This window comes from Macadamia integrifolia, chromosome 3 (genome assembly GCF_013358625.1).
Source record: "Macadamia integrifolia cultivar HAES 741 chromosome 3, SCU_Mint_v3, whole genome shotgun sequence".
NCBI classification, from domain to species: domain Eukaryota; kingdom Viridiplantae; phylum Streptophyta; class Magnoliopsida; order Proteales; family Proteaceae; genus Macadamia; species Macadamia integrifolia.
Window position 1 is genome coordinate 8741733 of NC_056559.1, and position 61063 is coordinate 8802795.

The following is a 61063-nucleotide window of genomic DNA, read 5'->3' on the forward strand; positions in this document are numbered from 1 at the left end:
GATCTTTAACTTATCACACGTAAACTGAAACAGTGAATTAGAGAGCAGCTTAGTCAGAATGTTCGCAATCTGATCAGTGGTCAAGATAAAACTGCACGGATAATTGTTTCTTAGAAACATGATCACGAACGAAGTGGAAATCAATTTCCACATGCTTGGATCGTGGATGAAAAATGGAATTGACAGATAAATACGTAGCCTCTATATTGTCACACCAAAGCACATGAGGTGCAGTGAGAGGGAGGCCAATCACACAAAACAAAGCCTCAATCTAGATAAGAATATAAATTGTGGGAACACCTACGAAAGATAAAGAGCGGGATCACTCTGTGAAGCATGAAATCTCAAATGCATAAGGAACTGAGACAAGCGATGGAACCATGCCCTAGGTGGCTGTTTAAGGCCATAATTAAAGAGACATGTGAAGCTTACACACATGATCCGGTTGAATAGGATCCTCAATACTAGGTGGCTGGATCATAAACACATCTTCAGTCAGTCTGCCATGAAAAATGCATTATGGACATTCAACTAATGAATTGGCCAGCCATGGGAGACAACAATTGCGAGAATGGTTGGGATGGTGATGGGCTTGACAACAGAGCTAGATTTGTCAATGTAGTCTAGCTCATGCTGTTGATGGAAGCTTTCTACAACAAGGCGCACTTTGTAGTGCTCAAGAGACCCATCAGCCTTTCGCTTTATTCTGTAGACCCACTTGCAACCAACTAGGTTTATATGGGGAGTGGGGAACAACAGACCAGGTGCCATTGTGTATGAGAGTGTTGAGCTCTTCTGTCATGGTAGTATGCCACTCAGGGATCTTATTGACTTGTGCAAAGCATGTGGGTTCAACGAGCAAGGGGCCTGGTTGGCAGTGAGAGAAGTAGGACGAGGTTGTAAGGTCATAGGATGACTACAGGGTGGGGAAGTACGGGAAGGTGAAGGGGTGGTAAGTAGTTGTAGGCCACTAGGGGATGTAGTAGGGACAGGAATGGGGTTAACCTCAGGGGAGTATAAGTCACCCAAGGGGCGAGTACAAAGGGGATGTGTTGTAGAGAGGAGAGGAGAAGGAGGGGTGTGGTGGAGGGGATGAGAGGTTGGGTGATAGGTAGGAACGAACGCCCAAGGTGAAGTACGCCCAAGGGATGGTGGAAGACCCAAATGGAGAGTCCGGCAAAAAGGGAAGGTGTACGTGCTAGTCAAAGCACATGGAGAGCAATATACATGCGACTGGTTTTGCTATCCAAGCATCTGTAAATGGAGTGAGAGGGACTATAGCCTAAGAACATACATGGGGTGGAACAATAGTCCATCTTGTGGGCATTCTATGGGTGGAGGTACGGAAAGCATTAACAACAAAAAATATGAAGGAATGAGTAACCAGGTGGTTTATTGAATACAAGTTGGAAGTGAGAAATTTGGAGGGCATGCATTTGATCAATTAAATTGTGATGTCAAACTCGTAGTGCCAGTATCTCTTAGGAATAGATCCATGGGCAAGCAAAGTCAAGCCATTGTAAAGGAGGAATTCCTTCACCAATGACCATCGTTGTGCTTAGATGGGTTTTATGGATCACTATTTCCAGATTAGCAAATTGAATTTCGGACCTTCAGAATATAAAGGGTAGTAATGATGACCTTAAATTTAAGAGTGAACACTTAGACCATGGATAAGCAAAAATTTTCCTCAATTTGATCCTCGGTTATTGAAACTATGGGCTAGAGAAATTGGGTCTGAAACTAGTTAAATGGAATTAATTATTTTGATTGCTGAGTACAAGCTCTTTCAGAAAAGACAGAAATAATCTTAAACAGGGGCTCCACAATTCTCCGGAGCAAAGAAGAGAGTTCCCGTATTTCCCAACTCCAAATCAAAGGAGAACTTGTGTTGCGTTTGCTGATAAGCTCCAATCAGTGTAACATCTCCTGATCTAAGCGCAACATAAATATAATTTGACCCTACTGAAAATACACCAGTGGGCTGCACAACTAGATCAGCTCCTTTGAAATGGAATGTCATAGTTGGAAACCTAAAACCTTGCGGCGGCCTTGGGAAACAGAGATCAAACATGGGCAGACCACTTGGTCTACTTCCACTACCATATGGTTGCAAACCAAACTGTGCAAAGTACCGAATAAAAACAACTCTCACAATGGAATAAGCTTTAGCAACTATTTAAGTAAACGGAACTCCTGTATCTATAACGCAATCGCCAAAGTGGAAAAATCCCCGTAGTTTAAGACGAATACCTGCAATCAAGGATTAAAGTATCGGTATCGGTCGCCGTATCGGTCGGCCAAAATTAAGATACGTATTGGAGGGTATCGTATTGTATCGGAGATACACTAAGATACGTTAAAGATACACACATAAATGGATAGGAAACATTTTTTTAAACACTTTTGCATAAAGAATTTGTTAAAAAAAGCTATTGATAACATGTATTATGCATAAACACTAAATTAAGGGTATCGTACTAAGAATTCAAGGTCTGTAGTTGTCCCATAAATGTAAAATCCTTCTTTCCAACCTTGATTTCCACTTTAGTTAGAGAGAAATATGGCTAACAGCAACTTTGGAACAAAAACCCTTCAAAAAATAGTTTTTTTTTTCTGAAAAATTACCCATATTGGCCATTAGATGACCGTAGCGCCGATACGTATCAATACTCACCGATACGTACCGATACGTACCAATACATACCGAAACGTACATTTTACCTCAATTTTATATTTTTCATAGAGTCGTATCGAGGCATGTCGTATCGTATCAATGTGTATTAGTGGTGTATTAATGCATATCGATATGTATTATAGGATATATATCGATACGAAATGATTTAAAAAATTCAATGTATCGTATCAGTGTGTATCGTATCGATCGACTAAATTTAAGATACGTATCAGAGGGTATCGTATCGGTATCAGAGATACTTAAAACCATGCCTACAATGCTGATATCTTGCAACTCAACATAGTAGAGTGATGGATTAGATCCTCTAAGCAATGGTGTAGACATGACTTGTGGTCCTGCCAACCTTGCACCTTCTCCAATATGTAACTTTGAACTGGTTTGTTCAGAGGTAAATAGGCAATAAGAGAACCTTTTTTGGTCTACTTGCCTCCATATGGGAGGAGTTCCACAGCCTCCAGGCCCTAAACCCAAAAGCCCAGCAATTTTATTCAGTTGTCAAAAGCGATAGTTGTTATTCTGTAAGCCACAAGCCAAGAATAAATTGTTATAAGCCATAGATCCAGATATATCAGAAGAGAAGGTTAAGGTCTCTCTTGCAATGGTTCCCCTTGTTAAGGGACCATCGTTACCACTTTAGCGTGCTATGAATCCACATGAACCTCCATAGCAATCCTCTCTTGGAGTTGGACAGTCTCGGTGACCACAAGGAATAGACTTGTAACTTTGAGATCTTGAGAATGGGAAATTGGGTATTTGTATAAGGGGAAAGCAAGGATTGCAACCTTCACATTGGACCCAAGTAATGTGACTTCCAGTGTCCATGATCAAGTAATAAGTAAGCCACTTTGGTCCAGGAACAGGTGGAAATGAACCGATACCCACCTTGGCTACATAGTAGGCACCGGAATATTCCAGTACTGTTGCCACTATGTCGTCAACCTCGCTGCTACCATTCCAATACTTTCCTTGATTTGTTGTTGTCGTTGGGAATAGATGACGCATACAGTCTATTGTGGCTTGAATAAGTAGATTAGTCTTATCCACGTCTGTTACATTCTTCCCTGGATAGAATGGTGAGTGGACAGAGAATGGGTGAATGAGGCTTAGAGTGATGGATTCGAGACCTTCATGAGTAGCAATGGAATGTAGTAGCAACAAACTTGAGAGGAGATAAACTAAAAAAAACAAAGTCTTCATGAAAGCCATTTAAGCTATAAAGCTAACAAAGAATGGAATGTAAACACCAAGGCCAGAGGACATGAGATTTATAATTGATAATTATCCAAATATAAAACCTAATTAAGTGTAGAATTGAAAGATGTGATAAGAAACAATTGACACTTTTGTCTTATGTTAATAAAGGAGAAATAAATGGAAAGGTTTTAATGTGAATGAAAAACCCAACTAGTCCAAGGAAGATTTATAATTTGGAAGTAGCTGCCACAACTCGTCAGAGAGAAAATGAATTATGTTTTCAATCCTCCTAAATCATAAGAAAAAGGAACACCACTTCAGTTGATAACTTCTGTGATTTGGATAGGACACATCCATTTATCCTTTTCTTGATCAGAAGGTAAGTTTATTAACAGTTGCAACATACTCCATGGGTAAGACATTATATTTAATTTTTTATTTTTCTTTTCTTTTTCGCTGAATAAAATCCAAAAAAGAAAAAAAAAGGGAAAATCCAACTATTTTGATTGATGAAGTCACTAACTTCAATCGTTGTCAAATTAGGGGAACCTTATTGCAAAGAAAACCCTTCTATTCGGGGGATCTAAGGGTCATTCTAGAACCTATTATCTTCATTAGGGGTGTAAGATTGGCCTTAATGGATTTGAACCCAGTGTGAGTCCAAACAGGGCATGACTAAGAATTCTGGCCTTGAGGACTGGTTAGGGTGAATTTTTTTTTGGCCCTGAATTAGGGGTTGGGTCGGGCTAGGGTTGAGGTCTAAAGCTGAACCTGGCCTAGCCCAGTTCAACCCTATTTTAAATTATATAGTGATATGTGAGGAGCAACAATGCTCCTCAACACCTTTCTTTCTAAATACATGTGCTTCTCGGGACAAAATAAATTTAGAAAAAAGCAAGTTATTCTTGGGATCAGTTGCTACTCACAGGAAGCAGAGCATTGTTGAAGAGCTTGGTATTCCCATTTGTAATTTTCCCACCCGCTATTTGGGTGTTGAAATTTTTAAGGGAAGGATAAAGAAGGAGTCTCTTCTCCCTATTATGGACAGAGTTAAAGGTCGACTGGCTGGTTGGAAAGGAAAAATCATGTCGATGGCTGGAAGAGTAGAATTGGTCCGCTCTGTCATTTTGGGAATGATGAATCATAGCTCTACTATCTATTGGTGGCCATCAACCCTTATTGCTATCATGGAAAGGTGGATGAAGAACTTCATCTGGACTGGTGAGGTTGATTCTGCAAAAAATATCACAGTCCGATGGGATGTGTGTTGTAGGCCCAAGGATGAAGGAGGGTTGGGGTTGCATAGGCTCAGAGACATAAATAAAGCAATGCTATGCAATAAGGTTTGGAGGGTAAGACCTGAGAAATCTACAGCCTGCAACTTCCCAAGGGTGAGATTTCTTAGGAGTGATGGATCTTTCAAATCAAGCCATAAGTCCTCCTCTATTTGGCCAGGATTTAGAAAGATGTGGGATTTTATGTCCTCAAAAGAAGCTTGGCTGATCGGAAATGGAGAAAATATATAATTCTGGATTGATAACTGGTTTGGAAATAAATCCATCCTGGGAATGGTCGATCTCGAGGATGGTCCTGGTTCCCCTTCAAGGGCAAGGTTAGTGACTTTATTGAAAATCACCATTGGAAATTGCCTAATGTCAGATCACCCTTATTGCAAAGCATATTTGAGAAGATCCGAGGTATCAAAATTTCTTCGTATGCCTATGAGGACATGTGCTTATGGAGTTTGTCTTCTGATGGAAGTTTTACCTCTAACTCTGCCTGGGAGGACATCAAGAGCACCAATCCTAAAGTTCCATAGGCTACTCTGATCTGGAATAAAAAAAATTATAGCCAAGAGCGTCCATTTTTGTGTGGAGGATGGCGCATGAAAAACTACCAATGGATGAAGCTGTTCAAAAAAGGGGCATTGCTTTGGTGTCAAGATGCAGCTTGTGTGGTGTGGAGGCTGAGTCTATGGATCACATTTTCCTTCAATGCTCCTTCGCAGAGGAATTATGATGTTCTTCAGTGGCTGCTTCAATGTGGTTTGGAAGAAATCGGACTCCATGACTGATTTTCTCCAATGGTGGAAAAGGAAGCTTAATATTGTTTGCTGCAAAGAGGATTGGGCTCTGGGGTTAATTAATGTGGCTGACCACATTTGGCGTTAAAGAAATAATAGAAGGCACGAAGGCATGATGAGGCCAATAAACTTTATCAAGAAAATGATTCTTGAGGATATTAAATCCTCCAAGCCTAGCACCAGAGGAGAGGTGAAAATTGCTGCTACTGTCATTTGCTATAGAAAGCTTGGTTTATTGATTCAGAATAAGCCAACTCTGCCCATCTTAGAGGTCTATTGGTGCAGGGCTTAGGTAAATTGGATCAAACTGAACTTTGATGGAAGCTCTATGGGTAATCCTGATCGAGCAGGAGCTGGTGGGCTCTTTCGTAATCATATGGGAGCTGTTCTGGACTCCTATAAAAATTTTGTTAAGTTTGTCTCGAATTCTTGACCCGTTTTGAAGATTGATCCAATCCGACATATTTTGGTGGCGACCCGAATGAAAAATTTTCTAAGATCTATGATGGAAGCAGAGGGGTTGGGCCGATCGGCCCAAGTCTGGAGCCCATAACTAATCTTGTATGGGGGTGCAGGGGCGTAGCCCTGCGGTATGGTTCGACCAGATCAACCGTGACCCGATGGGTTGACCCACGATTTGGAGTATATATAATGTACTGTTGCTTGTTGAGAAAGTCATTGTATTCCAGGATTTTCATGCAGCTAGGGTTTCAGGGCGAGTTTTTCCTCGCCGCTGCTAGGGTGTAATTTCTCTTCTACATAGTGAATCATCTTCTTCTTCGCCCGAGGACGTAGCACACCCCCTGGTGTGTGAACCTCGTTAAATCTCTGTGTCGTACAGATCTATTGTCTCTTTATTATTCGTGTTTCTTGGTGTTTGATTTTACAAATTGGTATCAGAGCTCTGGGTTACTTCGATCCATGGCTTCAACGAAATACGATATTGATAGGTTTGACAGCAACATCAGTTTTAGTTTAAGGTAGGTTCGAATGATGGCTGTTCTCACACAGCAGGGTTTGAAGAAAACCCTATTTGGGAAGGCGAAGAAACCTGCAACTATGTCCGATGATGATTGGAACGATTTAGATGATAATGCCCTTTCAGCTATTCAGTTGTGTCTTTCGAATGATGTTCTACAGGAAGTTCTCTCAGAGAAAACGGCTACAAAGTTATGGGTGAAGTTAGAGGACCTCTACCTCACCAAATTCCTCACCAATAGGTTGATATTGAAGCAACAACTATATACCCTTCATATAGGTGAAGGTACTTCTATTAAATCCCACATATCTGAGTTTAATTCTATAGTTACTGATTTGAAAAAGATAGATGTTAAAATAGATGATGAAGATTCGGCCCTATTATTGTTATGTTCTCTGCCTCCATCTTATAAGAATTTTAGGGATACCATGATTTATGGTAGAGAGACAATCTCTATTGAGGATGTCAAAACGAATCTGCAAAGCAAGCAGAAGATTGATGATGAGTTGACATCTACCAATAAATCTGATGGTGTTGGTTTGGTACCTAGAGGAAGAACGAATGAAAGGGGTTCAGATGGTGACAAAAAGAAGGCTAGATCAAAATCTAAGCACAAGAATTTAACCTGTAATTACTGTAAGAAAAAGGGGCATATTAAATCTGAATGTTATAAGCTTTTAAATAAGTAGAAGGCAGGTGGTGGTGCTCAAAATCAACAGAAAAGAGATGATTCTGCAGAAGCTAGTATTACTGAAGATAAGAGTGAGTCTGATATGCTTTTGGTGACTGATGATAAAGTTAGATCGCAGGATAAATGGATTCTTGACTCTGGTTGTTCCTACCATATGTGTCCCAATCGTGAATGGTTCTCCACATACGAATCAGTTTGAGGTGGAATTGTGTTGATGGGAAATAATGCTTCTTGTAAGACTATTGGAATGGGAACGATCAATATCAAGATGTATGATGGCATTGTCAGAACCTTGTCCAATCTCAAGCATGTCCCTGATTTGAAGAAGAATCTCATCAGTTTAGGCACTCTTGATTCAAATGGGTGCAAGTATACAGCTGAAGGTAGAGTCATGAAGATCAGCAAGGGTTTTCTCTTATTGATGAATGGAATCAAGGTTGGCAGTTTATATGTGTTGCAGGGTACTACTATCACTGGGTCTATTGCAGTAGCTTCATCATCTATGTCTGAATCAGATGTCACAAATTTATGGCATATGAGGTTAGGCCATATGAGTGAAAGAGGGATGGCATCATTAAGTAAAAGGGGCTTATTGTGTGGTCAGAGTACAGGAACAATGGAGTTCTGTGAGCATTGTGTGTGTGGGAAGCAGAAAAGAGTTAGTTTCAGTACTGCTATTCACAGAACCAAGGGAACTTTGGACTACATTCATTCAGACCTATGGGGGCCCTCCAGGGTTGCTTCAAAGGGGGTTGGTGCAAGATACTTGTTTACTTTCATTGATGATTTCTCTAGGAAGGTTTGGGTCTATTTCTTGAAGCACAAAAATGAAGTATTTGTCACTTTCAAACAGTGGAAGAATTTGCTTAAGAAGCAGACTGCGAAACAAATTAAAAGGTTGAGAACCGATAATGGCCTAGAGTTTTGTGAAGGTGACTTTAATGAGTTCTGCAAAAATGAAGGTATTGCAAGACACCGTACAGTTGTTAAAATACCCCAACAGAATGGAGTGAGGAGCGTATGAATAGAACCTTGTTAGAAAAGGCAAGGTGTATGTTATCAAATGCAGGATTGGGCAAGGAGTTCTGGGCAGAAGTAGTTAACATAGCAACCTTGTGGGTGAATCAATCTCCTTGCACAACTATTGAGTGCAAGACTCCAGAAGAAGTTTGGTCAGGTAAACCTACAGTCTACTCAAATTTAAAAGTAATTGGATGTCCTGCTTATGCACATGTAAATGAAGGGAAGTTGGAACCTAGGGCTAAGAAATGCATTTTTCTTGGGTATGGATCTGGAGTGAAAGGATACAGGTTATGGTGTCCTGATCCAAAGTCTCCAAAATTTCTTATTAGCAGAGATGTTACTTTTGATGAATCTGCTATGCTGCATCTTAGGAAAGAAGCTCCTATTTATTGTGATGAAGGTCAAGAAAAATCTAGAGAGAAGGTGGAGTCTGAAATTGGTGGTCTATCTTCAAGCAAAGCACAATCTACTTTAGTCCAGCTGCCTACTTTTACTGAAGGAGATGATGCTCAAGAGAATCAAGAAGATGAGCGGTACAGCATTGCCAAGGATAGACCAAGGAGGAATATTAGACAACCACAAAAGTATGGGCATGCTGAATTTCTTGCTTATGCATTATCTGTTGCAGATACAATTGAAAATAGTGAGCATGCAACATGTTCTGAAGTTGTTGCTCCAATTGATTCTACAAAATGGTTGATTGCCATGAATGAGGAGATGGAATCTCTTCATAAAAATCAGACTTGGGAGCTTGTGAAGCCGAGAACAGGGAAGAAAATTGTTGGTTGCAAATGGGTCTTTAAGAAGAAGGAATTTACCTCAGGTGTTGAAGATGCTAGGTACAAGGCACGTTTAGTTGCAAATAGCTACAGTCAAGTATAAGGAATTGATTTTAATGATGTTTTCTCACCTGTTGTTAAGCATAGTTCTATTCGTGTCCTACTTGCTTTAGTTGCTATACATGATTTGGAGTTGGAGCAACTTGATGTGAAAACAACATTCTTGCATGGTGAACTAGAAGAACAGATTTATATTCATCAACCTGAAGGGTTTGTTATTGAAGGTAAGGAGGACCATGTATGCTTGTTGAAGAAGTCCCTATATGGTTTGAAACAATCTCCTAGACAGTGGCATAAAAGGTTTGATTCAGTTATGGCTAGTTTTGGATACTCCAGGTGTCAATATGACTGTTGTGTTTATTTCAGAAAGCTCTTTGATGGGTCATTCATATATTTGTTGCTTTATGTTGATGATATGTTGATTGTAGCAAAAGATAGGAATGAGGTCAATAGGTTGAAGGAACAATTAAGTTCTGAATTTGAGATGAAAGATTTGGGGGCATCAAGGAAGATCCTTGGTATGGAGATCAAGAGGGATAGAAAAGCAGGGAAGCTGTGGCTATCTCAACAAAAGTACACTGAGAATGTATTGAATCGTTTTAGCATGAAAGATGCCAAACCTGTAACTACTCCTCTTGCATCTCATTTTAGACTTTCAACTGCTCTATCACCTAAGACAGATGAAGAGGTGGAGTACATGTCATGTGTTCCATACTCTAGTGCAATTGGCTCCGTTATGTATGCTATGGTTTGCACTCGTCCTGACATTTCACAAGCTGTCAGTGTGGTGAGCAAATATTTGTCATGTCCAGGTAAAGCTCATTGGGAAGCAGTGAAGTGGATACTTAGGTACTTGAAAGGGACCTCTGGTGTTTGTTTGGAGTTTGGGAGGAATGGTGATAGTTTATCTGGTTATGTTGATTCAGATTATGCAGGTGATCTTTGTTGGGTCCCGATTGACACTGAGAGGGGGGGTGAATCAGTGTGCCAAATATTTTTTCACTTTCCAACTGTACCCCTGATGTGGCAATCACTATCTGCACTTCAATAGCACAATCTATTGAAGCTGCCCAGAGCTACTATGTATACTACTGACCATTCTTACTGTTGCATGAAACTTACTCACATAACCTGTATTGCTGCCCAGAGCTGTCCCATAAACCTCACACGGTAATCACTGTCACATACATACACAGTCGTATGCACATCCACACTGCACCACCAAGTGGTCAGGTCTACCAGATGTACACACCCATTCTGCAGCCAAGCACTCCAATCCACAATACAAATACGAACATACACATCCACAACACAAGAAATACGTGCTTCGGCCAGTTGCCTACATGCACGGAGTAATGCCCACTGTCGGGCTCAGCATTTACTCAATACTAATTATGACTGCACCCACAGCCAAGGGAACACATTCCCAGTTTCCACCAATGACATACAATGGCTAGGTCTTCACCCTAGTTTTCTCAGAATGATCTGAGAGGCCGCACCCACGACAAATAGGTTTAGGTAGTTGTACCTACCAAGGAACACATAGCCCCTGTGTCCAGCACCCACTGAACACCAATAAAATAAAGTCGGGCTTATAACAATGCCCTATAGTGAATCACTCATACATGCAAATTTCCCCCAAATAGACTACAACTATCACTTAGGCATTTTATCAAACATCTTGCCTACAATGATTTATAATAATGGAAATTTGGCAAAAGTGAGGTTACCTTGACAAGGAGTAACCATCGGAGATGCAATAATGTCGATCTCCACTTGATGCGGACCACAATCATGTTGTCTCGGTGCCGCCAATGCTTCAACCCCGGTTGGTACTTGGGTTTCTTGAAGCAACTCACAAGAACCAAATTCTAGGTTCTTCTTCTTCTTCTTCTTCTTTCTTTTCTCCTTGTCTTTACTTTCATGGAGTAACAATGACACTCACATTCACATTCACACACACACAAAGAGAGGAAACAACTTCTTCTCTATTTCCCTCTTTTTCTCTTCTCTTCTATTTTCTTTTCTTTTCTCTTGGCAACAACTAATAGAACATGCTACCTTGGTTTCCAGCAACTTCCTAAGCCTCTAATGGGGGCTATGGATGAAGTGCAAGAGGATGGAAGTCTTTAATTCAAACCTTTAGCCTTCCACGAGCTTCAACTCGTTTTTCCGACCACCTCAGCAACCCCTCTGCCGGATTTCTTCCCTCTGATGTGTAGATCTCGGAGAGATGAAGAATCTCCAACTTGAATCACTCAAATCGGAGTTAAGATGAGGGAGATATGGCCATTTGAAGTTGGACCAACCAGAACACTCAAAATGGAATCTTCGGAGGTTGGCGTAGGCTACGCCGCGGCGCACGCAACAGGGGTGAAATCTGGGCCATCGGATCAATCCAAATCTACTTTTAATCTCAGCCGTTAAATTATTCAAACGGCTAATAAATCTTGACCGTAAGATTAGAATAATCGAGTCAACTGATGATGTCACTGTGATGCAAGCGCTGACATCGTCAGATACGTTGTCGACGCGCCATTGGGTACGTCAGCACAAAATACGGTAGTTGTTGACTATCTCTCATGATGGCTGAAATAGATTACAGCCGTTGGATCAAGATCTTTAGATCTAGTTTAATCTAGATCTCATGAGATCAAATTAAATGGCATCTATCTGTAGCCCTTTTTGCACATGCGTAACACTATAGCAAATATGATCAAGTGAAGCACCAAACCATTATATATAATATACTCCACCAATGAGAAGCCTCGGATAAGCATCTATCTCGTCCGTGTCAGCACAAAATCTCAGTAGCCTTTGGATGAGCATCAAGACTACGTGGTCGAATCTTGGCCATCCATTTCACTTCCCTTTACTCCTCTTTATTACAATCAAGCCCCTGCCTCCATATATTTCAGTGCTTAAAAATCCCTTGCAACTCAGACCTTCAAAATCTTGAAATTACACAAGAGCCCTTCAAATTTCAAAAATAAATTCCGAAAAATCCACCCAACACCGAGAGCAACTGATGGATTTTCGGTTTGGATTTTCGAACCGACTTTACGGAAACGCTTATAACTTTTTCATACGATATCCGATCGAGATGAAATGAAGTGCGTTGGAATCGTAACTGGATGCTCTATGAATTTTTAGAAGACTCAATCATCTGAATCATCCATGTAAAAAGACCAAAATACCCCTACACATTTCCAATGATGTATCTTTCTCATACGCAATCGGAATACGATGAAATCAGAACCATTGGAAAGATTGTATTTTTGTCGTATTGTTACATGTAGAACACTTCCTTTAAAAAATTCATCTTCAATGCTGAAACTGCCCTCGACTGCCATAAATGCCGTAACTTCTTCATACGGTATCGGAATGTGACGAAATCAAATGCACTGGACTAGGTAAATTACAATCTATCTTTTTTATGAAGAACCGATCTTCCAAAAATGTCATTTTCACTGCCGAAAATGCCCTCGATCGAAAATAGGCCAATTTTACCAGTTTTGACCCAGAAACTCGCACCACCTATTAATGATGTATTAAACCACTCCATGCATACCAAGCTGCTCTATTATCTCATTGGTGACACTGGACACTACCATGTCATCATTTTCATCCACATCACCCAAACTGGCCACGTCATCACCGCCACGTGGCCGAGTTGCCAACAAGGACAACCATAAAACAACAAAGCCTCCATCACAAGGGATCGAGGACTCACTTCTCTTACTGAAAAAAGCTCTCTTGAGCATCTGTTGTGGAAAGTTCTAACTTAGGCATCGGAGAGTCCCCCACCGGGTCAGCCCGGCTCTCCCCTGTCATCTCTTCTGTGCAGGTAGGCCAAGGCACCAGGAACAGCAGGGAAGATCGCCTGGTCAAATTTTTCCGCATCAGATTGGCGCCGTCCGTGGGAAGTTGTTACAAAAAGTCACCTTGGAACAATGCAATTAAGGAGTGAGAAGGTCGTTTCTTCAACGACAACGCAAGCAAGATCCACTTGGTGGGTACCGCTTGGACGTTCTCATTCACCACCAATGGCAGAGCAGGCAAACGTCCCAGCAGAGAACCCTCGAGAAGGACCCCAGCAAACCAGGCCCGATACACAAGTTGCCTAGGGAGAGGGGGATCAACGCGAGCAGAACCCTCAGCTATCCCGCCATGTCCCATCATCCCGGGTCACTCAACCGAACCTGGAAGAACAGATGCAGAGCTTGCAGTTGCAGGCATTAGCTACAAACGCACTGGTGAGGGACTTCATACGTCAGTTCGGCTCGACACTTCCAGCGAAGGAACTAGTTCAGCTCAGCCGCATAGGCCTGTTCTGAGCAGACGCCCCAGTGACGAATCTCCTGACAACAGCGTCACCCCTCAATCAACAGCAAGAAGGGGGTCGGCTAGAACTTCACACACTGTTCTTCAATACCACTGCGCTCACTTACTGAGGGGCGCAGATGAGGTCCCGTCCCTGCCCAGATCGGGAGAGCCCGTCGTTCTGAACATCATCAGAGCCCAGAGACACATGATACTCACATATCCCCACCCCGGGTAGAAAGACGCCAACTGTCGCCTCAGAGATTCAGTAGAGGAGCACGTCCGCACAGAGAAGAACGCGAAAACTACCAGAGGCCAGCTCGGCAAGATCAATCATCGATTGGGTGTTAGTCATGAAGATTTTATACTATCAGCACCTTAGCAGTTATTCAATTTCAATCACGTAGCAGATTAGATTCTATTTTTAAGCAATATATTTGTCCCAACTGCATACAACACATCAACATACTATGAAGCTTCTTGCAAATATCTAACTCTTCTAAGATTGTGTACAACTCGGCACCACAAGACTAGACCCTAGTCTGGCGACTTAAAGACCTTAACCAATGAGGCACAAAGACCGGGCCCTAGCTCGGCACATCTAAGATCAAGCCCAAGCTCAGCACCACAAGACCAGACCCTAGTCTGACGACTCAAAGACCTTAACCAATGAGGCACAAAGACCGGGCCCTAGCTCGGTGCATCTAAGACCGACCCCTTGCTCGGCACCACAAGACCAGACCCTAGTCTGACGACTCAAAGACCTTAACCAATGAGGCACAAAGACCGGGCCCTAGCTCAGCACATCTAAGACCGAGCCATGCTCGGCACCACAAGACCAGACCCTAGTCTAGCGTCTCAAAGACCTTAACCAATGAGGCACAAAGACAGGGCTCCAGATCGGCAGCAACTAGACCGAGCTCGAGCTTGGCAACGCAAGACCAGACCCTAGTCTGGCGACTCAAAGACCTTAACCAATGAGGCACAAAGACCGGGCTCTAGCTCGGTTGCAACTAGACCGAGCTTGAGCTCGGCAACACAAGACCAGACCCTAGTCTGGCGACTCAAAGACCTTAACCAATGAGGCATAAAGACCGGGCCCTAGCTCGGCGCATCTAAGTCCGAGCCCAAGCTCGACACCACAAGACCAGACCCTATTCTGGTGACTCAAAGACCTTAACCAATGAGGCACAAAGATTGGGCCCTAGCTCGGCGCATCTAAGACCGAGCCCAAGTTTGGCACCACAAGACCAGACCCTATTCTGATGACTCAAAGACCTTAACCAATGAGGCACAAAAATCGGGCCCTAGCTCGGCACATCTAAGACCAGGCCCAAGCTCGGCACCACAAGACCAGACCCTAGTCTGGCCACTCAAAGACCTTAACCAATAAAGCACAAAGACAGGGCTCCAGCTCGGCAGCAACTAGACCGAGCTCGAGCTCGGCAACACAAGACCAGACCCTAGTTTGGCGACTCAAAGCCCTTACGTACTAAGGCACTCAAGACCGAGCACGGCTCGGCACCTCAAGACCTTAAGTTATCAAGCATGCAAGCCCCAGCCCCCACTCGGCACCACAAAAGACCTTAATGCAAGGCACATCAAAAAATTAAGCCCTAGCTCGGCACCTCTATGGCTAGTCCAAGGCTTAACGCCTCAAGGCCGCACTCAGTCAGCTGCACTCGTCCTCATTCTTTCAAAAAGTTACTCATTTCGGTCCATGCCCGATGCGCAAGAAAATAAAGAAAGAAGCACAAAAATACAGAGAGATGAAGACACAAAATAAATTTTTCATTCTCCAACAATGGGAATAAGGCCCTCAAAATACATCGCTACCGAAGGAGACATCTGCATAAATATGGATTCATATACATGAGGCTAGTCTCGGGGGGCTGATTGATGGGCCTAGCTCAGCACAAGAATATCTTTCGAGTCGGATCACCTCTTCACCAACATCGATCAAGCTGTAGGGCTGCACCAGAGTAGCATGGACCGCAATGCGTCACTCATAGTCTGTCAGAGTGTAGCCTGGCGTCTTACTCTGAATGAACAAGATGGCATCGACCGAGCCAACCCGAAACGAAAAAATGTTAACGTCATCCAACTGCTTCTGATAGGCCTAAGGGTCAGCCACCCCGTTCGCCTCCAGCAACACCCTGTTCCGGCTCTCTAGTTATCGACCCGACATTATTGGGATGGTCCTCCTCAGATCGGGCCATTTCTTCTCGACCCCCATGAAGGCGCCTCGCTGAGAAAGTGAAGCGGTGCATCTCGCATTGGATTAAATCCTCTAGCAGGTCGATTCAAACTGCTAGAGCGGGGGGCTGGTGATGAGGCAAAATATGTCACTTTCCTCAGCACGGCTAAAGCATGTACGCAAACCTGAACAGGACTGAGCCGCTACTTCGGCATCCAGCAGGCAGTGCTTCTACCTTGGCCTCCATTAGGCTGTGCTACTACCTCGGCCTCAATCATGTCGTGCTGCTACCTCGACATCTATCAGACCACGATATCACCTCGGCCTCCATCAGGCCGCTCTGCTACCTCGGACTCCATCAAGTCGTGCTGAACCTCGGCCCCATCAGGCTGTGCTGCAACCTCAGACTCCATCAGGCCGTGCTGCACCTCGACCTCCATCAGGCCGTGCTCCACCTCGGCCTCCATTTAGCCGTGCTTCTACCTCGGCCTTCATCAGGCCATGCTGCTTTTTCGGCCTCCATCAGGCCGTGCTCCACCTCGGCCTCCATCAGGCCGTTCTCCACCTCGGCATCCATCTGGCCATGCTTCCACCTCGGCCTCCATCTGGCCGTACTGGCACCTCGACCGACGTCAACAACAAGGATTCCAGAATCGTGTCTTCGTCCACCCCTACAGTCAAGGAACGCAATCCCTATTCTAGAGGACAGGACTCTATCCACTACACGTCATCATGACGTCACACGGTTGGTCTTTCCTAGTTAAGAGGGGAATACTCCAAGAATATTCCCAGAATCATAGAGTCACTCCCCTTGAGGACTCCACGCCTAAACAGGACTCTTCACAATCGTCTCCCACTGGCCCTCCATCAGCAGCCTATAAATACCAAGGTAAGCCTTCATCACAAGGGATCGAGGACTCACTTCTCTTACTGAAAAACGCTCTCTTGAGCATCTGTTGTGGAAAGTTCTAACTTAGGCATCGGAGAGTCCCCCGCCGGGTCAGCCCGGCTCTCCCCTGTCATCTCTTCTGTGCAGGTCGGCCAAGGCACCAGGAACAGCAGGGAAGATCGCCCGGTCAAATTTTTCCGCATCAGGTGCATATCTGTGTGTGAAAGTATGGATAGTGTGACGAACGGTTCTTGCTCTGGAATTGGTTGTTGCCAGACCTCAATCCCTTTGGGCATCAAAAGATTCTATGTGAGACTTGATAGTTATCATGACCACACTAAGAATTTGGAGTCCAACCCTTGCAGCTTTGGTTTCTTGGGCGATCCAAATTACTTCACCTTCAATTCATCAGATCTTTCGGTCAATAGTTTCAACAGATCGAAGACTCCAATTGTGTTGGACTGGGTAATTGGGAATCAAACATGTGAAGAAGCAATTCATAATGAATCTTATGCTTGTGGTCCAAATAGCAATTGCTCTGATTCAATCAATGGTCCCGGCTATGGCTATCGGTGTAATTGCGAAGATGGTTTTGAGGGCAACCCTTATCTCCTTCACCTAGGATGCCAAGGTAACTTATCTTTTCTTTTCTTAATTAAATATATACTGGGAAGTGGTTTCTCTTTTCTCTTTTCCTCTAAATTGAGGGTAAAAAAGTCTTTTCATGAGGGAGAGAGAGAGAGATAGACTCATGGGGGTTGGCATGGGCCAAGCTCCGAGACATAGATCTTTTTCCTTTATTTATATATATGGGTATTTTCTAACCAAAAATTATATTTACTATAACTAACAAATTTTCATCATTATTGTGATGCGGTGGTTGATTTGATGATGAAGACATAAATGAATGTGAAAATGGATATGTTAATTACTGTGATAAGAGTGGTATATGCGATAATACAATTGGGAGTTATAGCTGTTATTGCCCACAAGGCTACTATGACGATGGTTGGATAAAGGGGACTCGCTATGTTCAGGAACCACTGAAACGCAATCTGGTGATACAAATTATTGCAGGTATTTTTTATTTTTTTTCTAAATAATAAATTCCTATTTTCTTGCTTAGTTGTTTTGATAAAAATCCTGCATGAGAAAGCATTCAGCTAATATTAGTTTGTAGCCAGCCTCCCATGCCTAAATCATATTTTTAAGTCTTTGTTTTAATTGGAAATTTATCTTCTTTTTATTACTCTAAGCTTGTCAAGTCACAGTGGCCTTATGAACCATAAGGGGAATTTTGGACATTCAATTAATTGATGAGTAGTAATAATTCTGGCCCCTTTATGGGATCTTTCCTTGATTTCTCTATGGATCCTTTGTATGGTTACTTGTGGGCTTTTACAAAAAAAAAAAAAAGTAATAAGGACCATTGAATCGAAATTAATTATTATTATTATTATTTGGCATAAAACATGCTTATTTTATAGCACAGTTAGATAAAATTTTATTGCTACCATGTTGAAGGATTGTAAAGAGGCACAAAGTCTTCGGGTTCAGATCCTAAAACCAAAGTACTTCAAGCCATGCTATCTTTCCTTTGGACAAAGGTGTGGAGCTGTATCTGGACCTGTCCATTGTTATTATGCTAGGGCTGTAGACCAAACTCCCCAGTCTCCTTCGCCCGTCCCTGTTGAGGCTCCACTTTTCTAAGGTGAGCTTTCTGTGGTCCACCAATATGACAATCTCATTAATATTACATATGAGTCCTTCCATTGGCTTCAAAGAATCATAGTAGGATTTAGATGTTTCCTCCCAGTAATTAAAGTCGGAAGCAAATCATCTTAGCTTCGTCAAGTTCTGACACTCCTCAAACGGTCAGAATTACTAGGAGTAGGCACAAGTGAATGCTTGTTTTGGGCTGTTCTTCTATTGGTTTTGATTAAGCAGAAGTGGTGATGGGTTGTTAGGGGTGCGGTCCTATTATTTTTTCCGCTGCATCGGCTAGGGTTTCTTGTGTTGACCGAGACAATGAAGGAAGTTGCAAAGGAGCTTGATTCTTTGAAAATGTTGTATGAGCAACCATCATTACAACAGAATCAGGAGGAGACTGAACCTTTTCTAGGTAAACCATGGACAACTTCTACCGATGCAACTTTTGAAATAGAGATTGGTGATGGCTTCACTGATGATGATCTTTGGACAGATGACAAGGTAATTGTTTACTGACAAGGCATCATATCCTCTGCTAATGTGTTATTCTCAATCCCTTTGGCATGAATGTATCTGTTAGCATTGAACTCTTAAAGTATTTCGACATATTTTTACACACACACACACACACAAAAAAAAAAAAAAAAAAAAAAAAAAAAAAAATTGCACCATGTTCATCATTGTTGGTATACTTTTTATTTATTATTTTGATTATTATTATTTTTTTTTTTAAGAAAATTTCTTTATAGTGGCTTGCTTTATACTAATTGCTATTTAATAAATTTTGAGATAACTTTGACTCCAAAAAGGCATGAACATGAGAATTCAACCCACACTTCTTTTACCCCATTAGTAAAATAAAGCTGTAGTTTGAGTTAAGATCATATCACCTATTTGAGCTGATCTCGAGTTAATTGGACAATCAAGATTTATTTGAGAGAGGCCAAAATAGATGGGTCTTAATTGTTTCCTGACCAAATCTGAGAATGAGTTGTCGCATTATGATCTCAATTGTTTTCGTATTATTGTTGATCTTATATTTAAGAATAAAGTGGAAATTTTTGGTTTTCAATATTTATCCTAATGAGTTTCTTCTTTGTACAGGTGAGAGGAAAGACATTCTAGTGAGTTAAGCACTTCAAGGTTCACTCTACATTTGGATGTCGGAGGAGTTGTGGGGCCTCTTTACTTCTCTAGATGTTCTTAATATAAAGATTTAATAACGCTGGCTTAGACTTTCTATACTTTTCAATTTCTTTTAAATTTATCTTTATTTTATGATGGGATGGTTTTCATTGGCTTGTGTCTTTTTCTCGGTTATATGAATTATGTAATCAATTGAAGTTAATTACTTTTATTAGTTGTCTTGTATCTTCAATGGTTTATGAAATAAAATATAAATATAATTAAATTATAGAAAAGCAGCAAGGATTGGTGGTTGATGGGCTGAGGCTAGATGACACACGTCCGGATCCTCTTCAACCCATCAGTCCTTCCAGTGTGCATTCGATAGTTGAGAGGATCTTGGAATGCATACAGATCCCCCTAACTGTCAGGATGCGCATTGGAGGAAGTGGTGAAGCTAGAGTGGTTCAGGATCCAGATGATATTATACAATTTGAATTTATCTTTATTTTATGATGTGATTTTCAATGTCACAAGTTTGAAGCTTTGTTTTTCATTGGCCTCTGTGTCTTTTCCTCGGTTGTATGACTTATGTAATCAATTGAAGTTACTTTTATTAGTTGTGTTGTATCTTCAATGGATTTTGAAATAAAATATAAATATAAATTAAATTATATGGCTGAGACTAGATGACATACGATCGGATTCTCTTCAATTCATCAGTCTCTGTAGTGCGCATCTAATGGTTGAGTGGACCTTAGAATACATGCAAGTCCCCTTTAACTGTCTGATGCATGTTGTAAGGATTGATGGGGTTGGAGTGGATCAAAATCCAGATGACAATATACAAAACTTTTCATCCATGTTAATACTCCTATGAACATCATTAGATCAAATATCAGGGAGGTTCTTTAGGGGATGGGATGTATTCGGATCCTATAGAGAAGAGGGAATCATTTTGAGCAAAGCCTTAAGTTGGGAAAGAAAGGCTTGTTTGGGAATGTGGCACCTGTACTTATGCTAAGAAGGGAGTGAAATGACCACACAACCTCCAATAAAAAAGCAAAATTTCCATCCTTGTTGATGTTTTCCGATACGCTCCTATCTGAAACCAGGCTTCCAACAAAAAAGTTCTCCCTTAAGAGATTTTTATGTGCCATGCCCTCTATCGTAGGGGGAGGAGAGAGTGAGTGAGGAGTGGTCCACCTCTATATGAGATTACATGCACACATATGATCGCCTACACACCCATTTTCGTAATATTATAAGCAAAATGGTTATCATTGTAGTATCAGTATTTTGAAACACATGGGGAATAGATTAAGTGATTAACCATCAAGAATAAAACAATCCTTACCTATCTTGGAAAAGGAAAAGAATCCAACTTACTTCATACACAATTAGCCATCAAAACTTAAATCCCAACTAAACGCAACTCCAAATTTGACTTAACAGAAAAATTCAATTATTTATACTTTTAGAAATAATGAGTGAATGCTTTTGTCATATTATTTGTTAATTTTTTAGGCAAATTTTTTTTCACTTGACTCATATTAAAATTTTTGTCATATTATTTGACACGTATGTAATTTGACTCATGAACTCTCCATGCAATGGTTGTAATAGACATATCATTTATCCACCGTGGTACAATCGACACCTCATGAACCTATGCATTTAGGGTAAAACATAGGAAACCAGATATGGAATCCCTCAGATACCTTTAAATGTATACGTATGCAAATCAAAATCAGATCATAGATCATGCATTAAGATAAACATTTCCTAAATATGAAAAATAGAAAATACAGTTAATAATTAACAAAAATTACATAATATCATTAAAACATGTATTAACACCTCATGTATCAGGCCGCCTGATACATGATTAAATATGGTGATACATGCAAATATTATTTTTTAAATACTTTTGTATTAAAATGGACAAATGATCAAAATACCCGTAGGGGGGAAAACTAATAAAATAATACATAAATATAAATAAAAAAAATATGGAATGCATTTAATTCATTGAAACAAATTAAAATAAATCTCATACATTTTTCCAGAATTGTATAACATCTTTTTTAAATTTTAAACATAAATGACTAAAATGCCCCTTTGAGGGATAAAAAGGTAAAATTATGACACAAGGTTTCTTGAATAAATTTTCTTCACATTAAAGCTAATATCTATTAAATAGGACAAAAGCATTCAACGCAGACAAAAGCCAGAGTCTAATTTGAGCTCATAAACTTCCTATTTTTGTAAATGACTAAAATACCCATAGTGGCAAAACTGTCATTATAAAAATTTTTAGGTTCCAAAATCTTCAGAAAACATCAAATATGTTGTGAGCCATCACAAAATAAAATTTTGAGAATTTTTTGAAACTTCCTGGTATTTTTTATAAAGACTTTAAGATGAAAAATAAATAAAATAAATAAAATGCAAAACCTTACCCTCGATGCATGGGAGAATCTCAGCTCAGCTTGTATATGTCCGATTGACCAGAATTCCTTGCCAGGACCTACCAAATTGCAGCTCAAAGAGTGATGCTCCAAATAGCAAAGCTTGTCAACAAGAGGCATTACTGAAAATTTAAAACATCATAGAAAAATGGTATAAAAGATCTGAAAATATCACTTGATAGAGGGGACAAAAGGCTTCTTTGGGTTTTTTTTTTTCCAGATTTTTCTCCCCTTTCAAATGGCCTTGCTTTTTTAGCAAAAAAAGCCAACGAAAATTCAGGTTTTAAGGTAGATTACAACGACCAAAGAGAGGCTGGGCAATGCGGGTTGGGCCTGGTAGACTAAGCGTTAAATGAGATGGGGCACATGGGTGAGACGGGATGGGCTTGGCAGGCTAGGCTCTAATGATGATGGGACTGGGCAGGTGAGATGGGGTGGGCCCTTCGCGGATCATACACAAGAGCTCGGTCTAGGCTGGGTCGAGTCAGGCCGGGTCCAGCCTCAGTGGACTTACCACATAACAGATATTTGTACTGGTAATGCGGACTAGATAGTTAAAAAAAAAAACAAAAAAGGAAGTCCGCATGGTTGTGAGACTCGGATGGAATTGGTCAGTCTCAGCCGGATCAGATTGATATCGATTTTGTTCGATTCCCAATGATTCAATACCAATCCAGAAGTGTAAATTGATAATAATCCAAGGCGATCTGCTTTGACCAATCTCAAAATCAATCTTGAGTTTTAAAACCTTGGTCCGATGTGCTGAATACAAATTACCAAGTTAAATTATGTTAGAAATAATGGAATATGATGGTGGCTCTTGTGGAGGATAGGGGATTTGAAAATCTGATCCGATCATCTGATTCCCTTAGATTGGAGTCATCCGCGGCTAATCTTGATTCCAATGTTTTGGATGATTTGATTTAGAATGATCCCAGTTAAATTGACAAGGACAGGGACCTACATGTCGATTCTAGAGTTTTTTTCTCTTAATTTTATTTATTTATTATTTTGTTTTAACGATTGCAACTATTGTGGATTTCCATGAAAAACCATAAGGTATTCTTTTGTTAGTCTCCTCTATGAGTTATTTTTCCCTTATATTTATTTGAAGAAAAAAGGACATTGTCAGGTCGCATGAAGCTTGCACCTAGACACTGAACGATTTTAGTCATAAAACCAAAATTGAACTGAGGAACAATTTCAGCTTTTGAATCAAAATCGAACTGATTTACTTCAATTTGGTTCTATTTGTTTTTAAATTAATACCCTTACTTTATACTTTATGTTGTTCATAAAAAAAGAAAAAAAAATTGAGTCGTATATAATGAACTATAGAAATGCTTCTTAGGGTAATTCCAGCTTTGACTTCAAGATCATGTAACCATGACTGATATCTGGCCATTTGCCCAAAAACTTTTATCCCAGTTTACTTACCTTTGGCGTAGAGAAGGGTCCAAAGACTAAAAGAAATCTCCTCCCAAGAGAGGGAGAGGGAGAGGGAGAGAGAGAGATCTCTATTGTAACTCTATAAAAACTCCTTTCTAAGAGGAAATTCTACAGAAACTTTTAATTTGAGAGAGAGAGAGAGAGTATGAACTCCACAGGAAATCCTTTCTCAGATGAACCTCCCTAGCCATTTCTAATTTGACTTAATAATAGGCTTTCCTAGCTCTTCCTCTATGTTTGTGTGTGTGTGTGAGAGAGAGAGAGAGAGAGAGAGAGATGTTTGAACTATACAAAAACATTTTTCTAAGAGGAAGCTGCACAACAATTTTTACTTTGACTTAAAAATGGTTGAATATTGGGCTACAGAGAGGCATAAAATAATTCAAAATGGATAACCAATAATTTATTCCCACCTGTGGCACATGCACCTCCCCTTAAAAAAATATTTGCTTGGCTATTTCTGCTTACACCAAGGAAGAGGAAAAAATTCGGGATGGGCTCACTCCTTTCTAAATGAATAATATATGTATCTTAACTCAAGTAATTATTTGTTGATAGGAAAAACTGGTGAGGCACCTGTTGAGGGACTTCTAGAAGGAGTAAAGCCAGCAAAGAGAGCGGGATGGAATCCGGATTATATTTGGAGTGATATGGAAAGTCTACAAATTTCTTTGGGAAATGACAACTTGAAACCATAATTTCCCAGCCAAGTGGAGCCATAAATATAATTTTACCCGGTTTCTTATATGGTTTGAAAATTGGTAATATGATTCTATTCAATGATTTCAGCCATAAAACCAAAACTGAACTAAGGAACAATTTCAGCATTTGAAACCAAAATCGAACCGATTTACTTCAATTTGATTCGATTCGATTTTAAATTGACACCCTTGCTTTATACTTTATGTTGTTCATAATAAAAAGAAAAAAGAACTAGAGAAATGCTTCTTACAATAATTTCAGCTTTGAAATCAAGATCATGTAACCACGAGTGATATCTGGCTACTTGCTCAAAAACTTTTATCCTAGTTTACTTATCTTTGGCGTAGATAAGTGTCCAATGACTAAAAGAAATCTGAGAGAGAGAGAGAGAGAGAGAGAGAGGAATATGAACCCTCCAGAAACTCCTTTCTAAGAGGAAGCTCCCTAGCAATTTCTACTTTGACCAAATAATCTCTCCTGACTTTTCCTCTGAGTGAGAGAGAGAGAGAGGAGTATGAACCCTCCAGAAACTCCTTTCTAAGAGGAAGCTCCCTAGCAATTTCTACTTTGACCAAATAATCTCTCCTGACTTTTCCTCTGAGAGAGAGAGAGAGAGAGAGAGAGAGAGAGTATGAACCCTCCATAAACTCCTTTCTAAGAGGAAGCTCCCTAGCAATTTCTACTTTGACCTAATAATCTCTCCTGACTTTTCCTCTGTGAGAGAGAGAGAGAGAGAGAGAGAGAGAGAGAGAGAGAGAGAGAGAGAGAGAGAGAGAGAGAGAGAGAGAGAGAGAGAAAAAGGTGTTGAACTATACAAAAACTTCTTCCTAAGAGGAAGCTCTACAACAATTTCTAGTTTGACTTAAAAATGATTGAATGTTGGGCTACAGAAAGGGCATGGAGAGAGGGCCTGCGACAGATACACCCTCCTTTTCAAAAAATATCTGTTTGGCTATTTCTGCTTACATCGAGGAAGGGGGAAAATCTTGGGGATGGATCCACTCTTTTATAAATAATATTTGTATTTTTGACTTAAGTAAACTATTTATTGACAGAAAAACCGGTAGGCAACTACTGAGGGACTTCTAGGAGAAGGGGTTGAAATCGTCTGCAATTCCGATCTGGTACAATTCCATGAAATGCCACCTTCAGGAGGTGACACGTGTATTGATACCAATGCAATGGTTCAGATCTGGTACAACTAATAAAATCTTAAATCAGTGAAGAGTCATTTAAATCAAATCTGATTGGATTGATATATATATATATATATATATAAAAAGGCTCTCTTCTAATTGATAGTTTTCCTCAAGTTAAAGGAGGAATTCCTTCATGGATGGCCATCATTGCTTTAGGATGAGTGTTTCAAGATGCTAAAAAACATTTAGGATCACACATGGTTCTAAAAATTGGATTGGATTGAATCAGTTAGTATCGATCGGATTGGATTGATATAAAATGATAATAAAACATGATTTTATTAAAAAAACTAAAAATATAAATCCTTTCAATATAATCCGACCCCAAGATCTATTCGAAGTTTTAAAACCTTGGTTCGACGTTGAGAATAGAAACTACAAATGATTGATGTGCTTAATATAAAATATGAAAGTGGGCCACTCAAACTTGAACTTATGACTTAAATTACACGTTCCTAATTTTTGGGATATCTACGGTCAGGGTTTCTAACGTATAATATTATGCCAAAGACTCCTTTCCTTCTTCTAACATGAAAGCGAAGATGAATTATTCAAATGACATTGTCAAAATAGCTATGTTGAAGTAGAAACAAATTGCAACAGCAACAAATTTCTCCGTTATCGACATGGAGATACTCTGACTAAATCAAAATTGCAATAGGAGTTCCTGTACCTTGAGTCAATAGCTCCTCTACTGCTCTTCATATAAAAGGGAAGGAGGGGAGGGAGATATAAAGGCATTCTTGAAAAACGTAAGTGCGTATCTAGCCATGGTGGTTGTGACGATACTGTTTACTCTTTTTTCATTATTAGTTGCAATAGCAGCCATGGCGGCGGATACTCCACCAATAGCCCGGCGGGGTTGCGAGGACAAATGCGGAGATGTGACCATACCCTACCCATTTGGCATCAGAGAAGGATGCTTCATGGATCCTAGTTATCTTATTACATGCAAAAACCGGAATAGCAGCACCCACATCAAAGCCCCCTTTAGAGGAAATGGTAGTCATGAGGTTCTTCAGATATCATACCCGAAAGCCCAAGTCAGAGTGGTTGGGGGTGCTTATCTTTCTGTGATTTGTAATGCATCTACAGAAGATAAGTTTAGAGTAGGAACCTATGTTCTGGACCAATCATCCCCATTCACATGGTCAGCTAGCAGCAACTTGTTCAGAGCCATCGGATGCAACATCGTGGCCTACGTAAAGGGCCAAAACTTTACTAGTGCGTGTGTGTCTCTATGTGATAACCTGCCACTTGAAGTGACAAACGGGCCTTGCTCTGGAATTGGTTGTTGCCAAACCTCTATTCCTCCAGGCCTCAAAACTCTTAATATTAAGCTTATGGGTATAGATAGTAATAATAAATCTAAGAATTGGAAGTCCACCCCTTTCAACTTTGCTTTCTTGGGCGATCAAAGCAGGTTCTCCTATTCTTTAACAGCTGATTTAGATGGATTACGATTGACTGATGGTCTTCCGGTGGTGTTGGACTGGGCTATTGGGAATCAGACATGTCATAAAGATTCTTATGCATGTGGTCTATATAGCCATTGCTTTGATTCAACCAATGGCCCTGGCTATCGATGTAACTGCACTGATGGTTTTGAAGGCAACCCTTATCTAGGATGCCAAGGTAATGAGCTTATTTTTTCTTAATTATATATATTTATCATTGTAATAAGGGGTTTTTTACTAATATATATATATATATAACTAACAAATTTTCATGGTTCTTGTTATGGGGTGTTTGATTTGATGATGAAGACATTAATGAATGTGAGACTGGAGATAATCACTGCCATGATAGTGGTAAGTGCAAAAATATGATTGGGAGTTACGAGTGCTACTGTCCACAAGGTTACCATGGCGATGGCTGGAAACATGGGACTGGCTGCAAAGAGGACTTAAAACGCGTTCCGCTGATAAAAATTATTGCAGGTAATCTTCTTTTTATGTTATTTTCTTGCTTGATTGTTTTGATTATTATGCAGCCCCCATGTGTTCCTACGTTTTATGTGAAAAGGAAAAATAAAAATTTTATTGTTGTTTTACCTGAAATTTTTTTTTTATACATGTTTTTTTATTTATATAAAAAAATATGACTGCTTTCCAAAAGGGAATTAAAGAAAAATGTATTTTTTTAATCATTATCCCATGTGATTATATAATATAATAATGATAAATTTTACACATAAATTTTATTTTAATTATAAGACCTCTCGTCTTTAGCATTGTTTTTCCTCATTCTTTTAACATCCAGGAAAAAAAAAAACTTATGGAGAATTTTACTTTTATACCAAAGGGATTTGGATGCAAAGTAGATTGAAATTTAACAATCAAATATAGAATGGTTTTGAATTAATGATATAGTCATATGGGGTATCAATTATAAATATTTATTTTTTGAGTTTAAAATTTTCACTTCTCTTTCCTTTAATTTTCTTTACAACAAAATAAAGCTTTTGAAAAATGGAATCAAGGATTGAACCAGTCAATATTAACTACCAATTTGAATCTGTAGAAATCTGCTATAAAGAAACTGGTAAGAATCAGATCAGTCAAATGTCGATTCTAATACAAATCGACCATCTGGCCTATTCAATTTCGATTTTTTTCTTTCTTGGTAGGATAATTTTGATTTTTAAAACCATGATAAAGACGGTCACATGTACGGTTGCAAGACAAGATCCCAGATTCCATAGGGTCCAAGACAACTGTCATTCCACCAAGCAATGACCACTTTTTTATGTGAAACCAAATGGAGCAGTCAATGCTTTTTCTTCTACCAATATTTGGGGCCAATATCAAACACCAATATAATTTTGTATAAATTTGTTAAAAAAAATAAAAGAAAAAAAGAAAAATAAATCATTGGCCATGAAATTGAAAATTGGGATTTTACATGAGCTAGGCTTTTGTGCACATTGAAGTACTCATCAATCCTCAGTGCTAGCACCGTATGAAACATCGTTATTTGTTTGAGCCATTAGACTGAGCTTAGGGGTGTCAAATGGTATGATTTTTGTTATTCGGTTCGGTTCTAGTTTGGTTTACATTTTGTTATTGGGTTCACAATCGATTTACATGGGGTTAATAGTGTCATTTTAAAAAAAAAATGTTTGCATCCTACAACTAGTGTGAATCCTTCATATTAAATTTCCTAAAGAGTTAAGGCAATATACATTTATTTTGCCAAGAACAATATACTTTCTATGTAAAAGACTACATATATTATAACTAATTAACTATGATCCTAGAAATTAGAAAATCAATAAGTGTGATTGTGTGAAAGTGAAGCTCCCATCTCTGTTAGTACTTTGGTTCTTTTTTTTTTTCTCTCCTTTTTACGTACTGACCCATCGAATTCAAAACACTTTAAGTCTTTAATATTAGGTGCCGATTAACCATCGATTTTTTGATTCGGTTTGGTTTTGAACCAGAATTATGGCCTATAAAATCAAAACCTAATCAATTTACTATGGTGCGGTTCGGTTCGGTTATAGCCGGTTGGTTTCGGTTCTGATAAACGGTTTCGGTTATATATGGACAACCTCAACAGGACTTCACTTTCTTCTTTTCTCATTATTATTATTATTATTATTATTATTATTATTATTATTATTATTATTATTATTATTATTATTGTTATTATTATTATTATAATTATGATTATAATAATAATAATAATTATTATTATTATTATTGGAACAAAGGCCAATTTTACTTTATAGGGCTATATATAAACATGTCAAATATGGACTAGCCTAACCAAAGGTAGCCAAACACAAGTATGTATTGACACAACCTCCTCCCTACTAGTCTTGTATATAGTTAGCCAAAATTTTCATTGATAGAGATAATTTTAAGCTGAAGAAAGAAATTAAATGTCTAAAATCTGTTTTTATGCAGGTGTTGGTGTAAGTTTTATGTTTGTATTTGCCTGTTCTTATTTTTCATACTGGGGAATCCAGCGAAGAAGAATCATCAAATGTAAAGAAAAATTCTTTCAACAAAATGGAGGCTTGCTATTACAGCAACAAATTGCTTCCCGTAAGGGTGTCACGGAAATTGCTGGGATTTTTACCATGGAACAGCTAGAGAAGGCAACCAACAACTTTGATAAGAGTCGGATAGTTGGCCAAGGAGGGTATGGTACGGTTTTTAGAGGATTTTTATCAAATGGAAAAGTAGTGGCAATTAAGAAATCCAAAATAATGGATAAAGGCCAAATTATACAATTTATCAATGAGGTTGATATCCTTTCTCAAATCAACCACAGAAATGTGGTGAAGCTCTTGGGTTGTTGTTTAGAAACAGAGGTTCCATTGTTGGTTTACGAGTTCATTTCTAATGGAACCCTCTTCCAACATATCCATAATGAGAACCAAGCAGTGTCTATTTCATGGGCTAATCGTTTAAGAATTGCTGCAGAAATAGCTGGAGCACTGGGATATTTGCACTCTGCCCATTCAATACCCATCCTCCATAGGGATGTCAAGTCTTCCAATATACTTCTAGATGATAATTACATGGCTAAAGTATCTGATTTTGGAGCTTCAAGATTGGCTCCTTTGGATGAAGTTCAAGCCACAACATTACTTCAAGGAACCTTAGGTTACTTAGACCCAGAATGCTTTCATACAGGTCAACTAATTGATAAGAGTGATGTTTATAGCTTTGGTGTTGTCCTTGTTGAGCTTTTGACAGGGAAAAATCCAATTCTATCAGAAGGACCTGAGGAACGTAAAAGCCTTGCAATGCATTTTGTTTCTTCCGTGAAAGACGGCAATCTTTTTCAGATTCTTGACTACCATGTAGTGAATGAGGGAGATAGAGAACAGTTAGTTGCAGTTGCTGAGCTTGCAAGAAGATGCTTGAAGGTTAAAGGAGAAGATAGGCCAACAATGAAAGAAGTTGCAATGGAGCTTGATTCACTGAGGATGTTGTGTGAGTACCCATGGATACAACATAAATACGAGGAAAGTGAGCTTTCTTAGTGGACCATCAACAAGTTCTACTGCCAATGAGACTGCTGGTCAAGAGTCTTCACTAGGGGATTCTATCATGCTAGCATTGGAGATTTCTCATTGAATATTCAGCACTAGTAGGTGATCTTTCAGTTCTTTTGTAGTGACCATGCATGGTTTGTAATATTGTAGACCTATGTGGCTGTAAAACATTATATAAATTTTATGGGAGATCTATTGGCATTAAATATTATCAGGTATATGGCTTGAACAATTTAGTGGGCAATTGCCAAACTTGGACTTGCTCTTCACAAAGTCGAACTTGGCATGACATAGTGACCACACTTCACCTGATATAAAATTTTGTTGGGGTTTCAACCATTCAGCCCGTGTTCTATATATAGTTCCATGTTAACCGTCATTTAAAACAAAAGAATTTGTATTAATGAGATTGAGACCGTGCTACCATTTTATTTTATTTTATTTCTTCTATGTAGCTTTAGATTAGGTTTTGGATCTATCTTCTTTTTTTCTTTCTCTAAAGATCAGAATTTTATTGAGAAAAGAAAAAAGAATGAAGAGAATTACAAAAGCGCAAGAATACAAGGAATGATTCAATCAACTAAACGAAGTGAGCCTCCACCTTCTGCATTGCCATCAGCAGAGACTCACTACCGCTATCTATAAAAAGGAAAACTAAGGCGACCAGCTTCATCATGGATCAGCTCATCTATGATCGATTGAGGAATAAAATCTTTGACACCTGAAGTCCCTGACTTTGCTGCATCTTTGGCGAGATAATCAGCCACCGGATTTCCTTCCCTGAAGCAGTGGGTGATCTTCCAATCAATGGACTCTGGTCCAAGATTTTCTGCAAATGATATTGAATGGGACACAATGGAAAAGCCTAGGTTCCGGTTCTTGTAAATTTTATGCTTCTTTTGAGGATGTAGCTTCATTTATTTAGTCTTAATGCCTTCTCTGCTGATGGCCATGCCGAAGGTGGATTTGGGTCTTAAGTTTGTTCAGTTTTGTCTATTTGGACTTCTTTGTATTATTCTCATTCTTTTTAATATACTCTTTGCTGAACTTAAGCAAAAAAACAAGAAAGATTTGCCCATTCCTGGTAAACAAACCAAGGGATGAGCCTATGTTGGAAGAGGACAACAGCAGGGGCAGACTTTGATTCAATCCATAAGCACCTCACATCCATATTGTGAGCATGATTCAACCCCTTAATGATACTACAAATTTCCGCCCGAAAATTAGTAGACACCCCTAGGGAAAAACCAAAGGAGAGCAACATTTTCCCATGATGATATCTTAAAATACCTCAACCACCAGCTCTACCAGGATTCCTTAAGGAACAGCCATCAACGTTCAATTTCACCCACGAAAAAAATGGCTTGCACCAAAGAACTTCCAATATTTGATGGGAAGAAGTTTGGCCATTGACACAAAGAAATTTCCTGCTCAGAACAAGATCATTCCAGATTTGGGCGAAATCTTCATCCCATTACAAATGAAGGAGATGTCCTTATGAATGGCTGCCACAATCATAGCTGCGCTATGAGAAATTCCCTCATGCCTTCTGATATTCCTCTCATTCCAGATAGCCGCCACCGTAACCACCAACCCGATCAACCAAGGGCGCTTCAGGGGCCAGCCCTTCAACTTCTATCTTTGAAGGTTTTATACTACTTTAATACTAGTCCCAAAAAATATAAGCATAGAAATGATTAGTAGGATTCAATGTTTCAGTTAGGGGTGTCAATTCCAAGCATGCATTAGGAATCGATATGTCTTGATTGATCATAGCCCGAAATCGACATGATTCGTTAGGGCTTGAGCCCAGTCCAAATATTATTCGACCATACACAATGCTAAGGAGGAGCCTAACAATCATCCCAAGAGACATGACCGAATATAAGCATTGAATACAAGAAGTCATGATTATATTGATATGGGTATATAATGATGGATTGATCACTACAACAAAGAAGGCCTATAAATTCAGTTTTTTCTGTAGTAATAGAGTACCCTTTTCCTACAGTTTGCTATCCACAGCTACAAGTGTCGTCGCTAAGTCTGTAGCTGCGGATTTCACACCCCAGGAAAAGGGTACTCTATTAGCTGCAAATATTTAGTTATGATTATTTTCACAACAAATCTAATGCTGCGGATTTCTAACTCCGAATTTTTTCCCCAACAAATATATAGTTGCGAATGTTTCCACAGCAAATCTATTGTTGCGACTGTGAATGTTTCTACAGTAAATCTATTACTGCGGCTGCGAATGTTTTCATAACAAATCTAATGTTGCCGATTTCTAATTGCGAATTTTTTCCATAGTAAATCTATAACTGTGGATTTTAGCTACAAAATTTTGTGCCACAAAATTTGTAACTGCACCTTTGTAGCTACGAAAATTTATGCTCCGAAATTTGTAATTGCAAGTTTTATAATGGTTGAATTTTTTGTACAGAAAAATCTATAACTACAGATTTTAGATGCGAAAATTTTCACCGCAATTTGTAGTTGCGATTTTGTAATAGTGGATATTTTGTGTAACAAAATTTATAGCTGCGAATTTTAATTGCAATATTTTATTTCGAAGACATAGATACGTTACTTTTAGGAGTGTATATAATATATTTTTATGAAAATGTATTCGTTTGTCAAACCTACATAATCCATTCAATACACAATATATAATAACTATATGTATATATATATGCATAAATCATATTTATCATCCAAGTCACTTATATCTAAAATAACTAATTCAAAAATATTATGTCAAAAACTAAGCTCCATCACAAATTCAAATTGTAAAAAAAAAAAAAAAAAAAAAACCTCGGCTTGTTTTTAATTTGAATTTTCAAATTACTTCCTGTAATCAAATAAAAAAATGATTGGTCATTTATAGTCAGAAGGAGAACAGGGTGGTGATGGCTGCGACTGGTGATTCTGGAGATTTGGGAGACCTGAATCCGCAAGATGGGTTGGAAGGAGATGGTGGTGACAAGGAAGCAATTGATCGAGGACCAAGTTTTCATGGCCAAGGGGTGGTGCAGGAGAAGACAAACTTGGCAGCTCCTAAACCTATGCAAGAGCGGTTAGAAACACTGCCTGGCCTGAGATAGCCGCTCTTCCAGAGCCAATCCATGTTGGGAATATTACAAGAATCGTAATACCTCAGACTGATTATGAGGAGAAGAGGAAGATATTTCATTTTGCTCTGATAGGGTGGGTCAATTTCCGCTTGATTTCTCTAGATGCTCTTTGTCAGGAAGCAAAAGAGAAGTGGAAATTAAGCCAGGAAGTGACGATGCGCCCCTTGGGAAAGGGTTTTGTAATTTTTCAGTTTAACAATGAAGGAGACAGGACTGCAGTATGGAAGCGAAGTCCTATGCGGATTGGGGAGCAGTTGATTCGGTTTCAGCACTGGAAACCTGATTTCAACATCCACGAAAAACAAGCACTGAAAAAGTTAGTTTGGATCCGTTTCCCTGATTTTTCCCTAGAGTATTGGCATGAGAACGTTTTGCTCTCAATAGTTAAGGCGGCTGGGCGTCCGGTGGCATTAGATCATCATACTTGTCAGGGGTTGATGGGTTTTTATGCAAGAGTTTTGGTTGAAATTGATATTTTTGAATCCTCTCCAAGGATTGATGAGGTTTAGGTTGAGCGGCTTGAACCAGGAACCTCTAAGGTCTTTGACTTTCGACAAAAAATAGTTTATGAGGATAATTGAACGTTGTGGATACTATAAGAAGGTGGGTCACAATGTGTCGTCCTGCAGGCAGAAAAAGATAGATGATGAGAAGCAAAGTGCCATGGCAGCAACAAGTGGGATTCCAGGGGCGTTGTATGTGGATGATGGAGTTAACTCGGTTGGAGTCAACTCGGAGGTAGGGAGAAACTCAAATCCGGCAGTTCCCACTCAAGACGTTCCTTTATTGGTTCCTTCCATAAGAGGGACTCCTATTGATGGAAATGTTGAGGGGGGAGAAAATATTTTAAATTCAAATCCTTATCCTTCCTCTCAAGTCGCCTCTCTCATGATTCCTTCTATAGTTAGGTCTCCTCTTGATGGTAACGTTGAGGTGGGGGATCTTTAAATCGTTTTGGAGTCTCCAAATGAGGAAGGCACTATAGATGGAAGGTTGGTTATGGGTGGGACGATTTCAGCTATTGAGATACCATCGGGGTCGGATGGGGATTCTCTCTCTGGGTCGGTTGCTGACTTAAGTGAACCCGACCCATGTGAGGAAGAGGCTGCTGCCCTCGTTGGTGAGAAGGGGCGTGTGGTTTAGGGAGACCATGGAGGTGTGAAGTAGATTCCAATTGCTGCTATAGGGAGGGCCACTTCCACTCGTCCTCGGAGGCAGGTGACAGGTAAGGGGGTAGAGGCGACCTTCGTGGTGGTGGTGCTGGTCAAAATTCAGGCCATGTTGCTGCGGTGGTGGATAGATGCCCGGTCACAGAAATTTCTGGGGGAAGAATTGCTGTCTCTTTTTCATAAGTGATGGCAGTGGACATGGTGATTCAGATTTGTGAGAAGAATGGGGCTTCTGTGAGTATAAGGCGTCGAAAGAAGAAGGTAGGCAGGCAAATAGGTCTGACGCTAAGGGTGTTTCAAAACATTGATTATGCGTTTTTTTGTTTTGGAATGTTCGTGGTATAAGAAGGTTTCTGGAAGGAGGGCCTTGCGATAATTTTTAAGGGAGTCATCTCCAGACCTAGTTTGCTTAGCAGAACTGATGGTTCAAGTTGGTAGCTTCCCATCTTTGTTTTTCAATAAGTTTGGCTACTGATGAAGCAAAATATGTCCCCTTCCTTAGCACGGATAAAGCATATCACCTTCCTTCCGTGCTTCACCTCGGCCTCCATCAGGCCGTGCTCCACCTCGGCCTCCTTCAGGTAGTGCTTCACCTCGGCCTCCATAGGCCGTGCTCCACCTCTGCCTCCATCAGGCCGTGCTTCCACCTCGGCCTCCACCAGGCCGTGCTCCACCTCGGCCTCCTTCAGGCAGTGCTTCACCTCGGCCTCCATAGGCCGTGCTCCACCTCTGCCTTCATCAGGCCGTGCTTCCACCTCGGCCTCCACTAGGCCGTGCTCCACCTCGGCCTCCATCAGGTCGTGCTCCCACCTCGGCCTCCATCGGGCCGTGCTGCCTCCTCGGCCACCACCAGGCCGTGCTGCTACCTCGGCCTCCATCAGGCCGTGCTATCACCTCTGCCTCCATCAGGCCGTGCTATCACCTCTGCCTCCATCAGACCGTGCTACCTCCTCGGGATTCATCAGGCCGTGCTGTCTCCTTGGCCTCCATCGTGCCGTGCTCCACCTCAGCCTAATCGTGCCGTGCTGCCACCTCGGCTTGACGTCAACAACAAGGTTTTTAGAAACGTGTTTTCGTCCACCCGTACATTCAAAGAACGTAATCCCTATTTCGGAGGACAAGACTCCACCCACTACATGTCATCATAGAGGTCACACAGTTGGCCTTTCCGAGTTAAGAGGCCTGGAATATTCCCAGAATCACAGAGCCACTCCCCTTGAGGACTCCACGCCTAAACAGGACTCTTCACAATCGTCTCCCACTCGCCCTCCATCAGCAGCCTATAAATACCAAGGTAAGCCTCCATCATGGGGGAGGGATTACTCACTTCTCTTACTGGAAAAGCTCTCTTGAGCATCTGTTATGGAAATGTCTGACTTAGGCATCGGAGAGTCCCCCGTCGGGTCAGCCCGGCTCTTCCCTGTCATCTCTTCTGTGCAGGTCGGCCAAAGCACCAGGAACTGCAGTTAAGATCGTCCAGTCAATTTTTTTCGCATCAGGTACGATAGTGATTTTATTCATAACGAGCGACAGGGAAAGGTGCCAAATTTATGGGTCATTTGGAAGAGGGGAATTTTTAGACCAATGGTTGTTGCTTCCTCTGAGCAACAAATTTCGGTCATTGTGGATTGGGCGGGGCACAAGGTGGGTGTTTCCTTTGTCCATGCTAGTAGTTTTAGAGGAATCTTTGGGCTGAGTTGTGTTCACTGCCAATGGCTTTGAATCCATGGTCAGTGATGGGGGATTTCAATGCCACTTTAGCTTCTCATGAGAAGTGTGGTCCCAGAAGGTATAATTTGGGGTCGGCTAATGATTTTCAAGCTTTTGTGGATGGGTGTATGTTGTTAGCTACGCCTACTCAGGGGAAGAAATTCACATGGACTAATAATAGACGTTGCAATCATGTAGCGGTTGTTTTGGATTGCTGTTTTTTGCAATGAGAAATGACTTGATTGCTTCCATAATATTTTATAGAGGAATTTAGTTTCTACTGCTTCTAACCATTCCCCCATTTTGGTGCTTTCGGACTTGGTTCCTAAGCCTTGTAATATCCCTTTTCGATTCCATTCTTTATGGATGGAGGATGATTCGTTTATCTCTGTGGTAAAGAAGGCTTGGGAAGTGGATGTTAAGGGTTGTCCTATGTTTATCTCGTCTCAGAAGCCGAAAGCTTTAAAATCTGTGTTGCAATCCTAGGCTAAGGAGGTGTTCCTCAATCTGAATGAAGAGGTGGTAAAAGCTTCTGATAATTTGGCTTCGATTCAAGCTCAGATAGAGACTATGGGGATGTCTAATGATCTTTTTAATAAGGAAGCTGATGCTAAAACAACTCTTTTAAAAGCTTCCCAGATGCAGGAGAGTCTTTGGGCAGAGAAAGCTAAAATTAGATGAATGAAGAATGGGGATAGGAATTCCAAATTTTCCCATCCTGTGAAGATGAGACATACAAGAAACCAGATAAGCTCTATAAGGAGAGGTGATGGTTCTTGGGTTTGGATTCCGCAAGATGTTTCGTCCTATATTATTTAGTACTATGAGGAGTTTCATGCTATTCTGCTAGTTAGTGATCATAAAGACTTGTTGGATATGATGCCTAGTGAGCTGGATGATGGGGATAATGCAATCTTGGAGGTTGTTCCAGCTATGGAGGAAATCGAAAGGGCTGTTTGGGAGTTGGATCTAGATAGTTCTCTAGGTCTAGATGGATTTCCTGGATCTTTTTTTAGGCAGTGCTAGGATATAATTGAATGAGATTTCTGCAGAGCTATGAAGACCTTTTTCTTAATAGCTCAGATTCCTAAGGAGGTGAATAATTGCTTTATAACCCTGATTCCAAAAGTTAAAGGGGCTGCATCGCTAGATAAATTCAGGCTAATATGTATGGGAAACTTTACTTGTAAAGTTTTATCCAAGGTGCTTGCTTCCAAGTTGTCGCCTTTTCTTCCCAGGCTAGTGTTGGATGAGTAGGGGGCTTTTCAGAAAGGGAATATTATATCTTCTAATATTAGTTTAGCCTCTGAACTGGAAAATTAGATGTTTTCTACTGTTAGAGGAGGTGGTATGGGGATCAAGTTGGATGTTCAGAAGGCATATGATTCTCTCTCGTGGGAATTTTTGTTTGTGACTCTTAGGAAGTTTGGCTTCTCATCAAAATGGGTGTAGTGGATCAGCCAACTCCTTTCTTCTTCTAGAATGTCAATCCTAGTTAATGGTGGCCCAGTGGGATTTTTTGGAATAGGTCGTGGTCCGAGGCAAGGAGATCCTTTATCCCCTCTTCTTTTTATTGTGGTCGAAGAGGTGCTCTGCAGAGGTTTGAAGGGTCTTATCTCTGAAGAAAAATTAAAAACTCTTTCAAGACCAAGAGGTACTTCTATCCCATTTCATCTTTTATTTGCTGATGATATTTTCATATTTATGAATGTTTCAGCTTGTTATGTGAGAAACCTTCACGGTTTCCTCTCTAAGTATCAGGATTTGTCGGGTCAGATAATCAACTTGGAGAAAAGTAAGATTTTCTTTGGGAAGGTGGCTCCTCATAGGAAGCAGTTTATCAGTGATTGTCTGGGAATTCAAGCTGCTTCTCTCCCGACGAAGTATTTTGGGGTGGAGATCTTTAAGGGTCACGTAAATAAATCCCACATGCTCCCTTTGGTTGATAAGATCAAAGATAGATTGGCTGGGTGGAAGGACGAGCTTTTATCTATGGCGGGTCGTGTAGAGCTAGTCAAGTTTGTGATCTCAGGTATCCCAGTTCATAATTTTGCTGTTTAGTAGTGGCTTGATTCTGTTGTGAATATGGTGGAATGATGTGTTTGAAATATTATATGGTCAGAGGATATGGAAGTGCAAAATAAAATTGTAGTAAAATGGGAGGATGTTTGCAAACCAAAGCAGGAGGGTGTTTGGGGATTCGTAGGTTGAGAGATGTGAATGTCACCTGTTTATGTAAGTCGGTATGGCAGATCAGAAATGAAGATTCTGTTATGGCTAAATTCTTTAGAGCTTGTTTCTTAAATAAGAATGGTTCTCTAAAAGGTGGCTATAGAATGTCTTCCATTTGGCCAAATTTGAAAAAAGTTTGGAATATTATCTCTGATAATATTGGGTGGACGGTGGGAAATGGGAAGCGGATAAATTTTTGGCTTGATAAATGGCTAGGGAGCTCCTCGCTAGCAACTTCGTTGGATATGGATGTTGTTGAGCTGTCTGATGCTTCCTCAAGAGTCTGACTTCATTGTCAATGAAAGATGGAATTTTCCATCAGTACAATCTCTCTTACTCTCTAATTTTTTTGCGATGGCAAAAAAATCTATAAATCCCACAGCTGATGAGGACATTTGTCATTGGTGTCCATCTTCGTCGGGTTCGTTCTCCATCAAATGGGCTTGGGAGGTGGTTCGACAGTCTTCTCCTTCTATTGGATGGCACTCAATAGTTTGGAGATCGAAGATCCAGCCTCGTCAAGAAATTTTTGGGTAGAGATTTATGAAAAGAAAAATTCCAACTGATGATACGGTAAAAAAGAAAGGTATTTCTTTGGCTTCTAAGTGTGTATTATGTGGTGTTGCAGAGGAATCATTTTTCCATATCTTCTTCTACTATGAGTTTTCCATTAAAGTTTTGATGAAGTTCTGTGACTGTTTTGGGAAGATCTGGCAGGGGGTTATTGAAATGGAGTGATTTTTTGTTCTGGTGGAAATTTTGTGGGAAATCGGTTTCCTTCAAATGGGTGTGGATGGCTACTTTTATTTTGATTCCTTTCTTCATCTGGATGGAAAGGAATTCCAGGTTTCATGATGGGATACAAAGGACACCTGAGCAGTGCTTCGCTTTGGTCCGGAATGAAATTAGTCTACAATCTTATTGCACTTCAGGGAATTATTTGTCTATTTCTGATTTTATGTGTGCAAGGAGTATTGGGATTCGATTTTCTCCTAGAAGACCTCGACAGATGTTTGAAATTTTCTGGTGTGCCCCAGTGGAGGATTGGATAAAATGTAATACTGATGTCCAGGCAGGGTGGGTATTGTTGGTGTGTTTCGAAACTTGAATTCTGAGGTAATTGGAAATTTTAGAGGGATTATAGGAGTAAAAACCAACTTTGAGGCAGAATTTTTAGCAGTCATAGAAGGCTTGGAACAGGCAAAAGCGATGGGTATCGAGTGTCTTTGGATTGAATGTGATTCAGTCGCTGTGGTCTTATTAATTTCAAGGGGTGTGGTTCCTTGGTTTTGTCATCAATGGTGGTGTAGTTTGCTTCCTTTCTTAAACTCTATTGAATGGAAGGTAACTCACTGTTATAGGGAGGCAAACTCAATTGCAGATTTTCTTGCTAAATCGGCAACTAAATTTAGTTTCTCTGATCCCATTGTCTCTTGGCCAGCTATGGTGCACCTAGATCTTGAAATGGATGCAACTAAGTGTCCCTGTTTCCATCTGATTTAATGTTTCTTTGTTAAGGCTCTAGGGGGTTTTTGAGGTCTCTTCCTTACTGATGGCAATGTCCAAGGTGGGGAATCTGATCTAGCCCTCTTTAGTCTTTCTCTGGGCACTTTTGTGCGTGTATTTGGAGTGTTTTTCCCAATTCTTTCCTGTATATTTCTTTTTTATATTTTAATACAAATGATAATCTAGCAAAAATAATAAAAAAAATGATTTAATAATAGGGTCTCTTTTGACTACAAAAATAAAATCAAGTGATCATGTAATTCTCTATTTGCAGTGACAGATTATGGGAATTAATTTGCACCTTTGAATATCATAACACTCAAAACTTAAGATAAGCCCTGAATTCAATCATAGACACAACACTTAGAGAAGGAAAAAATTTATCATGCAAAAACCTCAATTATACGTAAGGATGAATGTCTAATCCTACTTTGATGTGGTTATGCAAGTCTTTTGAAAAGATGCACAAACGGAAAATCACCAGAGAAATAAAGCAGCTAAGAAATAAAGTAGCTAAGTGAGTGAGGGAAAAACAACTAATGCAAAGATAAGTTTGGGTTTCAATTTTTGAGATGGTTTCTCATGCTTTTATCTCCCCCATTCTTTTAGTTCTTTTCAAAGAATTATTACTATTGGACTTGAAAAGAAAGGGATTTAGGTTCTGTTATTGAAAATCTACAGAGATATTAAGCCAAATTAATTGAAATAAAAATGAATCAAGCTATACTTAAGATTTAAGAGATATCTAAGGGAAGATATTTATTGCTTCTATATAGTTGTCAGCACATGCTGTAAACTAACTAATTCTGCAGCTTTGGGGATTCCCCACCATATCCCAACAGAAAAAGTTAACAAATGTAGAATCCAAAAGAAGGTATGATTAGAACAAAATACCAAACAGTTTAGCTAGCAAGTTACGAACATTGTGTCATTACTGAATTCCATTCCAAGACAGGTACTTGATAAACTTTATATACGTTATATGAGAAAAAGAATTAATTGGTCCCTACACCCTCTCAAAGGGTCCCATGAAATGACCCTCTGCCCCCTGTGTGCACTCTGGTAGATAAAAATGTGGACTCCCCCTTGTTCCCATATTATTCCCTTCGTTTCCATATTATTTATACATAGAATTTATTTGTATTTTACATTTTGACCAACAATTCTCTCTTTCTCCTTTACTATTGGGTTTTTAATTTTAAATTACCCATTACAGTCTACAATGGTTACTAGGTTCAGAGTATAGTCTGTCTTCAAGTATTTGATGAATTTAATCAATTTGTGTTTCTCTCTCACCTTCTATGTTCCAATTCACAAAGATAGTTCTGAAGAGCCGAAAAGTGTACTTAGCTCGGGACAACCATACCAAGCTACCAGCTAGCTCAGACTTATCAAGGCCGAGCCTCCAGGTTAGACTATGACACCCTTTGCCGCCCCAGCAATTAAGACTTATCAAGGCCGAGCCTCCAGGTCAGACCAACAATCTTATCTGAAAATTCATTCGCTAGTTCAGCACGACCTCACTAACATGGCCAGTTCTGTCGGTGGCCCTGCGTACCGTCATTTCCAATGGCACCAGTTCTGCTAGCGACGACGCATGCACAACCACCGTCGGCAAGGAGGCGCAATAGAACTGGATCTTCAAGTCCTCCTAGACGTCGACCAGCACGTGAGGCACATCGAGCCATTAGCATGAACCAACAAACACGTGTTCATGGAGAGTCCATGAGAAACAATGATGCACCACTTGAGGCCTCAGTTTTTTCGCCGAGACACTCCATCCATGCGACAGAAGGGCGATCCCACTCTCAGGAGGCAGTGAGCTGTGAGTACAACGGAAGGACACATACTAGAGAAGAAAGTCGAAGCCATCACACAAGGGATGAAACTTGGTCGCGAGTAAGAGTCTGTCAAGGCAGCACCATTGAGATGACCGTGCAGGAGGTCAGCCGCCCCGTTATTGAAGCCCGGCTTGGGTCAGTAAGGGGCCCCAAGATACCGAGCTTCATCCTCTCACGAAAGCAATACAAGAATGACTAAGTTTGGAGCGGTGCCATAAAAAACTCTATGAGAAGTTAGATGGTCTCAAAAAGCCAGCATTTGACCTAAAGGTTGCGTCGACACACAGTGTCCTATCTGACGAACTAAGGGGGCGTTTGGTTCGAATTATCCATCGGACCAGATTCCAGGGAATCAGTTTCCCATTAAATTTAAACCATTTGACTCATTTTTGTGAAAAGCCGATTCGGAGTCGTGGTGGCCAGTAGAATCGGGGATTTCAACTAAATTCCACGACTCATTCGGATTAACCTCAATAGGTTAATCCAGGATCGAGTCACGGTTTATTGGGTTGCTATAAAAAACATGGATTCACTCTGAAGCAAAAATTTCGGAGTCCTGCGATTCTCACGGTGAAACTCGATCGAGGTTTTCCCTGAAACAGAGCGACGGAGGTGAGAAATCCCATCGTCCTCTTCCTCTTCTTCTTCTTCTTCTTCTTCTTCCTCTGCTTCCTCTGCTTCCTCTTCTTACTCGTCTTCGTCTTCTTCAGCTCGAGGATTCTTCTTCCTCTTCCTCTTCGTCTTCGTCTTCTTCTTCTTCTTCTTATTTTTCTTCTTTGTTCCTTCTCTTTTTCTTCTTCTTTTTCTGTGTTTAGGGTTTCTCACGTTTACCCTCTGTCCATGATAGATGCTCGCATCTGAGAAGATTGCCTAAAACTGAGTTGATTGAAGGTGAGATTTCCCCTCTTCTTTGTATTCTTGGCGTACATTTGTGTTTTATTAAGATTATTGAAGTTCGGTTTCTATTTTTCAGGTTGTAAACTTCATATCTAGGGTTTACCCTCTTTCCAAATCAGACGATCGACTCCGAGGTTTGAATCTGCAAAATCGAAGCTTGATTTAAGGTGAGATTTCCATTCTTATGTGATTTTTTCTTCTTCGTATGCGTGTTCTTAATATTATGGAAATTCGGTTTCCATTTTTTCAGATTTTCTTCTTCTTCTTCTTCTTCTTCTTCTTCTTCTTCTTCTTTATTTCTGTAAAGAAATTTCTGTTATTCTGTAACTTCCTTTGGAATGTATGGAATTCTGACTAGGTTTTGATCTCTTTTTCTTCTCTGCTTCTCTGTAAAACTATAATGTTTGCTTTGGTAATCTCTATTACTTTGCTTTGTAGTTGTCTCTGTTTTGATATGTGAGCTTGAGCGGGGTCAGGTTTGTATGATGGAAGGAAAAAAGGGTGGGTTTTCAATAGGAGCAGAGAATGTTTTGGTTTTCCTGTTCTGTTCCTGGGCATCTTATTGCTTTTTGTTTGAATTGCTTCTTGATCGGTCTAGGTTTTGGAACTTCGCTTAAAGGTGCTAGTTAAAACGCCATGGAACTCTTTATGTCCCTGTGAAAGCAAAACCTTACCTTTTTTTATTTTCATTATGTAACATAGACGGTTTGGTTTATGATCATATTTTCCATTTTGCTAATGATTGAGAAGGTTTGGTTTATGCTCATATTTTCCATTTTGCTAATGATTGAGAAGCTTTGGTTTATGATCATATTTTCCTTTTTGCTAATGATTGAGAAGGTTTGGTTTATGATCATATTTTCCATTTTGCTAATGATTGAGAAGGTTTGGTTTATGATCATATTTTCCTTTTTGCTAATGATTGAGACGGTTTAGTTTATGATCATATTTTCCTTTCACTAATGATTGTGAATGTGAAAGCAAAATCCTTGTTGTTTTTTTATTTTCTTGGGTGAATATATTTTTTTATTTTAATTTTCTTTCAGATACACTAGATGATTTGGTTTATGATCATCTTTTCATTTTTTTTTCTTTCTTTTACTAAGGGTCGGGAATCAGGGTTGAAATGGTCCTTTGTAGAAACAAGGGATTTTGTAGAATATCCAATGGTTTGAGCTTTTATGATTGGAATTCAACACCAGCAAGGAACTTCCTCTTAAATCCCTAGGCTGTTAATGGCCTTAGTATGCTTGATTGTGTCAATTTCCAGGTTTCTGACGTATCTAACTTCTTTTTGGTCCCTCTTAGTGGCTTTGGTGATGCCAAAGGCATTAAAAACCTGATCAGAGTTAGTTGGATATGTAGGCTAAACTATAAGATATGGCCTTCTGCCCACTGATATAATGTGGTGTATATGGTTGGTGTGTAATAATAATGTTTTGGAAGGCTACATGGAACTTACCGATGGAGTGGATTTATGGTTGTGAATAGACCACCGACTTTGGCTTGACCAGAGTAAGTTTAAATCTGTTTTGGCTTCTGTGATTATCACGTATGAATGATAGAACTATAAAAAGGATAACTTAAACCGTTGGAAACCAATGCAAACTTTTCTAATTAAACATGAAAGAAGCATATACATCTAAGTCTTATGGGAGAAGTTCCTGTAATTTTAGTTTGAACTTTTTTATTTATAGAGTTTGATTTTAAATATAGCTAATCAAGCTTGCATCATTATCAGATTGGATTGAGGTATATCCAACTTTGATTTTTTTACTAGTTAGATTCTCTTACATTTGATTGCTTATTTGATTGGATTAGATCAAGCTATGTCAAATTCTGCTTTTGTTAATGATAAGTTCCATTAACAACCCTTGGTGGCATCAAAAGCTAGGAATTTTTGAGCTTTTTTTGGGTGTTGAATTGAAACTGTTCATGGGTATGGACAGTTCTGATATTGAATGTAGTTGGTCTCCTTGGGTCTGAAAGTGTTGAAATTGAATTTAAGTTGGTGGTATACAGGGGTTGATCTTCAATAGTAGTACAGCAAGGTTTATCTGTTTTTGGATTGGTTCTAGGTAAATCTTCACGGGAATGAAATAGAAAAAATCCAATCTACTTCTCCTGAAATCTGCTAGAAACTTGCTATTGCTGCCAAGGTCAAATTGAGGCCAAATCTTGGGGAGATGATCACTCTATTTTTCCTTTTTTCCTTCTCTTCATGCTGCATTTATTATTTTATATTTGTTGGGTATGTAACGAGTGTTGAAGGTTACTGATGATAGGAGTGTTCCTATTGTGAGTTGAGTTGATTTTTAGAGTTTAGGGTTATGGCTACGTTTCCATTATAGTTATGTACTTCATAGTGTAATTGTGTAATTGGGCATTTAGTCAATTATTTGAAAAAATAATGATTCATGTGTGCAAATCTCTATGCTGTTCTGAGAGTCATTTTCAGGGTATTTTGTTGTGGTGTGCAGCCATCATTGTATCTGGTTCTACTATAGTGTCCTCTATAGCGTCCTTGTAGATTCAACATAAAACAAGGATGTTCTGCAATGGGATATTGCCCCCCACTTTTTTTTTTAATCTTGCGCATGATGGTTTCATGGTTTGCAGTCTTTATTTGGTTGCTGCCGTTGTTCTCACCTATGGTACTGCTACTACTATTTTGTCCCATGCAGTAGAGCTGATTAATAATGGCCCTTGTGTGGAGTCTTGATTCTGTGATCTAGTTATTTGGCCTCACTGCTATTCTCACACTTGTGGATGGTATGGTGGACTATTATCTAAATTGCAATATTAGGTTTATGAATTTCCCAATTAGTAAGTGTTATTGATTACTTGGTATTAATGAAATATACTCACATTGTATATGGTGTATTTTGTTAGTTTTGATGTGATGGAACCAACAGGAGATTCTAATAGTAGGTCACGGGACATTGCTTCATGGCCTAGTGCCGTTTCTAATTACATGTTGGAGTGTATATTGAAGCAGTACAAGAGTGGTAAGAGTGGAGATAATGGACTGAAAAAGGAGCAGTTCATTGAAATTGCCAACCAACTGAAAGAGAAATTATTTACTAGTTACGACTGTGAACAAGTGAGAAACCACTTCCGGATTTGGAAGCAAAGGCTTAGAGCATTGAGTGACCTACAGAAGCAAAGTGGATTGGGTTGGAATGCATCTGATATGAGATTTGATGCTCCTCAACACTTCTGGAATGATTATAGGGTATAATGGGATTTTTTAAATTATAATTTCTATATAATTGTGTTTTTTTTCTTACTTACAACATAAGCACATTGACATTGTCCTTTATATTGCTAGAAAAAAGAACAAAAGTATTGGAAGGAACATAGTGTGCTCCCAATTCACCTTGAAGTTGGAGCTTTGCTAAGGAAAGAGATGGCAACTGGGAATGATTCAACAGTCCCCTCTGAAGCTGCCACTGAAGTTATGATGGACGTGACAGGTACTCAGGTTGAGGGAATAGGGAACAATGATGGTGTTGACTATGAACCTATTGAAGACGAAGAAAGTGTTCCTTCCACTCCCATTGGTAGTACCAGCCGTTCTTGAGAAAGACCTCGCGAGTCCGTCAATAGTGGTAGAGAAAAGAGGAAGAAGGGTGCAGCTGAAAAGGTGGTAAGTCCATTGAAATCGATTGCTAACTCAATCGAGAAGATGGTAATGAGTGAATCTCAGTCTGAATTTGGGAGAGCAATTATAGATACTGTTGATGCCATTCCAGACCTCAATTTTCAAAAAAAGTTTAAGGCCAAGGAATATTTCATTGCCAAGAAGAATTCTGCCATTATCTTCTTGGAAACAAGAGTAGAAGATAGGCGAAATCTGCTTGAGATGTACTTGCCAGAGATTGAGAAGAATTGAGGTGACAAAAGGAAGTGTTTGGACATTCTACGACAATGGTTTTATTGAATAGAAAATGCATCTATTTGGTTGATGTAACTTTTGGTTTATGTTAAGTCTGTGACAATGGTGGCATGTAGTCTTAAGAAATATTAAGACAATGGTTCTTTCTATGTTCCTCTCTAAATGATTTCAAGGTTTAAGTATGGACAACATCATTCTTATTTGTCATAATATTTTGGGTTCTTTGGTATGGTATAAATAGGAAGCGCATAGGTGACCCAGATTACTCCATTGAGAAAATTGGTGAGAGAGCGAAAATGGCATGTATTTAACACTCTTTGTCCTTATAACCTTCTTCATGATAAGTGATGGAGACAGGTGCATGCAACAATTGAAGAACACAGATGAGGTGAATCTTGATCACATTTTTTTTTCTTTTATTTATTTCCTTTCCCACCATTGTATATCAGTTTCAATTCCTGTTTAGGAGGTATAAAATTTGTGCCATTGAAGTCTCCTATTTTTTGTCCATCACACTCAGATGAGGGGCGTACTTAATAGTATTTTCTATGCATATTTCCTCTCTTGAAAATGTTTGTGTTAACTTACAGATGACATCGAATATGTCCGCTTGTGCTATTGCAAAGTGTGATTACTGTGGGAAAGGTTGCTCGGTTTTCACTTCTAAGTCAGGGTCACATGTTGGAAGGAAATTTTTTAAATGTTCAATGAATTGCCCCTTCTTCATGTGGGTTGACCATCTTAAGATGTGTGAGTATGGGAACGGTCAGTGTAAGGTCAGAACTGCGAAAACAATTACAAATTATGGTCGATATTTTTTGTGCTGTCCACAATCAACTGGGGTATGAATTTCTTAAATTTTTTGTTTAATTTAATTTTTTTTTTTCAGATGTTTAAGATTTGAATGTTTATTTCCTTGTATTCTTATAAGATGATTATATTTGCTTTATAGGTTGAAAACAAAGGTTGTGGAATGTTCGAATGGATATCAAGTTCAAGCCCAAGTTGTGATACTTACCAGACTCCACCTAGGTCCCTATGCTCAGAAACATCAACTTCATCATCTCCTTCCCCTTCATCAGACTATATCAAAGGATACTTGAACGGTGCAATAAAAGAATCTGAGGGTCATATGAGGATGTTGAGAGATGTTCTTGACGTAGTCAAGAAGCTTGATTTAAACAAAAATGTAGGATGAACTTTTTTGGAATTTTTTGGAAAGAAAAGTCCGAAGCCATTGTAATGATATTGAGTTCATTATCCATTTTTTTTTTTTTTTTTTAGAAAGACTTAATTAGCATTTACTAGTACCTGGATGAACTCAGTACTATATTATACATTTACATACTTCTTCTCTCATTTGGTCCTAAGGACCTATATTACTTGTATAAGTCATTGGAGACTATTGTTTCTACCCACTTTGAAGCATATCTATCTCCATAAACCAAATCATGCGCTGGTTTGGGCAATTTTCAGATCTGAAGTATATGATACACGATACCTATTTCGATTACATGAACTACAATACAATCATGCCTTGTAATGTTCTTCTTTTTGTCCTCTTCAATTTACAAAAAAAAATTAAAAATAAAAAATAAAAAAAATAAATTACTGCACTACACTATTAGACTTAATAGTTCACGAGTTCCACTCTTTTTTTTCACATATTACCATAAAAAAGAAAAGGAAAAAAATTAAAAATAAAGTACATGTGTGGAACAAATTTTAGTTTTTGGTTTTGTTTTTGGGATTTTTTTTTTCCCAACAGAACATGGGTTCAAAGACTCAAAGATAACCAAACAGTTTTACACTCAGAATCAATGCCCAGAATCAGGGTAACCAAACAGTTTTCACTCATAATCAAGTGACAGAATCAGGGTAACCAAACAATTTTCCACTTAGAATCAAGTGACAGAATCAGGGTAACCAAATAGTTTTTTTACCAAAAGGAAATTATTCCAAAGAAACTCATTCATATGAGTTAGATCCAGAATCCAGAATCCCTGGAATCTGGTCCGATGGATAATTCGAACCAAACGCCCCCTAATGGATCCGTTCTCCACAGAAGCTTCCGGATGCCACCTTCCTTGTGTAGGATGGGACCTGTAAGGGTAACCACCAGGATTTAGGAAATTCGGCCCCCTCTTTTTATTTTTAGTCCAAATTTGTGGGCCCCACACCGTCGCATCCTTGTTTGAAGCCACGTGGAAGCCTATTTCATAGATGATTATTTTCTTTGATGTAGTCTTCAAGGCGTATTAATGATGATTAATGACAAATATTTGGAGATTGAAAATCATAAAATTTGGAGTCGTCACTTAAGATTAGGGTCTAGGGCCCGATGGGTGGGCCCAATTCATAGGGAAAGGGCCCAAAAAATTGATTTTGTCTAGATATGAGAGTAAGTATCAGGTTGTGGAGTTAGGAAAGTGTTAGACACCCACTCCGCCTGATTGAACCGATTTTTCTATTGGATGATTAGAAAGTGAATATTCCCCTAAACTATACTACACCGGATGTATGACTAAATTAGTGATACACTACAATGTATGCTACTTGAATGAAGAGTCTACACTATACCTTTTTTTTTTTTTTTTTTTTTACCTGTTCTCGACCCTTGTTTCGGGTCGAGAGGGGCCAGCCCCTTTCACCATATACGTGAACCTTGATGATGGTCCCCCGACTCAAGTGAAGGTGGGTTTCACCATCTATTTTCTTTTGGAGAATTGGGCCTTCTTGTGATGCTTCACGCCAGTAGTGACTCTTCTAGAATTTTTTGAAATTTATGCTGTACTTTGACGCACAAAATGGGGTGATAGGCTCGTCGGGCATAAGTATTTGGCTATTGGGTATTGGGTTTGTTTTGGGTTGAGTGGGGTGTTGCGATAAGAAATAGGCTAAGGATGGGACTAGGAATATTTTTCAGCACGTGGGTTTTTATGAGAGAAACAGGTAGACAAGAGGGAAGGTGGGTGGGCATAAGTCCCTTTCTATGTCTCTTTCTCGTTGGTAAAGCGAAGGAGTGGGCCTATTTGTAGTCTTTTGGACCTAAAAATATGAGAATTGATGGGTCCGTCAGAAAAAAAATCTTTTCTTGACAGGCCCGCAACTCAAGAATATACTCATTTGGCGGATCCGTAGCCAATACGGTAAAAACAAAGCTAGGAAGTTGGCAGGCAGATTTTTGGCAGGCCCTTCAATTTATTTGGCAGGCCTCCAAAAGTAGTCACAAAAAGAAAGGGAAGGTTGGCGGGCCCATTAAGAAACTGGGAGGCTTGTCAGGAATCTTTGACTGAAAGGCCTAGTCAGTCTTGTTTAGGGTTTCTATCTTCCGGACATCATTCTGAAAAATTCAGTGGTCTGATTTTTACATGCAATATATCTTCATAATTATCTTTCCAAACACTATCTAGTGGTACAGGGGTTGAGTCCATTTTCAGCTCAGAAAAGTTTGGGATTCACAAAGAAGAAATCTTATTTGATTACACCCTTGGTGTATCCAAAAATCCTTGTTCACGCCGTTCTCGTACCATTCGAGAGTACCTAGATTTGATTTGTCAATATATAGCATGCTAATGTCGGGTGCTATGAGATTGTGTATGATTTGGTTATGTAGAGCCCAATTCTCCTCTGATTGAAAGTGTAGGCCTCACCCACATCCTATAAATTTAATCTGTAAAATTTGAAAAATCAGTCAGTGAATCAAAGATACTGGAAATCAGAAATTAATTAGTAAACTCAAATGGTTAACCTCGGTAAATCAAGAAATTAATATAATCCTATCCAATGGAATTGACTAGGAGGTTGATATCTTACTTGAGCTGGTGGTTGTCGAGTGGAGACTTTCAATGCACTGATGCTTGGTTCCTACAAAGTGTTAGTAGACAACATACCTCAATTAGTTTGGTCAATGTGGCCATGCAGGGCCACTTATGACCTAAATGGAGGTTGTTCTGGTCAAACTAGCCATCCTATGTATTTCTTAACCTAAGTAAGGGTATTTTAGTCATATTAAACCTAAACCTTGGACATGCAATGGATTCTTTGAAAATTGGACCATCCAGGGGTATTTTGGTCATTTTGACCTGTATCCTGTTCTTACAATAAATTTTTTGAAAATTGGGTCATCCAGGGGTATTTGGCCATTTTTTACTTCCTGCAAAGTGGAGCCCAATTGGAAATAGCCGATCACATCCTCCTTGGTTTCCTCTTTGTGCGTATTGTTTGGTTCAAAAACCCCCTGTTCCTCAATTCCATTGGTAAATGCTATGACATGATTAGTGTGGAGTCAGATTTTTTTTTTTTTTTTTTGGTAACAATAAAAGGGTGCTCCATGGAAGTGATCATAGCCCCCGTACGGCAAGCAGCGCTTCCGTAGGACCAATGGACGATAGTCGGTATGCCAAGACTCGAACCTACAACCAGTTGACTCAAGCGGTGATGGGTTGAAGGTATTTTCACCACTAGGCTACCAACCCCATTGGTCAGTGTGGAGTCAATAACCTAGAGCTTATTCTTCATATAAGGGATCCTTCTAAACACCCACCCCTTGATGTGCCCCTTGTCATCCATGACATTCATCACATATCCTCGTACTTTGTGGAATATAATTTCTCCCACATCTATAGAGAAATTAATAGCGTTACTGACTCTCTAGTTAGGAAGGCGATTGAAAAAAACAAATCAATATCTTAGGAATTTTTTTTTTTTTTGGCAAACCTTAGGATAATTGTAAAACAAGAAAACATGTGCCACTCGCTCACGCGAGTTGTTGGATTGGGATATTGGACAAGTGTCAATTTCAAATCTCACACTCACAAAGCATAGTTTTAGTGCATGATATCGATATTAAATCAGGTATCGATCACTTTAAAAAATGATACCATACCAATACGATATTGGCATCATGATTCTAAAACTTGGATTGGATCAGTCAATATCGGCTGAATCGGATTAGTTCGGTCTTGATCGGTCTCCAATCCCCATCCATGGGGATGGCCCAAGGGTAAAATCGTTATTTTTAGAAAGGTAATCCTGTCAGATATTGTTTGATCCAAGCTGATTGGGATGGGTGTTGGGCTATTGGCCTTGACCGATCCTAAGACCGAACCTAAGTTTTAGAACCTTGATTGACATAGATCAGTTATATTGGACAAAATTTCCCTAGACTTTTTTCTAACAGTTTTTTTAAGGATCCAGATCCTCTCCATAGAGGCCATCCCCTGTAGGCCTATATGCCTGACACGTGGAGAAAAAAATCAAAAGGTTGAGAAGGGTTCCTCATTCTTGTTGGTGTATGATGTCTTGTATTCCGTCAGAGTTTAATCTAGGGAGTAATAGTGCAGCACCTCGACAGGTGTGAGAGACGATCGCTGTAACCTTATTCTCCATTGATAGTGAAGTAGGATCTCATTTCACCGGGGACATAGGAAACCTTGCTAAGCCTTGTAAATCTGTGTGCATTTTTTGTTCTGTTTTTTCATTATCTTCTACATCATCTTAGGGTTGCGTTTCTACAAATTCGTATCAGAGCTCTAGGTTTTCGTTTTCTAGGGTTTACTATCACGATGGCAGGGAAGAGATCAAATGTCAAGTATGATATTAAACGATTCAATGGAAAGAACAATTTCATCATCTGGCGTCAAAGGATGAAGGATCTTCTGATACAACAGGGTTTGACGAAAACGTCATTGAGAAAGTCGAAGAAAATTTCAAAAATTACTGATGAATATTGGGAAGAGATGGAGGAAAAGGCAATAAGTGCTATTTGATTGAATCTTTCTGATGATGCCCTACAATATGTTGTGGGTATCGAATCTGCTCCACAGTTATGGGCAAAACTTGGAAGCATCTACATGACGAAGTCCTTAACGAACAATTTATTCGTGAAGAAACAATTGTATTCTCTATAGATGGAGCAAGGTATGGATCTATTAGAACATCTTAACATGTTCAATCAAATCGTAAGTAAACTTATAAATCTGGAGGTTAAGATCAAGGATGAAGACAAGGCATTACTATTGTTGTCTTGCTCCCAAAATCATATGATCACTTAGTAACGACTCTCTTGTACGGGAAGGAGACTCTTGAGATGAATGAAGTCGCAGCTGCCCTAATGTCCAATGATACAAGGAAGAAGACCAGTAGTATGAAATCTCGAGGAGAAGGTCTTTCGGAGGTGACAAGGAGCAGGAAAAAGGGAGATCAAATTGGAAGGGATCTGGGAAAAGTCAATCGAAATCAAAAGGGGCAAAAACAAATGCCTCTTGTTACTATTGCAAGAAGGAAGATCATCTGAAGAGACAGTGCTTGAAGAGAAAGGCAGACTTGAAGAAGAAAGGTGTAGATAAGGCATCTGAGGAAGCTAGTGTGGCTAACAGTTCAGATGGAGATGATGGAGATGTGCTCTCTATATCATCTGGTAAGAATCAACCTTCTGATTCTTGGATTTTAGATTCTAGATGTTCATATCACATGTGTCCTTATAAAGATTGGTTTGATACATATCAACTATATAATGGTGGGTCTGTCCTAATGGGGAATGATGCTATATGCAAGACCATTGGGATAAACACTATCAAAATCAAAATGTTTGATGGGATAGTAAGAACTCTAGTAGATGTGAGATATGTACCAGAATTAAAAAAAAACTTAGTATCTTTAGAGGCACTTGACTCAAAGGGCTGCAAGTACATAGCAGAAGGTGGAGTTCTCAAAGTTATTAAGGGTGTTATGGTTGTCATGAAAGGATAGCTAATAGGAAACCTATACTGACTCATAGGAAGCACTATTATAGGTGGAACATCTGTGACAAATGCAAGATTTGATACAGATGATACTTATCTGTGGCATATGGGATTAGGGCATATGGAAGAAAGAGGATTGATGGAGCTTCATAAAAGAAAACTATTGAAGGGAGTGAAAACTTGTAAACTGAACTTCTGCAAGTATTGTGTGTTCGAAAAACAGTGCAAGGTTAGTTTCAAAACTGCAAAACATAAGAGTAAAGGGGTGCTTGATTATGTACATAGCGATGTATGGGGTCCTTCAATAACAAAATCTAAAGGTGGGGCAGAATACTTCGTGACCTTTGTTGATGATTATTCAATGAAAGTTTGGATCTACTTCATGAAGCATAAAAGTGAGGTGTTCACTAAATTTAAGGAATGGAAGGCTGAGGTAGAAAGGAAGACAGGAAAGAAAATTAAGTACTTGAGAACAGATAATGGAGAGGAGTACACGTACAAGCCATTTCTAAAATTGTGCAAAGCTGAAGGGATTACACGTGACTTCACGGTTCCAAAGACACCACAACAAAATGGTGTAGCTGAAAGGATGAACAGAACACTTTTAGAAAGAGCTTGGAGTATAAGGTTGAATGTATGGTTGAGCAAGAGATTTTAGGCAGAAGCAGTGAATATGACATGTTTCCTCATCAACAGGTCTACATCAAAGGCGATTGATTGTAAAATTCCTGAAGAGATATGGACAGGAAAACCAGTAGATTATTCTATTATAAAAATATTTAGTTGTCCAGCCTATGCACATGTTGAGAGTGAGCAACATTCCAAGTTAGACTCAAAGTCTAAGCAGTGTATTTTTCTTGATTTTAAGAAAGGCATAAAGGGATTCAAGTTGTGAGATCCAAGTTCACAGAAAGTTATGGTTAGTAAGGACGTTGTGTTTGATGAGTCTCATATGGTGAAGTCAAATTGTAATTCACAAGCAGTTGATGAAAATAAAGAAGGTTCTACTGTGCAAGTGGAGTTAGATGAGTCAAAAACAACAAGAGAGAATGAGTCATCCAGTGACTTACCAGGACAATAAGAAACAGTAGAAGTTTCTTATACTGTGGCAAAGGGTAAAGGGTAAAGGGAAGCGTACTCACAAAGCACCTGTGAGATACGGGTTTAAGGACATGGTTGCCTATGCCCTCACTGTAGGTACAGGTAATCCATCTTCCTACTATAATGCTTTGAGTGATACACAACATGAAAAATGGATGGTAGCTATGATGGAGGAAATGGAGTCTCTACAAAAGAACAAGACTTGGGAGATTGTGAAAAAACCTAAGGAAAGAAAAATCATTGGGTGTAAATGGGTTTTTCGTAAGAAAGAGGCAGCATCTGAGAAGGAGCGTGAAAGGTATAAAGCCAGACCTGTAGTTAAGGGCTATGCACAGAAAGAGGGGATAGCCTACAATGAAATATTCTCTCCAGTGGTAAAACACACTTTGATCCGGGTATTACTTGCTTTGATGGTCATGTATGATTTGGAGCTTGAACAGCTTGATGTGAAGACTGCATTTCTTCATGGTGACCTGGAGGTACAGATTTATATGGAGCAACCTGAGGGTTTCAAGGTGCAGGAAAAGGAAGATCATGTTTGTCTGCTTAAGAGGTCGCTTTATGGTCTTAAGCAATCTCCTAGGCAGTGGTACAAGCACTTTGATTCCCTTATAATGAAGATTGGCTACACAAGAAGTGAGTATGATAGTTGTGTTTATTATAAAGTGTCAAGTGATAATTCCATCATTTTGTTGATGCTTTATGTTGATGACATGCTCATTGTTGCAAAGAACAAACATGACATAGTCTCTTTGAAGTCTTTTTTGAGTGCTGAATTTGAGATGAATGATCTTGGTGCTGCTAAGAAGATCCTTGGCATGGAAATCCTTAGTGATAGAAATGTAGGTAAACTTTGGGTAACTCAGAAGAGGTCTATTGAAAAGGTGCTAAAATGTTTCAACATGGAAATGGCTAAGCCGGTCAGTACTCCATTAGCCAGCCACTTCAAATTATCTGAAAGGGAATGCCCTACAACACATGAGGAGGTGGAGCATATGTCTCAGGTCCCCTATGTTAGCGCAGTTGGGAATCTCATGTATGGTATGGTTTGTAGCAGGCCAGATTTGTCTCATGCAGTCAGTGTTGTTAACAGATACATGAGTAATCCAGGAATAGAGCATTGGAATGCAATTAAGTGGATTTTTCAGATATTTGAGCAAGACTAAAGATATAGGTGTTATGTTCAGTGGCAAAGGAAGTTCCACAAAATTGGCAGGTTATGTTGATTCCGACTATACAGGTGATTTAGACAAGAGGAGGTCTACTACAGGGTATTTATTTACATTTACTGGTGGACCTATATCATGGAGGGTGATGTTTCAGTCTACAATTGCATTGTCAACTACAGAGGCAGAGTACATGGTGGCAGTTGAGACTGCCAAGGAAGGAGTCTGGTTGGCTGAACTAGTTCGTGAGTTGGGGTTAGAGCAAGGAGGTATAGTGTTACATTGTGATAGTCAGAGTGCCATACATCTTGCAAAGAATCAGGTGCTTCATGCAAGGACAAAGCATATTGATGTGAGATTTCACAAGATCAGGGAGCTTGTGTCAGAGGGCAGTATTCATTTGAGAAAAATTCATATAGATCTCAATCTTGCAGATATGTTTACTAAGCCAGTTACTACAGAGAAGTTTGAGTCCTGTTTGGACTTGATTAATATTACTCACTGTTGAAGATGAGGGACACACCAAATAGGTGCGGGTTTGTATCTCTCATGAGGTACGGGGATGAAGACGTCTACATGTTATCTTTACAGGAGGCTCAACAGAATTCAAGCCAAGATGGAGATTATTGGTGTACGATGTCTTGTATTCCGTCAAAGTTTAATTGAAGGAGTACTGGTGTAGCACCTAGACAGGCAGGACAGCGGTCCTGCTAGCCGGTTAGTGGGTAGTGCGGGTTGCAAGGGCCCCCGCATAGCCGAGGTGTAGGGGGACACAGCCCCCCGCTCAAATTTTTTATTTGAGGGCAATTGTGTACTTTTTAGATTAGGGTTTTTTCGCTATATATTTGTAGCGAGAGTTTCTTTCTCTGTAATGCAAGAAAAACTGAGACGTGTGAGGGACGAACGTTGTAACCCTACTCTCCATTGACAGTGAAGCATGATCTCATTTCACCGGGGATGTAGACAACCTTGCCGAATCTCATAAATCTCTGTGCATTGTTTGTTCTATTTTTCCAATATCTTCGGCATCGTTTTAGGGTTGCGTTTTAGGCAGACTTGCCTAGGATTCTATGTAAGCTCCAGAAGCATACCAGCAGAAATATGTAATTCCATTGTATAAGGCTTCTTTTTGGTCTTTGGGCAATTGTTCAAACTGATTGTGCTTCAGTTGTAGGATCTATAACCAGCCCAGTCAGAGTCATGGCTTTTGTAGTTCTTACATGAAACAATAATTGTCAAAACAACTGCAATAGTGGATGTAATCTTCTTGTTCCTAACATAAATAGTATATCTACATGGAAATATGGCAAAACAGGATTTAAATTTTCAAAACAAACGGTAGAGATGCTATGGTACAGTCCATAATTTGGAAGCATGTGTATAAAACATTAAAACCTGAAACTCAATAAGATATATATCTATTAGAATGCCCAAAGAAAACCAGATCTAAATCACTCTCTATTTTTCGATAAATCAATCACTTTATACTATGAATCATCTAGAAATAGATAGAGCAAAAAGCAAGTCTTCAATTCAAACCACAATGAATCACATATTAAGTACCGTGATTCACACATAAATTGAGAGCTTGAAACCCTCCAATTCATACTGAAATGAAGAATCATAAAAAAAACACATTCTTGGATCCAATACGCTAATTCCTTTGCTTCTCTTGCATTATATGCCAAATGAGGAAAACCCATTATGTTGAAACTCGAAATCAAACAAGTAATGAGCATTAAAGCATTATTAAGTATAAACAGAACAAACTCAGGGAAGCTCATACCTGCTTAGAGAGGCCATCACGAGTAAGGGAAGCATGCTCAAGGGCCTTCTTACCAGCAACAATACAGAACCTAAGATAATCATCAAGTCTACGATCGTTCTTGCCATCAATATAACCTTCAGAGCTGAACCCACGAATCTGGCCACCAAATCGAGTGGGAAACTTTGAAGCATCAAACCGATCGATGATATCAATGCCACTCTCACCAGAGAGAAGACGATCATAGAACACATCGACGTTGTTACCAAATACAGAGGCGACACCCATACCCGTTATAACCACTCGCTTCTTCGGGTCCTTCTCTCTCTTGGGAGCAGAGGAACCTTTTGGAGCTGAAGCAGAGATGGGTTTCATCCATAGTTTCTTCTGCTTCTTAGGATCTACTCTGGCTGAAGTAGAGAGCTGAGGGGATTGTTTACGGAGAGGTTCTATGGGGGAAACGCGAAGGGCTGGACCAGCTGGGGAAGATTGAAGGGTCTGCATTGTTTCTTGTTTCGGCCGCCGGGAACCGTTGATGAGAGAGGATGTGGTGGTGCCGGTGCGCAGCTGAGAACAAGTTTAAATGCAATGAGGTTCGATACACTCGATGTAAAACCGTTGACTACAAATTCCAATCCGACGGTGGATTTTACTCATACGGTTTACAAGGGGTTGAACGAGATCAGCGTGATGGCAACTTGTTAAAATGGTGATTATCAAATTTATAATTGAGAAATGTTATAGTGTTTGACAGTTTACAAATAATATGATTATTTTAATATTTTTAACGCATATAAAAATGATATAATAATTCTGACCGTTAGATATCTAGAATATATAAAATGTGAGAAGAGGATCTTAGGGTCTACTTATTCATGAAATTTTAATTCTTGATTATTTGCCATATCTTAGTGTTGACCCACCATTTTTGACTGTGAGTCATCATACACTAAAACCTTTCCCAAACATAATACGTATCGCCTTCGCCAAACGCAAAACGAAACAAAAATTTGCCGCTGGCAGCAGCTGACCAGCTTGCCCCCGTTTCCCACACTTCAAGAATTATACTTCTTTAAGTCTACCCTCTTTGTTTCGCCAACCCCCTTTTTCTTTTTTTCCCATTATTTAAATTTTTCTATCTTGGAGAAAGAATGAAGGGAGATTTGCATGGTGTGAAAATCGTCTGTAGTGGCTGTATTGGTATAGTAAACAGTGGGTGATTAAGAGTCATTTGAAGTAGGGGTGTCAACCGGTCGGGCCGGTTTGGTTTCGGTCGGGCTTAATCGGGCTTGAAGACCTTCAAAAGCTACACCGTGTCCGCCCATTTAACTAATCGGGCTTAGTTATTGAGGGCATGGTACACTTTATATTCGATCGGTCGGTCTCGGTCTATAATCGGGCTACCTTAATCGGACTTTAATCGGGTCTTAACCGGGCTACGGACATGTTTAATGTTAAACGGGCTTTAACCGGTTTTTAAACGGGCCCTCTTTGAAATGTATTATTATATTCCGGCCTACTCATGCAAGCCCAAAAAAATGACAATAAATCAATAAATGATACCAAATATAACCATTATTTAAAATGTGAACATGTCTTTACTTTTTAGTTTTGATTCTTTAATTTGGAGGGTAAAATAGGTATTTTACAATCATTAAAGGGTCGGGCCAAGTCGGTGCACAATAGGCCGGTCTCGATCGGGCGTTATTCGGTCGGTCTCGGTCGGGCGTCCGACGGTCCAAGTAGCAAAACTGAGACCGACCATTTATAAACGGGCCGGGCTCAAGCCCGACACATTTAATAAACGGTCCGGGCCGGACCGATCTATAAATGGTCGGTCTCGGCCAGTTTAGTCGGGTCGGGCCACTAATTGACACCCCTAATTTGAAGTATGTGTTTAAATGCTCTTAGCCATTTAATGTTCATTGCACCTCATCGTTTATTGCAAAGAATGTGGACTCCTTTGCATGGGATTGCTTAGAAAATGCATATTTGGGCATATATATGGAATGGAAATGTTCTCAAATTAATGGTTGAATTTTGTATCTTAAATTTAATATGTGATCAATTTAAATTATTTTGTAGATATATAATAATATAATTAACTTATCTCATCACTCTTTCATGAGATAGGAATAAGATTCCAACAATTGTTTTGATAATTATATTCTTTGATTTCAAAATCACATTCATTCATAAATGGTGGATACATATTCCGTGCCGTGTGTTTGTAGGCAATTTGTTAGAAATATTATTGATAATGACAAGACATCTAAGTAATAGTAGTCTTGTGAGATTCATATACTTTTTCCTTCGAGAAAAGAAAGACGTCAATCAATTTATAGTGCGAAGCTATAAACTGCTTACTAAGAGGTGGCTATTTAAGGGGCACGCCTGCCCATCGCCATGAAGTTATTGGACCAGCATAGAAAGACTTTCATCTATGCCCTGGTTTCAAGTATCGGAATTGTATTGTATGGGCATCGGATGAGATTAACTTTCGATCTCTAATCGATTCTAATTGGATATTTTTATCATTTTAGGGCTAAAACAGTAAAAATGTGTAACTTTAAAAAAATAATAATAATAATAACAAAAAAAAAGAAAAAAAGGTAAAACCAACCAATACATGCCAATCTCATTCGATATCGATACTGATACCATCCCCTAAATCCATGATCTATGCTGTCAATTTCTTTTTTCTTTTCATTTAGTAGGAAGCATTACTCTGATTAGTTTGTACACCTCTCTTTTAGTTATTTTTTATCCCCTTGTTCCTTGGATACAAACCGATACTTCTATAGCATCTTCTCTGGACTGCAATGGGATTGCTAGCCACCCAAGAGCCAAGAAAGCACAAAAGGAAATAGATAGATTTGAAGGCTTTGAAAAACTACTTAATTAAGAGCCAGCCTTTCAACCCTTCGAAGAATAATTTGAACATTCTGTCCATTAGAAAGGTGTGGTATTCATAAGATGGACCACATGTCACACATGATCATCCATCTCATTGAATGGCTATTCATGTATAGTGTTGCTCCTTTTCTTTTTTCCAAAAAATGATAGAGGGGAAAAAAAAAGTGAGAAACCGGCAGAATATATTATACACTTGATTCTTATGAGTTAAAGAATGCTACCCCCTAATGTATCTTAAGATTAAAGTTGTATGCAACTTTACCCCTGTTTCGCAAAAAAGATTGCTTCCAAGTTTTGAACCTATGACTAACATGTTGCAATAGTACAACTTAACCGTTGTGTCACAAGTTCACCCACTACAATCACAAGCATTATTAGCCAAAAAAAAAAAAAAAAAAA

General features: G+C 39.5%; 3 protein-coding genes across 7 annotated transcripts; 2 read left to right on the forward strand and 1 right to left on the reverse strand.

The window, feature by feature from the left end:
• Window positions 1-26375: 26375 nt before the first annotated feature.
• LOC122073804 (wall-associated receptor kinase 5-like) lies at window positions 26376-30773 on the forward strand. The gene is made up of 3 exons (XM_042638442.1): window positions 26376-27207; window positions 27339-27512; window positions 29484-30773. Exons 1-3 carry the CDS (start codon window positions 26400-26402, stop codon window positions 30569-30571), a joined length of 2070 nt encoding a protein of 689 aa, XP_042494376.1. The 5' UTR covers window positions 26376-26399; the 3' UTR covers window positions 30572-30773.
• A 306-nt stretch (window positions 30774-31079) lies between these two features.
• LOC122074674 (3-oxoacyl-[acyl-carrier-protein] synthase I, chloroplastic-like) lies at window positions 31080-58322 on the reverse strand. 4 transcript variants are annotated; one of them, XM_042639612.1, is made up of 3 exons: window positions 57770-58322; window positions 50787-50837; window positions 50335-50643 (listed from the first exon to the last, which is right to left on the reverse strand). In XM_042639612.1, exons 1-3 carry the CDS (start codon window positions 58250-58252, stop codon window positions 50620-50622), a joined length of 558 nt encoding a protein of 185 aa, XP_042495546.1. In that variant the 5' UTR covers window positions 58253-58322; the 3' UTR covers window positions 50335-50619. The 4 variants fall into 4 exon arrangements, with proteins under 4 accessions (XP_042495548.1, XP_042495546.1, XP_042495547.1 ...); XM_042639614.1 differs by lacking the exons at window positions 50335-50643; window positions 50787-50837 and adding an exon at window positions 31080-32249 and having other exon boundaries at window positions 57770-58321; XM_042639613.1 differs by lacking the exon at window positions 50787-50837 and having other exon boundaries at window positions 57770-58321.
• On the forward strand, window positions 43149-47180 carry LOC122074673. 2 transcript variants are annotated; one of them, XM_042639610.1, is made up of 3 exons: window positions 43149-43239; window positions 45965-46307; window positions 46404-47180. In XM_042639610.1, exons 2-3 carry the CDS (start codon window positions 45975-45977, stop codon window positions 46653-46655), a joined length of 585 nt encoding a protein of 194 aa, XP_042495544.1. In that variant the 5' UTR covers window positions 43149-43239; window positions 45965-45974; the 3' UTR covers window positions 46656-47180. The 2 variants fall into 2 exon arrangements, with proteins under 2 accessions (XP_042495544.1, XP_042495543.1); XM_042639609.1 differs by lacking the exon at window positions 43149-43239 and having other exon boundaries at window positions 45746-46307.
• Window positions 58323-61063: the final 2741 nt, after the last annotated feature.

What these genes read in the sequence shown, in the direction of transcription:
- LOC122073804 (XM_042638442.1), top strand. Translation starts at nt 26,400, where the DNA reads ATGGCGGCGGATACTCCACCAATAGCCCGGCGGGGTTGCGAGGACAAA. An exon ending in CCCTTATCTAGGATGCCAAG is followed by an intron (nt 27,208 to 27,338) that starts GTAATGAGCTTA and finishes TTGATGATGAAG; the next exon opens with ACATTAATGAATGTGAGACT. An exon ending in GCTGATAAAAATTATTGCAG is followed by an intron (nt 27,513 to 29,483) that starts GTAATCTTCTTT and finishes GTTTTTATGCAG; the next exon opens with GTGTTGGTGTAAGTTTTATG.
- LOC122074673 (XM_042639609.1), top strand. Translation starts at nt 45,948, where the DNA reads ATGGTGTATTTTGTTAGTTTTGATGTGATGGAACCAACAGGAGATTCT. An exon ending in ACTTCTGGAATGATTATAGG is followed by an intron (nt 46,308 to 46,403) that starts GTATAATGGGAT and finishes TTATATTGCTAG; the next exon opens with AAAAAAGAACAAAAGTATTG.
- LOC122074674 (XM_042639611.1), bottom strand. Translation starts at nt 58,252, where the DNA reads ATGCAGACCCTTCAATCTTCCCCAGCTGGTCCAGCCCTTCGCGTTTCC. An exon ending in GTGATGGCCTCTCTAAGCAG is followed by an intron (nt 50,838 to 57,769) that starts GTATGAGCTTCC and finishes AACACTTTGTAG; the next exon opens with GAACCAAGCATCAGTGCATT.